We start from the raw sequence: 68,181 nt of genomic DNA on the forward strand, positions 1-68,181 counted from the left end.
TCACTGCAACCTCCCTCTCCCAGGTTCAAGCGATTCTCCTGCCTCAGCCTCCCGAGTAGCTGGGACTACAGGCTGCTCCACCACACCCGGCTGATTTTTGTACTTTTAGTAGAGATGGGGTTTTACCGTGTTGGCCAGACTGGTCTAGAACTCCAGACCTCGGGTGATCCGCCTGCCTCGGCCTCCCAAATTGCTGGAATTACAGGTGTGAGCCACCGCGGCCGGCCAGTGTTCATTCTTTCTTTCCTATCTTCCTAGAATCATCTTGCTGGTTCCCTCAGTACGATAAATAAATCTTTGACACATGCTCACTGAGAGTCATGTTTTTAACCGTTTTGAAATTATATTTGGCAGTCTGAAGGGAACCTGTTCTCCGGGCTAGGGGACAAACAGGGAAAAAGAAAATAGTGACACATACCCAGGAAAGGGAGGAAGGGAGGGTAGTGTAAGACAAAGACATTAGGCGGCGAGAAAGTCAGCCTTTGGTCCGAAACAGTTTCTGGCGCCCCTGCCTGGACTCTGTACGGTGCAGCCTCGTTGCCAAACTACGTTTTCCGGCAGGCCCCGGGGCGCCGGGCGCCGAGCGGAGAGCGTCGCAAGGGGCGGGCCTGACGCATCCTCCTCGGTGCCCGGCCGTCGCCAGGCAACCTTCCCCCTTCGCGGCCGAGACTGAGCCTGGGCTCGGCCTCCTCCGGGAAACTGCGCTGAAGTGCGCTGTGAGGCGGGGCGATGGAGAAGGGCCGAAGCCCCCTCAGGCCCAGCTAAAGCAGACGGCTCGCACTGCGACCCGAAGGTGAGGGTGATCGGCCGCGCTGGGGCCCGGCTTCGGGGGCAGGAGTTGCGGCCCTTCCGCTTGGTTCGGTCCGGGAACTGGGATATGAGGCCACTGCGTGCACAGCTGGCACACACCCGAGTGGGTCAGTGGGAGCCATCGTTGGCCCCGCGGTTCTCTGGGAAATGTAGACCCGCTAGGCGGGACGGTACCCGCCTCAGGCCATACTGCGCAGGTGCTGATCTGAGTCTGGGTCCCTCCTGGGTCGAGGAGTTCTTTGACCCAGATCTTCGTGGAGGCGTGTTCGCCCGGCCCTAAGGTCCCTTGCGGGCCTCCTCGGCCTTACAGCGCTCGTCCGCTGTTCGTACCCCTTCCCTCCTCTGTCTTGGAAATGTAGTCTCGAGGGAGGAGCTTGGTCATCCACCCAGACTTCGTGAGGCCCCCGAGCTCGGGGCTGCCTGTTGAGAGTGGGAGGGAGAGGGTGAGTGAATGTGTGGGTGAATTAATTTACAATTATGGGAGAGCAGGCAAAGGTATTAATGTGGGAGAGAGAAGGGTGGGCCCAAGAGTGGTTCAGATTTCGGTGCTTTCCCCAGGCTTGAACCTTCCCCAGTCCACCCGCCTTTCCCTGTGTCCCTAGCTGAAGGCCCTGTGGGCTGTGCCTCCTTGTTTCAAGGCAGGTGCGTGGTCCATGGAGGTACTCATCATAGGTGTAGTCACTCCACAAACAGAACGGTCAGGCCGCATTTGTTCATGTCTTTTTTTTTTTTCTTCCTTCCTTCTTTCCTTCCTTCCCTCCCTCCCTCCCTCCCTCCCTCCTTTCCTTCCTTCCTTCCTTCTCTTTTTTTTTTTTTTTTTTTTTTTTTGAGACGGAGTCTTGCTCTGTCGCCCAGGCTGGAGTGCAGTGGCGCGATCTCGGCTCACTGCAACGTCCGCCTCCCGGATTCAACCAGTTCTCCGGTGTCAGCCCCCCAAGTAGCTGGGATTACAGGCACACGCCACTATGCCGGGCTAACTTTTTTTTTTTTTTTTTTTTGAGACTGAGTCTTGCTCTTGTCGCCCAGGCTGGAGTGCAATGGTAGGATCTTGGATCACTGCAACCTCTGCCTCGCCTCCCTGGTTCAAGCTATTCTCCTGCCTCAGTCTCCCGAGTAGCTGGGATTACAGGCACCCACAACCACGCCCGGCTAATTTTTGTAGTTTTAGTAGAGACATGGTTTCGCCATGTTGGCCAGGCTGGTCTCGAACTTCCGACCTCGTGATCTGCCCGCCTCAGCCTCCCAAGTGCTGGGATTACAGGCATGAGCCACCATGCCTGGCCTGTTTCTGCTTTTCACACGCACAATTAAAAAAAAAAATCTGTTTTGACCAGGTATTACATTCACATGGTTCAAAATGTAAAAGCGATAAGGTGAGACAGACACACAATAAATAAATAAATACGGCGGGGGATGGCCCTCTCTCATAAGGTTGTGTTTGAAAAGAACTGCAGAAGGTGAGGGGAAAAGCCATGCAGATAACAGGGAAGAGCACCTGCTTTGGGCCAAAGGAACCACAGGAACAAAAGCCCCTTTGTAGCTGGCACAGTGGCTCACGCCTGTAATCCCAAACTTTGGGAGGCTGAGGCGGGTGGATCACTTGAGGTCAGGAGTTTGAGACCAGCCTGGCCAACATGGTGAAACCCTGTCTCTACTGAAAATACAAAAATCAGCTGGGCATGGTGGCACACACCAGTAGTCCCACCTACTTGGGAAGCTGAGGCAGGAGAATTGCTTGAACCTGGGAGGCAGAAGTTGCAGTGAGCCAAGGCTGCGCCATTGCATTCCAGCCTGGAGGGCAGAACGAGACTCAATCTCAGCAAACAATCAAAACAAAAAAAGCCCCTTTGCTCCGTCTGGAGAATGTGGTCAGGAGTGAGCAGAGTAGAGGAGGAGGCTTTGAGCCTTACCAGGGAACCAGTGAGGACTGTGGCTTTTACTTGAAGGCCTGGGAGGGCTCCAGCAGAGGTCAGGATCTGACTTAGGTTCGCTGAATCATTCTTGATCTGGTATGGAGAACCATCATCCCCTTCTATCCTTGGGTACTCCATGGTGGTGGTACCAACTAGGGAAGCTCTCTTCTGTGTTAGTTTCTTTCTTTTTTTTTTTTTTTTGAGACGGAGTCTTGCTCTGTCGCCCAGGCTGGAGTGCAGTGGCTGGATCTCAGCTCACTGGAAGCTCCGCCTCCCGGGTTAACGCCATTCTCCCGCCTCAGCCTCCCGAGTAACTGGGAGTACAGGCGCCCGCCACCTCGCCCGGCTAGTTTTTTGTATTTTTTAGTAGAGACAGGGTTTCACCATGTTAGCCAGGATGGTCTCGATCTCCTGACCTCGTGATCCACCCGTCTCGGCCTCCCAAAGTGCTGGGATTACAGGCTTGAGCCACCACGCCCGGCCTGTGTTAGTTTCTTATTACTGTTGTAATATTACTACGAACTTAGTGGTATGAAGCAACATAAACTTATTATCTTAGAGTCCTAAAGGTCAGAGTCTGAATTCGGTTTTACTAGGCTAAAATCAAGGTATCAGCAAGGCTGGTTTCTTTTGGAAGTTCTGGGTTTCAGTGATCACACAGCCTTCTAAGTCAACTCTTCCTCTGCCTTTTTTTTTTCTTTTCTTTTTTTTTTTCGAGATGGAGTCTTGCTCTGTCCCCGAGGCTGGAGTGCAGTGGCATGATCTTGGCTCACTGCAACCTCTGTCTCCCGACTTCAAGCTATTCTCCTGCCTCAGCCTCCTGAGTAGCTGGGATTACAGGCACGTGCCACCACGCCTGGCTAATTTTTGTAATTTTAGTAGAGATGGGGTTTCACCATGTTGGTCAGGCTGGTCTCGAACTCCTGACCTCATGATCTGCCCGCCTCAGCCTCCCAAAGTGCTGGGATAACAGGTGTGAGCCACCACGCCTGACCCCTCTGCCTCCTCTTATAAGTACCCCTGTGATTATGTTTCGGGGCCACTGGAATAACTCAGGATAATCTCCTTATCTTGAGATTAATTTACAAAGTTCCTTTTGCCATGTAAGGTAATTTACTCCTCGTTTCCTGGGATTATGATATGGACATGTTTAGGTGACCTTATTCAGCTTCCCACACTGACATTTGCTGTCTCCAAGTGAGAAGTGTGGAGATGGGTAGTTCACCTCATCCTGCCTGGGAGGTGGCTCAGGATCTTTTGATTCTCTTGGCTTCCTCTTGTGGTTTTAAGAGATTCCTGTGGAGCCCTAAGGAGTTAAGAGAACATGGAAAAATGGGCTTAACTGGCAGGAACAGAAATGGGTAAACAGGAGCAAATGTCCTGAGAAATGGGGTCAGCTGCAAATGGCTCACTTGCACGCAAGCATCATGTCTGCAAGCACTGAACCTGAGCAGCATGACCTTGTAAAACTTCCCTCTTGCTTCTTGGCAGACCGGCTTCCCTCTTCTTCTTCTTTTTTTTTTTTTGAGACGTAGTCTCACTCTGTTGCCCAGGCTTGAGTGCAGTGGCGCAATCTTGGCTCACTGCAAGCACCACCTCCTGGGTTCACGCCTTTCTCCTGCCTCAGCCTCCTGAGTAGCTGGGACTACAGGCCCCCGCTACCACGCTCGGCAAATTTTTTTGGATTTTTAGTAGAGACCGGGTTTCACTGTGTTAGCCAGGATGGTCTCAATCTACTGACCTCGTGATCTGCCCGCCTTGGTCTCCCAAAGTGCTGGAATTACAGCCATGAGCCACTGCGCCCGGCCCCAGGCTTCCCTCTTCTGTCTTGCCTGTAGCTCCCTTGCAACATTTTCTTTCCATTTTCTCTAATACATCTGCCTTTCTAAACTCATTACTGTCTTGGAAGATTCTTTTACCACCTGCATGCCAAGGCCTCAGGCAGCCATTGACCACGACATTTTGGTGGCCCACATAGGGACTCTCCCTACAGGAGACTCTCTCCCCTCTCCCTTCCTACTCGAGATCCCTGGTGGACAGTGTGTAAGTGTGTGGAGACAACTGAAGGTCTCTGGCCAGGGATACACTCTGGTGAAACTGAAAGGTGTCCTGGGAGGCTGAGGCAGGCAGATCACCTGAGGTCAGGAGTTCGAGACCAACCTGACCAACATGAAGAAACCCCGTCTTTACTAAAAATACAAAATTAGCCTGGCATGGTGGTGCATGCCTGTAATCCCAGCTACTCAGGAGGCTGAGGCAGGAGAATCACTTGAACCCGGGAGGCGGAGATTGTAGTGAGCCGAGATCTCACCATCGTACTCCATCCTGGGCAACAAGAGCAAAAGTCCATCTCAAAAAAAAAAAAAAAAAAAAAAAGAGAGAAACTGAAAGGTGCCCATTCAGAGGTACCTAACCACCACTACCTGCTCTGGAGAGGGACCTAAATTCACTTTCCTTTTTCAGCCTTCCAGCAACCAGCTCCCAGTAGCCCTCTGGTAATTAATGGCATCTGGCCAGGGCTGCTCCATGGTGTTGCTTGAACGCCAGGGGGTCAACAGAGCTGGCTGCCTTGCCTGGAAGGGAGAAAGACTCTCTCCTATCCTTCTCTGGTCAAGAGTTCCAGAACTTTATGTGTGGTGCAGGTAGCAGTGACAGCTCATCTAGGGCAAATCCACACATGTTTTGAGTGACTTAGACCTTCTCACTCTAAATTCTCCTGTGAAGAGCTGGCCGTCCTGCTCCAGATGTTTTAATCCAGGTGATCCCAAACAGCACCGCAACGGTGAGTCTTCCCTCAACCTCTTCCCCTCAGACCCTGGGCCAAGCACGCAGTTAATTCGTGCCTGGACTGACCTGGGACTGCCCACCCTAGTGGTCATACCAGGGTCATCCTAGCTCTGGGAGGTTTTTAATTTTTTGTTGTTGTTGTATTTTCTTATTTTATTCAGATAGCACTTTGATCACACATGGTCCAACAACACTCAAATAATAAATCAAATATAATCAGATGTTAAAGATTGGTCTTCAAACATCATAGTCAATGATGCCACACTTGCCTATGATCTCTCCAACATAAAACCACATTAACACCTCAGTGGCCACCAAACCATTCAGCACAGCTTCCTTAACTGTGAGCTGTTTGAAGCTACCAGTCTGAGCACTAATGACTATTTTCTTCAGGCTCTGAACAGCTGTAGGGATCTCAGCAGGGGTGGGAGGAACCAGCTCAACCTTGGCGTAGTACCAAAATGTGGCCAATTGAGGCTTCGAGTAAGTCACAACAGCGTTCGCCAGCGCCGGGGTCTTCTCCACAAGGTTATGGACAAATTGGCCATGGCTCTGGGATGAAAATTCCGTCGCCCCGAACGGCCGGTAGAGGTTTTTTCTTTTTTCTATTTTATTTATTTATTTAGACACAGCGTCTTACTCTGTCACCCAGGCTGGAGTGCAATGGCGCCATCTGGGAGGTTTTTTCTAATAGGCAGGACGCCCCTTTAGAAAAATGCACCTCAGGGTCCTTTAGCAGATGTGAGTAGAGTACTTTTCGTGGTAGGATGCCCCAAGTGAAAATGTGGCTTAACTAGCCCCAAGCAACTTGGTTTCCCTGTCACACAATTGGACAGACCCTGTCTAGTACCTCAGACTCACCTCTGGGCTGCATTCAAAAACATTGGAGGACCAGGTGTGGTGGCTCACACCTGTAATCCCAGCACTTTGGGAGGCTAAGGTGGGCAGATCATGAGGTCAGGAGATCGAGACCATCCTGGCTAACACAGTGAAACCCCATTTCTACTAAAACAAAACAAAACAAAACGAAATTAGCTGGGCATGGTGGCGGGTGCCTTTAGTCGCAGCTACTTGGGAGGCTGAAGCAGGAGAATCGCTTGAACTCAGGAGGTGGAGGTTGCAGTGAGGTGAGATCGTGTCACTGCACTCCAGCCTGGGCGACAGAGCGAGACTCCGTCTAAAAAATAAGATAAAATAAGATAAAAAATAAAATACTGGAACAAATTTGACCCCCAAAGTCTCAAAAAGAAATGCTTAAATGCTTAATTTTCCTATGCAATGTGTCTTTCTTGCTTTACAAACTTCTGGGTCAGAAATTCAGGCCTCTGAATGAGACCCTTGCCCCCGGTACTGTTTTACAGCTCGACCTTTTCTGTCGTAACTTCTGTAAATGGTCCGAAGTTCTTTATGTCCAGGATTTCATGACTGTCTCTCTGGATCCCAATCCCTGCCAAATCTGTCGAATGTGCTTGGCTAAATTATCTCGCCCCACTGACTCTTCTGACATTCTAGATAACCATTCCTTTATCCTCTTCTGCTTTCCCCAACCAGCCTCCCAAAATGCTGGGATTATAGGCATGAGCCACTGCACCCAGCCAAGAGGCCACCCCCGTGCATGTCACCTTCATGTTCAACTGTACCTACTCCATCTGTTCCTTGTCCCTCACCTCCTTGTCATCTCAACCTTGGATGTCATTTTCCAGTTCCGCCTCCTTTTCAGGGACCCTTGTCCCCATTCACATACTAGGTTGTGGGTCACTTATGATCCCACTTGAGCTCCAGACAAGGTTCTGCTGCTCTGAGACATGGCAAATGGGGATGTAGGAACCATCAGAGTCCGTGTTCCTTTCCCAGTGTCTGACCTGTCTCAGCTAGAAGCTAAGGTTGTCTCCTTTAGCCAAGACCCTTCCTGTTGCATAAAAAGATGGAGAGGACTTACCATTTTATTTAATAGCACTTGGCAGGACATTTATATGATCTTTACCATCTGTTGTACTCATGAGGAAAAGTCCTACCTCGGATCTCTAGCTCAATGATGGGCAGACGACGTTCATGCCCAGAACCCTCAGGAGTCTGGCCTGGGGAGAACGGCAGTTCCTGATGTTGATCCTAGATAGAGCTACCAAGAGGGAAACACTAGTAGGGAATGCTGTAATCATATGATTACTTGTTTAATTGAAGGCATGAAGAAGACTGCCATAAAACCAGTCAACTATGCCAAACTAAGAGAAGTAACACAGGGGGCAAATGAAAACCCAGCTCTATATTACTCCAGGTTTGCGGAAGCCATGAGAAAATATACTGTTATGGACCCTAAGAGCTGAAAAGGCCTAAGCATTTTGACTTTTCATTTTATTAGCCAGGCTTCTTCAGATATTAGACACAAACTGCAAACACTAGACCAAGAACCACAAATTCCATTCCCCACTTTGCTGGACACGGCCTTCAAGGTCTTTAAATAATAAGATAAAATTAGATAGCCTTGTTAAGATAAAAACAAGGAAATATCGCAGGCTGAATGGGATAGGAAAGATCAAGAAAGAGATAAGTGGCAGGTTCACCATCTTGGCCAGGCTGGTCTTGAACTCCTGACCTCATCATCCACCCACCTCGGCCTCCCAAAGGGCTGGGAATACAGGTGTGAGCCACCGTACCCAGCCAAGATTGAGTTTGTGATTTACACAGGAGCTACTTATTCAGCCCTAATTAGTGTTTTTGGTCCTGCCCTTTGGTGAAGGTAGGTGAGGGGGGAATGCTTTGAGTTGTCCTGGGGGAGGAGATTCTCCATTTCTGGTTTACAAGACCAGAGTCTTGAATTATACTACAAGGACATTTTCATTTAAGTAGTTTATTTTCAGTTAGGGTAGCGAGTGGTGTAAGGGTGAGGAAGGTAGACAAGTACATGGTGGATGCTGTCTGTCCGATGGCAATAAAAGGATATTTGACTGGCTGTCCTCCAATTTATGTGAGTGGGAGCAGGTCAGCCACTAAGATTCAGAATAGCCATTGACTTAATGGCTGGAATATTATGCTTTGTTGTTTAGACGTGTTAAGTACGGGAATAACTGCTGGAATGAGAATGGAGAATATAAGGGCCAGTACGCCTCCTAGTTCGTTAGGGATGGATCATAAGATTGCATATGCAAACAAAAAGTATCGCTCTGGCTTAATATGGGGTGGGGTATTGAGGGGGTTGGCTAAAGTGTAATTATCTGGGTCACTCAGGAGGTCAGGCGAAAATAGTACTAGAGTTATTAGAAGGAGGAGGAGAAAAATTAAACCTAGAATATCGTTGGTTGTGTGGTAGGGGTGGAAAGTGATTTTGTTGGGGTCTGATGAAATCCCTGAAGGGTCGTTAGATCCTGTTTCATGTAAGAATAGGACGTGAGGCCGGGCGCGGTGGCTCAAGCCTGTAATCCCAGCACTTTGGGAGGCTGAGGCGGGTGGATCACGAGGTCAGGAGATTGAGACCATCCTGGCTAACATGGTGAAACCCTGTCTCTACTAAAAATACAAAAAAACTAGCCGGGCGTGGTGGCGGGCGCCTGTAGTCCCAGCTACTCGGAGGCTGAGGCGGGAGAATGGCGTGAACCCGGGAGGCGGAGCTTGCAGTGAGCCGAGATCGCGCCACTGCACTCCAGCCTGGGTGACAGAGTGAGACTCCGTCTCAAAAAAAAAAAAAGAAAAAAAAAAAGAATAGGACGTGAACAGTTGCTAGAGCTATAATGACGAAGGGTAAGGTGAAATGGGAGGCAAAAAATCATGTAACGGGGGGCTCTGTCAACTGAGAATCCGCCTTGGATTCATTGTTCAAAGGCAGTTCCAATATATGGGATGGCTGATGGTAGATTTGTAATTACTGAAGTGCCTCAGGATGATATTTGGAGCATGTAACCTATGAGTACTGTTGCTATAGTTGTGAGTAGGAGGATAATGCCAATGTTTCAGGTTTCTAGAAATATAAATCACACATAGTATAAGCCTCGGCCAACGTGTAAGAAGAGGCAGATGAAAAATATTGAAGTAGGCCGGGCACAGTGGCTCATGCCTGTAATCCCAGCACTTTGGGAGGCCAAGGTGTGCGGATCACAAGGTCAGGAAATCGAGACCATCCTGGCTAACATGGTGAAACCCTGTCTCTACTAAAAATACAAAAAATTAGCCGGGCGTGGAGGCGGGCACCTGTAGTCCCAGCTACTTGGGAGGCTGAGGCAGGAGAATGGTGTGGACCCGGGAGGCGGAGCTTGCAGTGAGCCGAGATTGGGCCACTGCACTCCAGCCTGGGTGACAGAGCGAGACTCCATCTCAAGAAAAAGTCATTGGGGGCCGGGTGTGGTGGCTCATGCCTGTCATCCCAGCAGTTTGGGAGGTCAAGGCAGGTGGATCATGAGGTCAGGAGATTGAGACCATCCTGGCCAACATGGTGAAACCTAGTCTCAACTAAAAATACAGAAATTAGCTGGGTGTGGTGGAGCACACCTGTAATCCCAGCTGCTGAGGAGGCTAAGGCAGGAGAATCGCTTGAACTCGGGAGGTGGAGGTTGCAGTGAGCCGAGGTCATGCCACTGCACTCCAGCCTGGTGACAGAGCAAGACTCCGTCTCAAAAAAAAAAAAAAAAAAAGTCATTGGTGACTGGGTGTGGGAGGCTGGCTGGGCAACATAGTGAGATCTCATCTCTACAGAATAACTTAGCTGGGTGTGGTGTTGCGCACCTGTAGTCCCAGCTACTTGAGAGGGTGAGGCGGGAGGATCACTTGAGCCCAGGAGTTTGAGGCTGCAGTGAGTCATGTGGCCACTGCACTCTGGCCTGGGGAACAGAGCCAGAGACTGTCTGAAAAAAAAAAGAAAGAAAGAAAGAAAAGGGAAAAGATTGACATTGAAACAATTAAAAAAAATTTTTTTTCAAGTTTTTTTTTTTTCTTCTCCTTTCTTTTTTTTTTTTGAGACAGGGTCTCGCTCTGCTGCCCAGGCTGGAATGCAAGTGGTGACATCATAGCTCACTACAGCCTTGATATCTGGGGCTCAAGTGATCTTCTAATCTCAACCTCCCAAGTAGCTGGGACAACAAGTGTGTGCCACTGCACTCAGCTGATTTTTTTTTTTTTTTTTTTTTTTGAGACGGAGTCTTGCTCTGTGCCCCAGGCTGGAGTGCAGTGGCACGAGCTTGGCTCACTGCAAGCTCCGCCCCCTGGGTTCACGCCGTTCTCCTGCCTCAGCCTCCTGAGTAGCTGGGACTACAGGCGCCCACCACCACGTCCGGCTAGTTTTTTGTATTTTTTTTAGTAGAGACGGGGTTTCACCGTGTTAGCCAGGATGGTCTCGATCTCTTGATCTTGTGATCCGCCCGCCTTGGCCTCCCAAAGTGCTGGAATTACAGGCTTGAGCCACCGCGCCCGGCCTCAGCTGATTTTTTATATTTATAGAGACATGTCTCCCAATGTTGCCCAAGCTGGTTTTGAACTTGTGGCTCAAGCAGTCCTCCCGCCTCAGCTTCCCGAAGTGCTGGTATTATAGGCATGAGCCACTGTGTCTGGCTTGTTTTTTCAAGTTTCAGTAATAACAAATGGCTATTGCAAAGAAAATTCAGGTGATATATATAAATTTATAAAGGAAAAAATGGGCAACCTCTTCTAATCCTTTCCCCAGAATTGTCAGCCTGGCATTTGTTTTTTAAGACACTTTTCTGAACATAGGTAAAAATAATGTCTTGAGGCCGGGCGCGGTGGCTCAAGCCTGTAATCCCAGCACTTTGGGAGGCCGAGACGGGCGGATCACGAGGTCAGGAGATCGAGACCATCCTGGCTAACACGGTGAAACCCCGTCTCTACTAAAAAATACAAAAAACTAGCCGGGCGAGGTGGCGGGCGCCTGTAGTCCCAGCTACTCGGGAGGCTGAGGCAGGAGAATGGTGTGAACCCGGGAGGCGGAGCTTGCAGTGAGCTGAGATCCGGCCACTGCACTCCAGCCTGGGCAACAGAGCGAGACTCCGTCTCAAAAAAAAAAAAAATGTCTTGAAATTGTAACATTAGTGGAATTATGGTGGGTGAAGAGGGCTCCAGCATACTTTTTTTTTTTTTTTTTTTTTTTTTGAGACGGAGTCTTGCTCTGCCGCCCAGGCTGGAGTGCAGTGGCCGGATCTCAGTTCACTGCAAGCTCCGCCTCCTGGGTTCACGCCATTCTCCTGCCTCAGCCTCCCGAGTAGCTGGGACTACAGGCGTCTGCCACCTCGCCCGGCTAGTTTTTTTGTATTTTTTAGTACAGACGGGGTTTCACCGTGTCAGCCAGGATGGTCTCGATCTCCTGACCTCGTGATCCGCCCGTCTCGGCATCCCAAAGTGCTGGGATTACAGGCTTGAGCCACCGCGCCCGGCCAGCTCCAGCATACTATTTTGTTCAGCATTATGGTGTAGACATCTCTCGCTGCCATCTGGGTCGTGGCTACTGGAAGTGAGCTTCTCAGGCTCTGTAGGTGTCTGCCATGGGGAAGGAAGGCCTTCCAGTGGAGGAGCCACCTGTTGGATCCCAGTACTGGCTGTACTGAAGCTGCTCCAGCCACTGTCTTGCCCTTCCAGTCTGTCCCCCACATCCCTCTTCCTTGTGTCCCTCAGACTGCGTCCTTCACTTGCTCAAATGCTCCCTGGGCACTGGTCTTCTGCTGTTCTCCTGTCCCTAGGGGCAGCCTTCCTTGCCTGGGACTGGTGACAGCCCTTCGTGCCATTTAACCCAGTCTGGCCTGAACATGGGTGCTCTTCTTCCTCTTGTCCAGATTCCCAGTGCCAGTCATCCTCTTGAGGGCAAAGATGGGGAAGTTCAGGCTGTAGGTGCTCCCTGCCCGGTTTGCCAGCTGGTTAGGATGTGGAAGAGCCAGGGAAGCCTTTGTAGGGAGAGTTTCCCCCACAACAGGTGGCCTTGCAGGGTGTCGGTGGGTGGAGGGTTGTGAGTGGTCCATGGCCCTGACTGGATGGGTATGAGTCTCGGGCAGATGGTGTGTGTGGCCTGAGCGAAGGCCAGGGAGGCTGGCTTCCTGCCCTGCCATGGTGGCTAACCCAGCATCCCTAGAACAGGAAGAGGTCATGATTATCAAGATGGAGGAGGATGAGGCTCCCCCACTGAATCCTGGACCCCTCTTCAATCCTTAGTCCCCGACCCTGCCACCTGGGCTTAGCAGGGACCCCTGGCAGCACTTCCATAGCTTCCGCTATGAGGAGCAGTGAGCCCTTGAGAGGCCCTGGCCCAGCTGCATGAGCTGTGCCACCAGTGGCTGTGTCCTGAGGTGCTCTCCAAGGAGGGGCTGCTGGTACTGGAGCAGTTCCTGGGTGTCCTGCCACCTGCCATCTGGGTCTGGGTGGAGTCCCAGTGCCCTGAGAGCAGTGAGGAGGCTATGGCGCTGGTGGAGGACTTCACCCAGATGTTGAAGACTGGTGAGCCACAGGGGTCCAGGGGTTGGCCCGAGGGGTAAGGGAATCTATGAGGGGTCACAGCTCATGACCCTGGGCCCTGAGTGCCTCCCTCAGTCTGCCTGGGCCCTCAATATCCCTGTCTTGGGGAGGAGGACCTAGAAGCTGTGACACATTTGGAGACTTCTGCAGCCTCTGAGCCCCCCAGAGGCATGAGCTTGAGGTTGATGTGACCCCCTCTCTCAGGGTAGACCAGGCTTCCTTTCCCATCCTTCTTTCCTTCCCCGCAAGGTCACCAAGTGCCTGCCATATGCCAGGCCCTATTGGTCCAGCAGGGAAAGACACTTGCATTCATGGAGCCTAGTCTGGTTGGAGAAATGGACCACGAGACCATCAGTCACAGTGTAGGTATCCTTTCCCTGTAGGAGGTGGGGGGAGGAGGAGGTGAGCAAGGAGCCTGGCCTGGCAGGAAGCAGCTTTGTAGTTTCCAGTGCCTAACATCCTCACTGTAAGCTTGGGTTCCACACATGTGTGTACGCATTTGTGCTTGCGAGGGGGTGACAACTACAAGATAGGAGAGAAGGTTGGTTACAGCCGCCATCCGCATTTGTTCCTCTGTTCACTCGATTGCTCATGCATGACTGTGCAGTGTCTTCTGCCTACTTGATTCTCTGTCAGGATGTAGAAACTATGTCACTTATTTAAAAAGTACACCTTTACCAAGTTATAGTTGACATACCAAAAAAGTATACAATTCAGGGATTTTTAGTATATTCACAAGGTTGTACAACCATCACCACCGTTTAATACCAGAATTTAATTACAACCAAAAGAAACCTCATGCCCATTAGTAGTCACCCATCAGCCCCCTCCTCTAAGCTCCTGGCAATCACTAATCTGCTTTGTGTGTCTATGGATTTGCTTATTCTAGACATTTCATTAAATGGAATCACACTGTATGTGGCCTTTTATGTCTGGCTTCTCTCAGAGCATAATGTTTTCGAGGTTCACCCATGTTTTAACATGTCAGAACTTCATTTTTTTTTTTTTTTTTTTCTGAGACAGGGTTTCACTCTTGTTGCCCATGGCTCGATCTTGGCACACCGCAGCCTCCGCCTCCCGGTTCAAGTGATTCTCCTCCCTCAGCCTCCCAAATAGCTGTGATTACAGGCATGGGCCACCACGCCCGGCTAATTTTGTATTTTTAGTAGAGATGGGATTTCTCCATGTTGGTTAGGCTAGTCTTGAACTCTCGACCTCAGGTGCTCCACCCGCCTCAGCCTCCCAAATTGCTGGGATTACAAGCGTGAGCCACCGCGCCCAGCCAGAACTTCAATTTTATGAGCAAATAATATTCCATTGTATGGATATGACCCATTTTATTTATTCATATAGTCTTTGATCAGCATTTGGCTTGCTTTTGCTTTTTGGCTATTATGAATAATGCTGCTATGGATGTTCATGTAGACGTTTTTGTGTGGATGTTTGTTTTCATTTCTCTTGGTTGTATACCCAGAAGTGGAATTGCTGGGTCATATGGTAACACTATTTGACCTTCTGAGGAACTGCGAAGACACCACTTGTTTTAACAGAGGGAAGTTAAGGTTAAAAATGTTTCTGAGATATTGAAGGAGTAAAAAAGCACAAAAAGAACCCTAAGATGTCATGTTGGTAGGAACTGCAGGGAACAGCATCCATTCCTAGAGCTTTGTGAACAAAGGGAAGAGGTTGGGTTTAGTCTTTGAGAGAAGCTCAAAGGAGGGGAATGTGGTGATGGGGGCGCTGGGGTCCAGATCCCTGGGGAGGTGTTGCTGCCGGCTGATGCTGGGGTCTCCACGGAGCCTTCATGAAGCTGATTCTACACATACTGGAAAAGCTGCAAACTGGCTTCAGCTACTGCTGAGGGGATTGAAAGCCTTAATTTTGAAGGACTGGTTTTTCCCTACACATGAATATGAGGGGCACATATCTATGGTCCCTGTGGGGTGTTTTTTTTTTTTTTTGCTGTAGTGCTGGGCTCTATTTTCTCTCTCTCTCTCTCTCTCTCTCTCTCTCTCTCTCTCTCTCTCTCTCTCTCTCTCTCTCTTTCTCTTTCTGACAGAGTTTTGCTCTTGTTGCCCAGGCTGGAATGCAATGGTGTGATCTTGCCTTCCCACAACCTCTGCCTCCCATGTTCAAGGGATTCTGCTGCCTTAGCCTCCCAAGTAGCTGGGATTACAGGCATGCTCCACCACACCCGGCTAATTTTTTGTTTTTAGTAGAGACAGGTGGCCTGCGCCTGTAATCCCAGCACTTTGGGAGGCTGAGGCGGGTGGATCACCTGAGGTCAGGAGTTTGAGACCAGCCTGGTCAACATGGTGAAACCCCGTCTCTACTTCAGATACAAAAATTAGAGGCGTGGTGGCGCACACCTGTAATCCCAGCTACTCGGGAGGCTGAGGCAGGAGAATCACTTGAACCCAGGAGGTGGAGGTTGCAGTGAGCTGAGATTGCCCCATTGCACTCCAGCCTAGGGGACAAGAGCGAGACTTCATCTAAAAAAAAAAAAATTAGCCAGGCATGGTGGCGGGCATCTATAATTCCAGCTACTTGAGAGGCTCAGGTGGGAGAAGCACTTAAACCTGGGGGGCAGAGGTTGTGATGAGCTGATATCGTGCCACTGCATTCCAGCCTGGGCAGGTGGAAGAGTGAAACTGCCTCTCAAAATAATAATAATAATAATAATAATAGAGAAATAAATAAATAGGGATTTTGCATCATGACCACATGGGTATTGGAACAGCAGTCTACAGCAATCCCCATGGGTTGTGAATGATTAGGTCCACTCAGTCTTGAAACCATATGTTTTCAAGTACGCTCTGGTTAACATTTACATGAAGACACCTGCCTTTGCTCTGTGTCCTTTTTTCTTTTTCTTTCTCTTTTTTTTTTTTTTTTTTTTTGAGATGGAGTCTTGCTCTGTCACCCAGACTGGAATGCAGTGGCATAATCTCGGCTCACTGCAGCCTCTGCCTCCCAGTTCAAGCAATTCTATTGCCCTAGCCTCCTGAGTAACTGAGACTACAGGCGTGTGCCACCATGCCCAGCTAATTTTTTGTATTTTTAGTAGAGATGGGGTCTCACTATTTTGGCCAGGCTTGTCTCGAACTCCTGACCTCAGGTGATCTGCCCACCTCCACCCTGTGTCCTTACCTTGTCTCAGCTCTGCCCATTATTGCTGGTGCCCCTGATGCCCCCGCATGAGAGAAGGAGAGGGGCTGGCCCTGAGTGGGGGTGGGCTCTTGTGTTGCTGTCAGGGAGTCCAGGAGCGAGGGCTACTGAGCTCTTCTTGGTTGTCACCATCCCAGTGGATTTGGGGGTCCCAAAGACCACCTTCAGGTTTGATGATTTGCTAATAGGATTCAGAGAACTCAGCAAAACTGTTATACTCCTGGTTATAGTTTATTACAGTGAAAGGAAACATAAAAATTAGCAGTGGAAAAAGGTGCATAAGGCAGAATCCAGGAGCAACCAGGCGTGCGCTTCCAGTTCTCCTCTTGCAGTGGAGTTGTGTGGATAGCACTTAATTCTCCCAGCAATGATGTGTGACAACACACAGGGGTTACTGTCAACCAGGGAGGTTCACCTGAGCCATGGTGTCCTGGGTTTTCACTGGGGTCAGTCACATAGGCATGGAGCATCCGCATGACTGAATGCAGTTACTAAGTAAGTCACATAGGCATGGAGCATCCGCACGACTGAATGCAGTTACTAAGTCTCTCAGTCACACAGGCGTGGAGCATCCGCAGGACTGAATGCAGTTACTAAGTAAGTCACATAGGCATGGAGCATCCGCATGACTGAATGCAGTTACTAAGTCTCTCAGTCACACAGGCGTGGAGCATCCGCACGACTGAATGCGGTTACTAAGTCTCTCAGTCTCACAGGCGTGCGGCATCCGCATGACTGAATGCAGTTACTAAGTCTCTCACTCACACAGGCGTGGAGCATCCGCATGACTGAATGCAGTTACTAAGTAAGTCACACAGGCGTGGAGCATCCGCACGACTGAATTCGGTTACTAAGTCTCTCAGTCACACAGGCGTGGAGCATCCGCATGACTGAATGCAGTTACTAAGTCTCTCAGTCTCACAGGCGTGGGGCATCCGCACGACTGAATGCAGTTACTAAGTCTCTCAGTCACACAGGCGTGGAGCATCCGCACGACTGAATGCAGTTACTAAGTCTCTCAGTCACACAGGCGTGGAGCATCCGCATGACTGAATACAGTTACTAAGTCTCTCAGTCACACAGGCGTGGAACATCCGCACGACTGAATACAGTTACTAAGTCTCTCAGTCACACAGGCGTGGAACATCCGCACGACTGAATACAGTTACTAAGTCTCTCAGTCACACAGGCGTGGAGCATCCGCATGACTGAATGCAGTTACTAAGTTCTCTCACTCACACAGGCGTGCGGCATCCGCATGACTGAATGCGGTTACTAAGTCTCTCACTCACACAGGCATGCGGCATCCGCACGACTGAATGCAGTTACTAAGTCTCTCAGTCACACAGGCGTGCGGCATCCGCAGGACTGAATGCAGTTACTAAGTCTCTCAGTCACACAGGCGTGGAGCATCCGCATGACTGAATGCAGTTACTAAGTTCTCTCACTCACACAGGCGTGCGGCATCCGCATGACTGAATGCGGTTACTAAGTCTCTCACTCACACAGGCATGCGGCATCCGCATGACTGAATGCGGTTACTAAGTCTCTCAGTCACATAGGCATGTGGCATCCGCATGACTGAATGCAGTTACTAAGTCTCTCACTCACACAGGCGTGCGGCATCCGCATGACTGAATGCAGTTACTAAGTTTCTCAGTCACGTAGACGTGGAGCATCCGCATGACTGGATGCAGTTACTAAGTCTCTCGCTCACACAGGCGTGAGGCATTTGCATGACTGAATGCAGTTACTAAGTCTCTCAGTCACATAGGCATGCGGCATCCGCATGACTGAATACAGTTACTAAGTCTCTCAGTCACACAGGCGTGCGGCATCCGCATGACTGAATGCAGTTACTAAGTCTCTCAGTCACACAGGCGTGCGGCATCCGCATGACTGAATGCAGTTACTAAGTCTCTCACTCACACAGGTGTGGAGCATCCGCATGACTGAATGCAGTTACTAAGTCTCTCGCTCACACAGGCATGAGGCATTTGCATGACTGAATGCAGTTACTACGTCTCTCACTCACACAGGCGTGCGGCATCTGCATGACTGAATGCAGTTACTAAGTCTCTCACTCACACAGGCGTGCGGCATCTGCATGACTGAATGCAGTTACTAAGTCTCTCAGTCACATAGGCGTGCGGCATCCGCATGACTGAATGCAGTTACTAAGTCTCTCACTCACACAGGCGTGCGGCATCCGCATGACTGAATGCAGTTACTAAGTCTCTCACTCACACAGGCGTGGAGCATCCGCATGACTGAATGCAGTTACAAAGTCTCTCACTCACACAGGCGTGCGGCATCCGCATGACTGAATGCAGTTACTAAGTCTCTCACTCACACAGGCGTGCGGCATCCGCATGACTGAATGCAGTTACTAAGTCTCTCAGTCACATAGGCATGTGGCATCCGCATGACTGAATGCAGTTACTAAGTTTCTCAGTCACGTAGACGTGGAGCATCCGCATGACTGGATGCAGTTACTAAGTCTCTCGCTCACACAGGCGTGAGGCATTTGCATGACTGAATGCAGTTACTAAGTCTCTCAGTCACATAGGCATGCGGCATCCGCATGACTGAATGCAGTTACTAAGTCTGTCAGTCACATAGGCGTGCGGCATCCGCATGACTGAATGTAGTTACTAAGTCTCTCAGTCACACAGGCGTGCAGCATCTACATGACTGAATGTAGTTACTAAGTCTCTAGCACCCCCCAGAGATCAGATGATGCAGCACTGGTCCAAGGCCCGCACCAGAAATCACACTGTTAGCATAAACTATCTGGTGTGAAAAAGACACTCTTAACAGGCAGATATTCTAAGGGCTTTGAGGTTACCTCCCAGGAGCAGGTCAAGGGCCAGACCTTTGTTTCGAATGTGCAGGGGTTGGACAACCTAGGCCTGCTGAATTAACCCTTTACTGTACACTTGGCTACAGCTGAAGGAAGCTTCTCATCTCACGATCATTTCCTTTGTTTCAATGACTTGTTTATCAGGGATTTTGGGTGTACTCTTGGATTGTGTTTGTGTGTGTGTGTGTGTGTGTGTGTGTGTGTGTGTGTGTGTTTATACCAGAGGGGATTGCATGTCAACTAGGGACAGGGCATTCTGTGTGGTCTGGAGGGCAGGCCTATGTCCTGTCCAGCCACAATCCTAGGCCAATGTCCTGGGACATTATGCGAGATGGTGCAGTGAACACTTAGGGACACTGGCCACATGTTGACTGGCCTGATTGGTTGGTTGGTCTAGGGGCCTGGCCCCTTTGTGCTTAGAGTACGGCTGAGGATACTAATGCTTCCCTCTCTCCTTAGCATTGACCTAGGCTCCTTCTGAGGACTGGCAGTCTGGAGACCTCGCAGAGGCTGCCAAACCTTTTGTGGATAGAGCTCAAGTGAACTGTCAGTCTAACAAGGTCAGAGATGCTACATTCTGCGGACACCCTGCACTCCCCAACCCCTCCTCACCCCAGGCCATGGAGGGGCAAGGGGGCATATTAAGCAGCTGAGCCTGGTCTGCCCTTGCCCACCGCCACCAGCTCCTGGTTCTTAGGGTTTGTCCTTCGCAGGCTCATGCCATTTGAATAGTGGAGGAGGTGTTTGTCCCTGTGTCTTGGGACTCCAGGTCTCAAATTCACAGGCACAGGAGCCAGCCTGGGGCCAGAAGAAGGCAGAATTGACCAGGTGGTGCTGCCAGATCTCAGCTGCTTTTGACTGGGGCAAACAGTGATGCAAGGAAAGCCTGAATCCAATTTTTTACTGTTGGCACGCAGGTCACATTTTTTTTTTCTTTTGAGATGGAGTCTTGCTCTGTTGCCAGGCTAGAGTGCAGTGGCGCAATCTCGGCTCACTGCAACCCTCTCCTTCCAGGTTCAAGTGATTCTCCTGCCTCAGCCTCCCAAGTATCTGGGATGACAGGTGCCCACCACCACGCCTGGCTAATTTTTGTATTTTTAGTAGCGATGGGGTTTCACCATCTTGGCCAGGCTGGTCTTGAACACCTGACCTCATAATCTACCTGCCTCAGCCTCTCAAAGTGCTGGGATTACAGGTGTGAGCCATCGCACCCAGCCCAGTTCACAATTTAAAACAGTCTTAGGCAGGCCCAGAGAATGTCTCTGTATACTGTGTCCACCATGCCAGCCTGCAGTGTGTGTTGGGGGGCTGGGGTTCCTGGTACCTTGGCTGTGCCTCCCGGGCTGGCTTGGATCTTGGCTTTGCTTTTGTCAGGTTCTGTGTAGACCCAGCCCCAACCCCAGCAGGCTTGTCTCACTATCCACTCTTGGGCTCTGCCTGACTTTCCAAAAGTGGGTTTTCTTTGATTAATTTATTTATTTCTGTTGCCCAGAGATAGAAAGAAATATACTAATTATTATCTGTCTTCCCATTTTATTATTGATTTATCCACTTTTGGAGACAGGGTCTCACTCTGTCACCCAGGCTGGAGTGCAGTGGCACAATCTTGGCTCACTGCAACCTCTACCCACTCCCCCCTGCCACCCTCAACCTAGGCTCAAGCGGTCCTCCCACTTCAGCCTCCTGAGTGGCTGGAACCACAGGTGTGCACCAAAACGCCGGCTAATTTTTAGTATTTTTAATAGAGCCAGGGTCTCACCATGTTGCCCTGTCTGGTCTCAAACTCCTGATCTCAAGCAATCCACTGGCCTCTGCCTCCCGAAATGCTGGATGACAGGCATGAGCCACTGCACTGACCCCATTTTATTTTTTTAATTTATAAATTTAATATATGTATATCATAAAATAATTTTTAAAGAGGCATATAAAGTTATGGCCTCACACCCAGTCTCCTCTAGAGGTAGCCACTGTTAACTGTTGTCCGTCCTCCTTTCTCACATGTGCATATGTGGTACACACATATATGTGTGTATGAATGTAGGTGCATAAATACTTCCAAAGGAAGCCCCACTAATGCTCCAGGCCTTACTGTTTTCACTCTTTCTCATGGGGGCCCTTCTAGTGATGTGAGCAACTTCCCCTTTTCTTTTTAGAGGATCCATGGGAGTCAGTTGCCCAGCCTAGCCAGGACATGTGGGTTGCTGTCTGTTTCTTACCCTAGAACACATACCCTTGCCCTGTCTGCCACTCCTCTTTGCACCCTCTGCCATTCAGGCCTGCCTGTACTCTGAATCCCCTCATGGCCTTCAGCCCCTGGACGTCCCTGGAGCCCCTGCTTGGGTACTGAGCACTGTGTAGGGGTGTTACACACCCAGTCCTCCCAATAGCCCTATGTGGTTGCCCCAGTTGGCCAGGGAAGGGAGCTAAGGTGGGTCGTGGCAAACAGCTCACATCCCATTTGCCAGCTAGACTTGCCTTGATATAGGAAACCTTCAGTGCAGCCTTCCCAGGGGTGGCTCTGCCCTGTGAGGTAGATATCAAAGCTTGTCTGTGTCACAGTACACTCGTCTGTTTGTGGTCCCGGCAGGTAACCCAGGAAGGAGAGAGGGATCTGCTCACAGACACTGACTAAGCATGCATGAGAAGGAGGGCAGAACAGCTGAGGAGCATTCTGGGGTCTCCTGCCAGGTGAGCAGTGACCACAGCCTGGCCTTCCCTTCCCTTGACTGCCATTCTTGGACCTTCCTGAAACCCTGCAAGGACTGGGAACTCTTACGGTGGCCCTGCCCAGATGTACCTCAGAGTCACCCTCACCAGGTGTCCTGTGTGAGTTACTGGCATTCCCACAACTTTGAGAGAGCAGCCAGGGCTGCTTTAGTGTAAATCTCTTCACAAATCAAGTGCGAAAGCAGAGTTCTGGGAGATCCTGTTAGTGGAAGAAACAAGGTGCCTGGCCTGCCCCCTGGTGGAGTGACACATGAGAAACTGGCCTGGTGGCTGCTTCTGGGCCCTGTGATAGGAGGGACACACTTCCCTGTCCTGGTTCTCCTGCAGTTGATCGGGGTTATTTTCCATGCTGCGTATTACCTTTAAAAAGAAACCTTCAGGTCAGGTGTGGTGGCTGGCACCTGTAATCTCAGCTCATTGTTTATGGTGCCAACCTGGATCTTTGGAGAGGCCAAGGAGTAGGTGACTTGGAACCCTGATGGTCAGTGTGGGGGGCAGGGAAAGCTTATACAGTCCTAGTGTGTTTACAGAAGCTTGCTGCATTCCTGAGAGTGAAGTTAGTTTAGTGCATGGGGCAAACGTCCAGTGGGAAGTGAGCCTTGCGACCCTAATATGGCCCGAATCTGCTCCCTAAAGAGAGATACTTGGTAAATTATCTTTACCAGGTGTTACCCAAGCCTGTCAGTACTCCCCACCAGTAAGCCTTGTGTCCGCATTTTACAGCGTGGGTCAGGGCTGGGGCCCTAGTGGCAGCAGTTGCTGAGATCAGCGGGCTCAGTAGCAGGAACACAAGTACCCCCTTGCGATGTCTGGAGGACACCCGCTCCACGGTCTGAAGAGGCCGCTGAGCGCCCGCAATTACCAAGGCATCAGGTGGGACCGCAAGGCCATCAACCTGTAGGTGAAGCTCCAGGCGCTGTGGCGCTTTGAAGCCGGAGAAAAGCTCAGTAGAATCGGGAAGGCGCTGGGGCTGTCCACCTCCACCTTGGCCACCATTCGTGACAAGGAAAAGATCTGGGCGAGTTCCCAGGCGGCCACATTGCAGGCGGCCACCAAGTTGAGGCGTAGCCTCAGCCTGATGATAGACAACATGGAGCAGCTGCTGAGTGTGTGGATGGAGGACCAGAGCCAGCCTAACGTGCAGTTCAGTGTGGTGCTCAGTCAGGAGAAAGTCCATGGCCCATTCAAGAACCTCAAGCAGGGCCGGGCGCGGTGGCTCAAGCCTGTAATCCCAGCACTTTGGGAGGCTGAGGCGGGCAGATCACCAGGTCAGGAGATCGAGACCATCCTGGCTAACACGGTGAAACCCCGTCTCTACTAAAAATACAAAAAACTAGCCAGGCGAGGTGGCGGCGCCTGTAGTCCCAGCTACTCGGGAGGCTGTGGCGGGAGAATGGTGTAAACCCGGGAGGCAGAGCTTGCAGTGAGCTGAGATCCGGCTACTGCACTCCAGCCTGGGTGACAGAGCGAGACTCCATCTCGAAAAAAAAAAAAAGAACCTCAAGCAGGAGCAGGGCAAGGGCGCCTAGCCCGAGAGCTTCGGGGCGAGTCCAGGGTACTTCGCTGGTTTCAAGGCGCGCCACGGCTTGAGTAGCATCCGGGCCAGCGCCCCGCCGCAGGTGCGGACTGGGAGGCTGCGCACAAGAACCCAGCGCTAACGCGCAGGTTGATCCCAGAGGGCGGCTACACACCCTGGCTGGTGTTCAACATGGATAAGCCCAGGTTCTTCTGTAAGCGCCTGCCGAGAGGACGTTCATTTTCCTGTGGAAGATGAGTCGGCCCCTGGGTCAAAGGCGCCGGAGACCTCCTGACCCTGCTGCTCGGTGGCAACGCGGCCGGAGACTTCAAGCTGAAGGCCCTGCTGGGGTACCCCTCGGAGAACCCGTGTTTCCTCAAGGGCTCCTCCAAGTCCAGCCTGCCCGTGGTGTGGTGCTCGCACAGGAAAGCCTGGGTAACCACGAGCCTCTCCCAGGAGTGGTTCCTGCACTTCTGCCCCACAGTGGCGAGGTGCTGCACCCAGCACGACCTTTCCTACAAGGTGCTGCTTATCCTGGACAGCACTCCCGGCCACCCTGGGAACTTGGAGGAGCCCTTGCACCACATGCGCATGGGATACCTGCCAAGATCACCACGGCTTTCATCCAGCCCGTGAACCGGGATGTAGCGGCCTCTCAAGGCCTGGTACCTGCGGAGGATCTTCTGCCTGCTGACGGCCAAGGCGGACGGCCCAGACTAGCAGGCGACAGTAAGGGACTTCTGGAAGGACTACCCCGTCCTCGACACTGTCTACAATATCTCTGAGTCCGAGCCCCAGGAGGAACTCCCACCAGTTTTTTTTTTTTTTTGAGATGAGTCTGGCTTTGTTGCCCAGGCTGGAGTGCAGTGGCCTGATGTCGGCTCACTGCAAGCTCCGCCTCCTGGGTTCACGCCATTCTCCTGCCTCAGCCTCCTGAGTAGCTGGGACTACAGGCGCCCGCCACCACACCCAGCTAATTTTTTGTATTTTGTAGAGACAGGGTTTCACCGTGTTAGCCAGGATGGTCTTGATCTCCTGACCTCGTGATCCGCCTGCCTAGGCCTCCCAAAGTGCTGGGATTACAGGCGTGAGCCACCAACTGATCTTTTTTTTTTCCCTAAATTTGAGATGGAATAGCGCTCTGTCGCCCAGGCTGGAGTGGTGCAGTGGTGCGATCTCAGCTCACTGCAACCTCCGCCTCCCGGGTTCAAGTGATTCTCCTGCCGCAGCCTCCTGAGTAGCTGGGATTACAGGCCCTCGCCACCATGCCCAGCTAATTTTTAAAAATATTTTTAGTAGAGACAGGATTTCACCAAGTTGGCCAGGCTGCTCTTGAACTCCTGACGTTAGGTGATCCGCCTGCTTTGGCCTCCCAAAGTGCTGGGGTTACAGGCGTGAGCCACCATGCCTGACTTCCTACTAGTTGCTCTGAACGGAAGGTTGAAGAAGCTATGGCCCAAGCGCGTCCATGGCAACGTGGGCATCTGGCTCATGGAAACTCTCCTACAGATCCAGGGCGACATCATGGTGTTGGCACACAGTGCAGGTTTTGTAGAGGTGGCAGAGGCCAACACGAGGGAGCTGCTACAGTGCCGTGGGGCGGATCTGTCCAACGAGGAGTTGATGGGATGGGAGCAGGAGCGGGCGGCCCGGGAGGAGGGCGAGGACAGCTTGCCAGTGTGCCTGCCAGCTCACGGCCGGGCACCTGGCCAAGGCCGTTGCACACTTTGGTGCTGGCTTGCAGATCATCAGTGACAGTGATCCCAACTTGAAGCAAAGTCTCAACATCCGTCAGGGCATCAGCACCATGATCAGCTGCTACCAGGAGCTCTTCAAGGGGAAGAGAGGTCCCAAGTAGGGCCTGGGTGTGAGCTGGAGGTGGGAGTTCTGAGGCACAGGACTTTGTTGGGGGAGAGAAGATCCTCCTGTCTGTCTCCCTCAGTGAAAGTGGTACTGTTCTGAATGTTCCCACTTCATTATATTTAATTCCCCAGATTTTTTTTTTTTTTTTTGAGAAGGAGTCTTGCTCTGTCGCCCAGGCTGGAGTGCAGTGGCACGATCTCAGCTCACTACAAGCTCCGCCTCCCAGGTTCACACCATTCTCCTGCCTCAGCCTCCCGAATAGCTGGGACTGCAGGAGCCCACCACCATGCCTGGGTAATTTTTTTTTTTTGTATTTTAATAGAGACGGAGTTTCACCATGTTAACCGGGTTGGTCCGATCTCCTGACCTCGTGATCCACCCGCCTCAGCCTCCCAAAGTGCTGGGATTACAGGCATGAGCCACCGCGCCCGGCCCTTTAATTCTGCAAATATTTTTTTAATCTGCGTTAATTTATTATCTCAAGTGAACTTCCATCTCAAATACACGGTTCTCAAAAGCTTCCATGAACTCTCAAGCGTAACTTATGACAGCCTGGGGCCCTTGGAGCACAGTGTGCCAGTGACCTAGTGGAAGCCCAGGAGAAAGCCAGGTTCACTGTGCAGCGTCTCCCTCCGTGGTCTTCCTGGAGTCTATCCCCACTTCACTGAGCCTTCCGTGTGTCCAGAAGTAGGGCTAGCAGGGATAGATGGACATCCTGCTTATTTTCAGTTCACCTTTCCACTGACCTTCAATCCTGCAGACTGCAAAGACTGAGCCAACTGAGCCCCCAAAGAGATTCAAATATGGGTCTGAGTGGGAGGACTTCCCAGCCGCACACCATCCAGCTCTGTTCCTCCTGGGCCCTGGATGCTTCTTGCCATGCTCTCCTCTGAAATGATGCTCTGCCCTAGCAGACCTGTGGTAGGTGAGCTAGTGAGGCAGCACAGCTGGGCTCTGCCCTCCTGGCATCCCAGCCCTGTTATGGGGTATCCGCATGGTTGCAGGCATCCCCTGGCCAGGCCTGGGTGCTCATTCTCCCTCTCTCTTCTTGTCTCCCCACTCTCCCTGCTGTCTCTGCCCTGCACTCCTTTCTGCTGGTTTCCCCTGGACTCCTGTGACACCCCCTAGACTCTCTTTTTCCCATGGATATGGGCTCATTCCAAGGAAAGGGTGGCATTTGGACACAAGGCCCTAGATCCCACAAGGGAGGACTAGGGGGCACCTGATGCCCCTCAGAAAGAGGCTTGCAGGGACAGCACATGGGAAAGCCATGGGGATGTGATCCATTTGGGTAAGGACTTGGGTTTCAGGGCATGAGTTGGCTTCATTGCAGGATGCAGGTCCTTAAGTGGGTGGCCTCTGTCTCCAGCTGTAGGGTCCTGCCAGGAAGCCTCTATATGAGTCTACCTCCCTTCTGCAGGACCAGAGAGGGGTTGTTATGAACAGCCCAGGGGATTGGTTGCACTAAGCTTGTCTTGAAGGTTTTGCTGGGGAGTCCAGGTGCCCATGTCTCCCACCTGCTCTGCATACACATCTCTGCGCACCTGGCTGAGGCATTCCCAGACCTAACCTCAGATAACATGCATGTGAGGAACACTCCCAAGTCCTAGGCCTCTTGCACCTGAGCAGGTGGCTTCTGCACCAGCACTGGGGCTTTCTCTGGGCTGTCCGTCATGGGTATATTTCTGGATTCCTGGATTGCTAGTCAGCACCTCACATTTGAGGGTCTGTGCCATTCACTCTGGAATCAGAGTTGGATGAGAAATCAACTTTGAACACCACCTTTGGGGTGGGTGCATTGGCTCACACCTGTAATCTCAGCACTTTAGGAGGCTGAGGCAGGAGGATAGCTTGAGGCCAGGAGTTTGCGACTAACCTGAGCAACATAGTAAGGCCCTGTCTCTAAAAAAAAAAAAAAAAAAAAAAAAAGCCAGGTGTGGTGGCATGCACTTGTAGTTCCAGTTGTGGGTGGAGGATTACCTAGTTCCTGAGGCAAGAGACCGAAGGCACAAACTGTTTCCGTATAATGAATAAAATAGTTAGGATAAGAATAATCGTAATACAAATTAGATATAGAGATGATCGTGAACAATTATCAATCATTATTATAAACATTATTATTCCTTAGCTTTTAATATTGCTCTTTGTTGCATTGCTAATATAACCTAGGAATAACGGGCGGGTATAGGGTCAGGTGCTGAAGGGACATTGTGAGAAGTAACCTAGAAGGCAAGAGGTGAGCCCTCTGTCAAGCCCGCATAAGGGCCACTTGAGGGCTCCTTGGTCAAGTGGTAACGCCAGTGTCTGTGAAGGCACCCATTAGTTAGCAGACTGCGAAAGGGAGTCTCCTTTCCTTGGAGGAGTCGGGGAACGCTCTGCTCCACCAGCTTCTTGTGGAAGGCTGGATATTATCCAGGCCTGCCTGCAGTCATCCAGAGGCCTAACCCCCTCCCTGTGGTGCTGTGCTTCAGTGGTCACACTCCTCGTCCACTTTCATGTTCCTCCCGTACTCCTGGTTCCTCTTTGAAGTTTGTAGTAGATAGCAGTAGAAGAAATAGTGAAAGTCTTCAGGTCTTTGATCTTTCTTAAAAGTGCATAGAAGAAAATGCTGACGTATGCTGCCTTCTCTCTCTGCTTTGGCTACCTAAAAGGGAAGGGCCCCCTATCCGGTAATCACATGACTTGCTTCACCTTGTCAATCACTTAGAAGATTCACCCTCCTTACCCTGCCCCCTTGTCTTGTGTGCAGTAAATATCAGTGCACCCAGCCGTTTAGGGCCACTACCGGTCTTCATGTCTTGATGGTAGTGGTTCCCCCGGCCCAGCTGTTTTCTCTTTTTTTTTTTTTTTGAGACAGAGTCTGGCTCTGTCGCCCAGGCTGGAGTGCAGTGGCCGGATCTCAGCTCACTGCAAGCTCTGCCTCTGGGGTTTAGGCCATTCTCCTGCCTCAGCCTCCCGAGTAGCTGGGACTACAGGCGTCCACCACCTCGCCCGGCTAGTTTTTTTGTATTTTTTTAGTAGAGACGGGGTTTCACCATGTTAGCCAGGATGGTCTCGATCTCCTGACCTGGTGATCCTCCCGTCTCAGCCTCCCAAAGTGCTGGGATTACAGGCTTGAGCCACTGTGCCCGGCCGCTGTTTTCTCTTTATCTCTTTGTCTTGTGTCTTTATTTATTACAATCTCTTGTCTCCACACAGGGGAAGAACACCCACTAAGCCCTGTAGAGCTGGACCCTACACCCAGTTGCTCAGGAGGCTGAGGCAGGAAGGTTGAGGTTAGGCCCAGGAGGTTGAGGCTGCAGTGAGCTGTGACTGCGGCACTGCACTGATGCCTGGGTGATAGAGTGAGACCTTGTCACAAACAACAGCAAACAAATAGCGTCTTGGGGTGTATTAGTCAGATGGGGGGAGTCACACTGACATCAGTTGGCATCCGCTGGTTAGTGTGTGCCAGGCAGGGAGACTGGGCAGTTGTCAGTAACCTGAAGTCTTTCCTGGGCATGCGTTACAGTTTCCTGTCAGCACAGCTTCCTATTGTCATTGTCACAGCTCCCAGCCACATCGGGGTGGACCTTGGCTATGATATCAAGCAGAAGTTTTTATCACTGCTTTCACATTCCATTCTCCGAAGAGAGATAATTCTATGTACTTGACAGGTGACAAGTACAACGAGACAGTCAAACAAATGAAAAGGCCCAGAAAAGAGGAGGTCTTCCCTCTTGCTCTGCCACCTGAAGCAATTGGATGCTCTTTGCATTGGGAGTGAGGAAATGCTGAGCATCCCCTCTCAGAAGCAACAGCAACTTTTGCTACTGTGCGAAAAATGAGAACGCATGTGACATGCTGCATGAGGCTCATGTCAGTATCTGACATGGAGCAAAGCACAACATGCTGGAGGAGCTGAAGAGGTAGCATAGACGTGAAGGTCATGCTACATACTCCTGCCGGCAGAATTCAATCTTGTGAAGAAAGGCATTGCAAGCTTGGGCTTGGTGGCTCAGGCCTATAATCGCAGCACTTTAGGAAAAAAAGGTAGGGGGATCGCTTGAGCCCAGACGTTCAAGACCAGCCTAGGCAACGTGGTGAGGCCCTATCTCTACCAAAAAAAACATTAGCTAGGCATTGTGGTGCACATCTGTGGTCCCAGCTATTTGGGAGGCTAAGGCTGGGGGATTGCTTGAACCTGGGAGGTCGAGGCTGCAGTGAGCCATGATCGTGCCACTGTACTCCAGCCTGGGTGACAGAGTGAGACCTTACTTCCAAAAAAAAAACAAAAAACAAAAAAAGGCATTGGAGTTCAGCTTGTTGTTTTCACAGACAAATAATGGTTAAGATAAATTAATGAAAGAAAAAATTGGCCGGGCGCGGTGGCTCAAGCCTGTAATCCCAGCACTTTGGGAGGCCGAGGCGGGCGGATCACAAGGTCAGGAGATCGAGACCACGGTGAAACCCCGTCTCTACTAAAAATACAAAAAATTAGCTGGGCGCGGTTGTGGGCGCCTGTAGTCCCAGCTACTCGGGAGGCTGAGGCAGGAGAATGGCGTGAACCCGGGAGGCGGAGCTTGCAGTGAGCCGAGATCGCGCCACTGCACTCCAGCCTGGGCTGGGCGACAGAGCGAGACTCCGTCTCAAAAAAAAAAAAAAAAAAAAAAGAAAAAATTAACAGTAGAGGATTAACAAAACTGTAAGTTTCTTTTTCTAATTCCCTTCCCTTCCCTTCCATTCCTTTCCCTTTCCCTTTGCTTTCCTTTCCTCTTCCTTTCCTTCCCTTCCCTTCCCTTTCCCTCCCTTCCTTCCTCCCTCCCTCCCTCCTCCCCTTGCCTTCCCTTTGTATGAAAGTGTACCTGTGTGCCTTGTGTTTGTATCTGTGAGTGTGCACATGGGCTTGCCTATGTGTATGAGTGTGTATGTGAGTGTGGTGAGTGTGCTTCTGTGCACACTTGTGTATGTGAGTGTGGTGAGTTGCTTCTGTGCACACTTGTGTATGTGAGTGTGGTGACTGTGCTTCTGTGCACACTTGTGTGTGTGAGTGTGGTGAGTTGCTTCTGTGCACACACTTGTGTATGTGAGTGTGGTGAGTTGCTTCTGTGCACACTTGTGTATGTGAGTGTGGTGAGTTGCTTCTGTGCACACTTGTGTATGTGAGTGTGGTGACTGTGCTTCTGTGCACACTTGTGTGTGTGAGTGTGGTGAGTTGCTTCTGTGCACACACTTGTGTATGTGAGTGTGGTGAGTTGCTTCTGTGCACACTTGTGTATGTGAGTGTGGTGAGTTGCTTCTGTGCACACTTGTGTATGTGAGTGTGGTGAGTTGCTTCTGTGCACACTTGTGTATGTGAGTGTGGTGACTGTGCTTCTGTGCACACTTGTGTGTGTGAGTGTGGTGAGTTGCTTCTGTGCACACACTTGTGTATGAGTGTGGTGAGTGTGCTTCTGTGCACACTTGTGTATGTGAGTGTAGTGAGTTGCTTTGCACACACTTTGTGAGTGTGGTGAGTTGCTTCTGTGCACACTTATGTATGTGAGTGTGGTGAGTTGCTTCTGTGCACACTTGTGTGAGTGTGGTGAGTTGCTTCTGTGCACACTTGTGTATGTGAATGTGGTGAGTGTGCTTCTGAGCACACCTGGTGTATGTGAGTGTGGTGAGTTGCTTCTGTGCACACACTTGTGTATATGAGTGTGGTGAGTTGCTTCTGTGCACACTTGTGTATGTGAATGTGGTGAGTGTGCTTCTGTGCACACCTGGTGTATGTGAGTGTGGTGAGTTGCTTCTGTGCACACACTTGTGTATATGAGTGTGGTGAGTTGCTTCTGTGCACACTTGTGTATGTGAATGTGGTGACTGTGCTTCTGAGCACACCTGGTGTATGTGAGTGTGGTGAGTTGCTTCTGTGCACATACTTGTGTATATGAGTGTGCATGCAAGTGCGATGAGTGTGTGCCTGTAGACATGTTTACCTGTGTGTGCATATGTGTGTGGGCAAACACAGCTGTTTCTGTGTGTGTGCCTTCCCTGTGTGTGTGTGCACGTGAATGTGGTGAGTGTGCCTGTGTGAACACAGGCGTGTTCCTGTGTGTGTTATGTGAGCATGTGCATGTGTGTATTCTCGAGGGCTGAGGGACACAGCCCCCTTCAGCAGCTGGTAACTGTCCCCATCCCCACAGCGGGCCTAGCACAGGGATCACTTTGTCAGGGTGACCTGGCTCATACTTGAAGCCTTTGAGCTGGACTCTGGCTTTATCCATGAGGCCAGGCTGCATGTTCAGATGGCCACACTGGAGGATGATGTGGCAGAGGAGGAGCATTACACAGGCCAAATAGACTTCACCAACCTCCCCGTAAAGCTGTCTCCCGTTTCCCCATCTCAGGGGTCACCCCTCAGATCTCATCCAGCCACACATCCCTCTATTTCTCCTCCTAAGATCCTGCAATTCCCTCCACTTTGCTCTATCTCCACTTCTTTCAGTGGCTCATGCCAGATCGTCTCCCTGTGGGCACCCCACTGGCCCCCACTGACCCCCAGCAGGATGTGATGAGATCGGAGGGAGGCGGTGTCAGGGACGAGGTGGGCGGGCCTCCTGCTGATGGAAGGAAGCTCAGCCTCTGCAGTGACCTCAGGCTGCCTGGGTCCCCACAGGCCTCTGACTGGCCTCTGCTGGCCTCAGGTGAAGAGAACCTTCTACCAGAACGTGTCCTCTGCAGCGGCGTTCTTCCAGCCCTCTACAGTGTGCACAATGGGAACTTCCAGGTGTGTGCGGAGACCACGGCAGGGCGTCGGGGGCAGGTGTTGCCCAGAGCTCTGGCCTGCCCGGGATGTTGGCTTCCATGGAGGTTTGGCGGCCAGTAAGGGAGCCTTGTCAGTGCTTGGAGCCTTTTTTGTATATTCAGTGTATTTCGATTTACACGCTGTATCTCAAATGGGGAAAAACTAGCTTTATTTTCCATTGCTGATTTCTTTTTGTTCTCATGTCTCCAGTTCCATTGTTGATGGAAAAATGTAAATGTCTCATGACTTATCTCTGTCCCCTCTGGTTTGCAGCTGTCTGCACCCACCATGTGCCTCGCCTCCTCCTTCTGCGAAGGTGTCTGTCCTGTGGCCGTGGGGAAGGGTCTGTGGTGTGTGCACTGCCCTCGGGGCTCTCACTGCCTCTGGGCTCCTGCTCTGCCTGGTCCCCTGGTCCCCCTGGAACGCATGCCAGAACCACAGCTGAGGAGTGAGCTCTGCACTTCCCCCTCTGTGGCCCTGTTGGGCTCCCACAGCCCAGGAACCAGTGAGCAACTTGGGGGTTGCATCAGGCCCTCCCCTCCCGGCTGGGCTGGCGATTCGTGCCCCCTGGGTGGGAGGAGCGGGAGAGGGAGGAGGGGGGTGGGAGGAGGACGAGGGTGGGAGGATGTGGGTGGAAGGAGTGGGAGAGGGAGGACTCCAGTGAGTGGTCTCTGGTTTTTCCCCTCAGACTCCTCACTTTGGGCAAAGGACAAGAAGCAGTGAGGGCCCCTCCCTGGGTTCTGGGCCAAGCTGACCTCTCTTCTCCAGGATCTTCCCTCCCTGTTCTCTAGGGTATCCCGGGGCCCTGTGCGGCAAGGATGCCCCCTCCACACTGCTGCTCCAGCTTACTATGCAGAAAAAATCCTTTTCTCAGTGACGAGACTGGTTTTCAAGATTTTTGTGCAAACATTTAATTTGAACCGTAAACCGGGCACCTGATTCTTGGCAGAGTCCCCCTCTTTCCCCAGGGTGGTAGGTGTGACCATCAAGAGCCTGGGCAGCTGAGAACAAGGCTGAACAGACCACATATTGTGACTTTGCCCTGGATTGTCATCCTGTTGCAGGCACCAGCTCTAACCTAGAGAACAAAGGCACCTACCAGGGGTTATTTAGACCCTCTGGTGGGGATCTGGTGCCGGAGGTTGCTCTCCAGGGAGCAGTGCAGTGATGGAGGGTGTGGTGTGTGTGGTGCATGGGATGGAGGTTCCTGGTCTCACCAAGGGAACAGCTTCCTTTTGGAGGTGGGGGCCTCCTGTGGCCCCATGGAAGGATCCTGGTCGGTTAGCCTTAGCCCAGTGCTTTCAAAGTCACCAGTCCTGACAGTGACTCGTGTGTGTGTGTGTGTGTGTGTGTGTGTGTGGTGGGAATGCCCAGTCTCTGTAGCTGCTGAAAGGCCTTCAGGCACATGCTGTCGGGAGTTGGCTCTGTCCTGGGCAGATGTCACCATCTGTACCTTGGTTGAGGCTGCTGTGAGCACCAGGCCCTGTGCTGGCGGAGCGGTGAGTAGCCTGAAGTGACTCAGGGTCCCATGATGAGGCTGGGCTGGCACATGGAGGAAAGACAGAATGTTCAAGACACAGGCGCTGCTTGGACTCTGGGCGTGGACTCAGGAGGGCTTCCTGGAGGAGGAGGGAGGGTTAGGGTTAGGGTTAAGGTGAAGGGTTAGGGTTAGGGTTCAGGGTTAAGGGTTAGGGTTAGGGTTGGGGTTGGGGTTGGGGTTGGGTTTAGGGTTGTGGTTGGGTTGGGGTTGAGTTTGGCGTTGGGGTTGGAGTTGTGGTTGTGGTTAGGGTTGGGGTTGGGGTTGGGGTTGGGGTTGAGGTTGGGGTAGGGTTGGGTTAGGGTTCGAGTTAGCAAATTTCTCGACTTGTTGACATTTGTTATTAACTGAGCGGGAATTAGGAGAGGAACCTGGTCTTCTCCACACAACCCAGCAGGTACGCCGCCCATGTTCCTGTGGAGAACACCATTTCCTGTAGGGCCGACAGGTGTGGACCAAGTAGCTGTGAAATTTCATCTGAAGAAAACGCACAAGGAGGACGCGAGTGAGCTCAGTGGAGAGGGGCGCTACCCCAGGGGACGTCCCCATGCATGGACTTGTGAACCCTGAATATCTGAGATGTTCTCAGTCAATGTAGAAAGTTTATTTTGCCAAGGTTGAGGACGCGTGCCCGTGACACAGCCTCAGGAGGTCTTGACGACATGTGCCCAAGGTGGTCGGGACACAGCTTGGTTTTATACATTTTAGGGAGACAGTTGGTTCTGTCGGGAAAGGTGGGACAACTCGAAGCAGGGAGGGGGCTTCCAGGTCACAGGTAGGTGAGAGACAAACTGTTGTATTCTTTTGGGTTTCTGAATAGCCTTTCCAAAGGAGGCTATCAGATATGCACTTATCTCAGTGAGTAGAGGGGTGACTTTGAATAGAAGGGGAGGGGAGGCAGGTTTGCCCTAAGCAGTTCCCAGCTTTTTTCCCTTTAGATTAGTGATTTTTGGGCCCTCAGACTAATTTTCCTTTCACAGGCTAAGCAGCTTTAGGAACTGAAAGGTTCATGAGGCTGTAAGGAAGAGTCGAGTTTCTCCAGGTGAGCCTGGGCCACAACAGCACGCAGGACCTGGGCGCCCACAAGGGGCTTGTGGGAGGGTTCGGGAAAGGGAGCTGTGAACCCTGACTATCTGAGATGGTTTCAGGTGATTTAGAAAGTTGATTTTGCCGAGGCTGAGGACGTGCACCCGTGACAGCCTCAGGAGATCCTGACAACAAGTGCCCAAGGTGGTCAGGGCACAGCTTGGTTTTAGGGAGACATGAGACATCAGTCAGTACATGTCAGAAGTACCTTGCTTCCATCCAGAAAGGTGGGGACAACTGGAAGCAGGGAGGGGGCTTCCAAGGTCACAGGTAGGTGAGAGACAAATGTTGCATTGTTTTGAGTTTCTGGTTAGTCTCTCCAAAGGAGGCAATCGGATGTGCACCTATCTTAGTGAGGAGATAGGTGATTTGGAGTAGAATGGGAGGCAGGTTTGCCCTGAGCCGTTCCCAGCTTGACTTTTTCCTTTAGCTTAGTAATTTTGGGGCCCCAAGATTTTCTTTTCACAGAGCCTATGACTAGATTTGCATGTTTAGATCCTGCGAGGAGGCTGCTACACACATGCAGAAGTCATGCTGGTGGCCTGGACTCCGAAGGGAGAGAAGTGGATTCGAGAGACATTTAGGAGGTAGGATTGCCGGGGCCTTGGTGATAGCTTGGATGTGGAGGGCGGAGCAGGAGGGGTGTCAAGCAGATATTGCTCTTAGATTACCAGCTGGGATATTAGGGAGAGTGAGTGGGCTGTTTTTTCTTTGTTAGGCAGAACTTGGTTTTGTGGTGCAGTAGGGTGCCTCAAACCAAAGGCCTGACTTCCTCGTACAGGCCAGACCCCACATGGCCGTTCCTGTGACTGCCAGGCCACTTTGAGGCTGAGAGAGGTGGTTTTGTCTGGCCTCTGCCCTGCACGTGTTTACGAATGACTTCTCTGTGTTGGCAGATTTGGGGGTCCACCAGATAGGATCCTGTGAAGAGACCTCAAAGGTCTTTAGTTCAATTTATAAAACATCTTTTTGTTCATTATATCATTTCCACAATCAAAGATGAATAAAATATACAGAGGTTTATTTAGTGAATAAGGTAGATGGTGCACCTGTGCTAGGCAGTGTTTTAGTTCGTTGAGACACCAAGGAGTTGAGACAATCCTTTACCTTGGAGTTTTGTGTCTGTAAGTCCTGCTGTTGAGAGCTGTGTGTGTTAAAATGTCTGATTTGGGCAGGTGAGATCTGGGCCATCTATAAGGTTAGGTGAGAGGAGGTTGGTGTCCAGCAAGTATCCAGTGCCCCATCAACATCCCAGTTCTTGTCCACCAATCTTCCAGTTGTAGGACTGATGCGGAGGCCCTCAGAGCGACTTCAGAGGAGAAGTAGTGTGCTCTGTGGCTGTCTGTTTTGGAGTGTAAATTGTAAATCCTCTGCAAACAAAAAGTTGGAAACAAGTAGCATTTCAGCTTGAGTTTCTTGTAAATGGCTTGCAGTCGTATGAACCAGAGCACGTATACCACAGGGCAACACGAGGGTCCCTCTTTCACCATTTCTCCCAGTGGCCTAGGTGGGGATTTAAACAGAATAATGTGTGCAGCCTCATTGTGTGAAAGTCCAGTACTTTGTGCTCGGAGTGTCATCAGGGAAGGGCCCTTGACTTTGAAGGCTGCTGCGTCTCGCTCTGTGATAGGAGGCACAACGGGGCCTTGGTCTTACGAAGACCTTGGGTGCCACAGCTCACTTCAGCCCTGATCAGCCTGATGCAGGTGCTGGGCCCTGGTTCTGGAGGTGAGAATACACCCTGGGCCTCCACTGCATGGCTGCCCTGTGAGCATTCAGGTGCTTATTAGGGGACTGATACGGAGTCCTGTGCCAGATGCAGTGGTGCACACCTGGGAACCAAGCGTCCCTGCTTCTACTGGAGAATCTGGACAGATGTAGAAGGTAAGAAAGGCTGTGGGTAGGGATTAGGGTTAAGGTTAGGCTTGGGGCTGGGGTTGGGATTGTGGTTAGGGTTAGGGTTAGGGTTAGGGTTGGGGTTGTGTTTAGGGTTATGATTAGGGTTTAGTGTTAGGGGTTAGGATTTTAGCGTTAGCGTTTTAGGGTTATGGTTAGGGGTTAGGTTTGGGGTTATGGTAAGGTGTTAAAGGTTAGGGTTAAGGTTTAGGTTTAGGGTTAGGGTTAAGGGTAAGGGTTACAGTTTTTAGGGTCAGGGTGCTTGGCAAAATGGGTCCACCCTCTCCCGGGTAACCCTGGCTCTTGGCCCTCTTTTATGTCCTAGCCTGCCCCACCAGTCCCCTGTAGCCCTCTGCTGACCTAACCTCCACGCTGTACGTTCTTACTTATAAGTGGGACATAAGCTGTGATGATGATTCCAAGGCCTAAGAATGATAAGTGGGCTTTGGGGACTTAGGGGGAAAGGTGAGAGGGAGGTGAGGGATAAAACCCTACACATTGGGTACATTGTACTCTGCTTGGGCTATGGGTGGACCAAAATCTCAGAAACCATCAATAAAGAACTTTAGCATTTAACCAAAACCACCTGTTCCCCAAAACTATTGAAATAAAATAAAATAAAATAAAATAATAACAACAGATGTCTTATTCCTTTGGTAGACCACATGGCCTAGCTCAAGAATTTACTAAATACTTGTAAAATATAAGAATAGATGGAACAAGTGGGTAAGCACAGCTCATGCAGAGATGTCCAGCCATTTCAGAAGTGTTAAAGTTCAAAGCAGTGTTCCCTGCGCAGGCCCTGGGGTACCGCATTTTTGGGGAGGCGCTGCCATCTCAAGCCTCCTTGTTTATGGCTCATGTTCTAACCCTCACACAGCACATGCGTGTCTTTAAAAACATCAAGGTGAAATAAACCACATGTTAATCCAGGTAGAATAAGTGGGCAATTAGTGAACCCGCATAATTTAGTTGTATAATAGTAAACTTCTGCTGCATATTTAAAGGAAAATAGACAAGATAATTTTTTTTTTTTTTTTTTTTTTTGGACACGGAGTGTCGCTGTCTCCCAGGCTGGAGTGCAGTGGCGCGATCTCGGCTCACTGCAAGCTCCGCCTCCCGGGTTCACGCCATTCTCCTGCCTCAGCCTCCCGAGTAGCTGGGACTACAGGCACCCGCCCCCTCGCCCGGCTAGTTTTTTGTATTTTTTAGTAGAGACGGGGTTTCACCGTGTTAGCCAGGATGGTCTCGATCTCCTGACCTCGTGATCTGCCCGTCTCGGCCTCCCAAAGTACTGGGATTACAGGCTTGAGCCACCACGCCCGGCCAACAAGATAATATTTTTTATAAAAAGTGCAAATTATTCCACTGTTTCTGAATACTCACTGCTAAAACTCCACACTGAAGCACTGCCCAGAATGGTGGCCCGTGAAGCGTTCTCAGTCTGGGACACGTTATTCCTCTTGTGTAAAAACTGCACCACTTTCAGACAGACTCTCAGGCAAAGACACAGAAAATTATCTCATTATTAGATTCATGATCTTTTAGAGGTTTCCTATTGCTGAGGTCATCTGAGCCAGTAGTTTTCAAAATGAGTTGATGGCTTCATATCCTAAAATGTTGCATTTAAATTCTAGTTAAAAATAGTTTACTGTATTTTTCCATTCTAAGACAGATTTTTTTTTTATGCTTTTTCTGGAATTAGCATGCATCTTACAATTGATACACTGCATTAAATATGATGAGATCTCTTCTGTTATTCTAAAAAATTATCAATACATTTGTGATGAATATTGATTTAACAGCATCTCAGAATTTAAAACATGCAGGTTACAATCATTAACTCTTCTACAATATTCAGATACAAGAAGGTCGTATTTCTTTCTTTTTATAAGTCAAATTATATCTAGCAGAAACTCACATGTATGATGATATTGAAGATTCCAATTCACAGAGATTCCTCGTCATATTCTGTGCCAGACACTGGAGGCTGGGATGGTGGCACTTCAGGCTCCTCACCTTCCTGTCTCACTACTTTTCCTGTGACTGCCGACTGCTGGCCCTTTACTCTGAAGGGGGTGAGAGGACCACTACCCTGGCAGTGGGGAGGGGATGCTCCTCACAGCATAAGAAGTGCCAGGAAGGCAGCTGTCACATGCCGGAACCTTGGCCACACCAACCACATCTGGGGAATTGTATGTGACTAGGGCCTAGCCCTTTAGGAATGCTACTGTTCTGGGAATATCTCCCCGGTATCTTCATTTTGTTTTTCCATTGGCTAGTCCAGCTTAACCCCTTAGATGATTCTAGATTTCCCCTGAAAATACCTAGGTGACAGTTATCCAGGCAAATTCTCTTTTCCTCCTTTAAAACCATAAAGGCCATATGCATGTGTGTGTGTGTGTGTGTGTGTGTGTGTGTGTGTGTGTGTGTGTTACAGAGAGGCCTAATCTGCAAAAGCACAGCTTGGCCTTCAGGAAATAGATGGGAAAAGGGAAAAGGGCTGCTTTATTATTTCCTTGTGCCTTCAAAGCACACACAAAGAAAATATCAGTTAGTACTTTCTCTAGTAATTCCATCTGTAACATTGAGCATTTAAAAGTTGTTATAATACATTTAAATACCTTGCCCATACAAGCGCATTATAAAATGTAGCATTAATGAAACAATTAAATGTCCCAACTTAACCTGTCTTCTTGTAAGCCATGAAATAAATTTATCCCACTATCTCTATGAATATGTTTACCATTTGTGCAAATATACCACTGAATAGAGATAGTAGACAATTTTTATTTTGACAGAAATCCACTCGTAAAATTACACACAAAAATTCTGCTATAACCTATGTGCACTGGCAGATGCAATGAAATGTGAGCCAAGGCCCATTTGTTCATGCATGTGTTTTTATGATTTTGTTCCTTTTTTGACTTATATTTATAATACAGAATGTGAGAAGAGTTAGCTCTTTGTAGCTATTTAGCTGTAAGACATAGAAACTGTTCTAGAACCTTTAAAAAGCAGTTGCAGGAATTTTTTAAAAGTCCCTGAAATTACAAGTCAAGATATTATTTTAAATTATTATTCTTTGAAACTACTTTTCTGTACACATCAAGATTTATCAATAACATATAAACAAAGTAGGAAAGTATGGTTACCATATTTTATAATGGCACCTCATGTTGCTTATTTGTTTTAATAAGTCATAAATTGAGCTCACAAAAATATTTATATTAATAAAATGATTATCATTGGTAATGTTTGAATTTTTCTTGTACATTTTTATGTAACAACAAAAAAAGTTTTTACTATTAAAAATGATTTAAAAAAAAACTGGAGCAAGCCGAACCTTCATTTTATAAATACAATAACCTGAGGCTCATCAGGGCTGGTGACTGTCACAGGCGCACACCCAGCATTGCTGGATATCGGCTCGGGATCCAGAATGAATTTGAACAATTCATGCTAAATTAACAAATGCACCTTAAAATAGGCCCATATTAATCCCAAAGTGACTAAACATGTGGAATTTGTAAAAGAAGATGTTTATGAATGAGGACGTGGCCTTTCGACATTAGTTCTGATTCTCCCCTTTCTAAAAGAATCTACAGTCTCTATTTTCCCATTACGAGATTTCAGAGGAGAGCCTGGTGGCACTTACAGCAGACATCACAGATGTCTGAGTGTTCCGTTTGAGGACGGTAAAGGCTTTGTTTGTTTCATAAAACCTTTGTTTTCCAGGGGAGAAAACACAGGTTGAGTCTAAAGTCAATCCTCCCATTGAAATATTTTAATGACGCTGAAAAAGGTTGTTGTGTTTCGCAGGTGCGAGTGGAGGCATGCAGTCCTGACTTCTGAGTGGAGCTAGAGGAGAATTATGTTTTTTTTTTTTTTTTTTTTTTTTTTTTTTTTTTTTGAGACGGAGTCTCGCTGTGTCTCCCAGGCTGGAGTGCAGTGGCGTGATCTCGGCTCACTGCAAGCTCCGCCTCCCGGGTTCACGCCATTCTCCCGCCTCAGCCTCCCAAGTAGCTGGGACTACAGGCGCCCGCCACCACGCCCGGCTAGTTTTTTTTTGTATTTTTAGTAGAGACGGGGTTTCACCATGTTAGCCAGGATAGTCTCGATCTCCTGACCTCGTGATCCACCCGCCTCGGCCTCCCAAAGTGCTGGGATTACAGGCTTGAGCCACCGCGCCCGGCCGGAGAATTATGTTAATGTGTTTGCACTCCTTGCTCAATTTTTAAATATAAATAGACTTAAGCAACGCTTTTTAATGAGAATAAAATAGTTTAACAATGTTTACACACCTATTTCAGTTACTACATTCGCTAAGCTATTTTTATCCTCACAACCATGGAAGCACTCCACCGTCTCCATTTCAGAAAGTAGACAGTAACTGAACAAAACTGTCCACTTCTAAAAAACATGATTTATTTCATTATGAAAGTTCATAGTTGATGTAATTAATACCTTTTTGTGGTCCTAATTCAATGGGTGTGGGCATCTGCACGCTGTCATGGGTCCACTGTTGTGGTGAAATCGCACACAGTGGTCTCACTGCCCTAAGCAGCCAGGGCTGTCTGCCCATCCATCCTTTCCTCTCCCCAACCCCTGTCAACCATTGATTGTTTTTCCCTATCTATGTAATTTTCCCTTTTCCAAAATGTCATGTAATTGGAATCATACAGTATGTAGCCTTTTTGGCTTTTTTCACTTAGTGGTATGCATTTTGGGTCCCTGTGTGCCTTTTCATGATTAGATAGCTCATTTATTTTCTCAGTGAATGATATTCCATTGTCTGTAGGTACCAGAATTTATTTATCCATTCACCTACTGAAGGACATGTTGGTTTCCTCCAGTTTCTGGTAATCCTGAATAAAGCTCTGAACATTTGTGTGCAAATTTGTGTGTGGACATAACTCTTGAAGGAATGACAAGGAAAGGTGTGTTTGCCTGATCCCAGGAATCAATATAAACATCCATGATAACCGCACCTTTTTTTTTAAATGTATGATTTGGATGAAACAAGAGAAAGAGACTGACTGTTGCTGAGTCCCTGCTGCAGTCCCGACACAGCTGGAGACACCCTGCTCTCCTGCTCTCCTTATTTTGTTGATGCTTATGAGGATCATGTTGTCTGAGGAAGATGGTTCCCATCCAACTCTGCCCCTGGTGTGTCACATGCCGGCCTTGTCAACACACAGGAGAACCTGACAGGGTGAGTGTTATAACCCCATCTATAGAAAAGGAAACGTCTCTGGCCGGGCGCGGTGGCTCAAGCCTGTAATCCCAGCACTTTGGGAGGCCGAGACGGGCGGATCACGAGGTCAGGAGATCGAGACCATCCTGGCTAACACGGTGAAACCCCGTCTCTAATAAAAAATACAAAAAAAAAAACTAGCCGGGCGAGGTGGCGGGTGCCTGTAGTCCCAGCTACTCGGGAGGCTGAGGCAGGAGAATGGCGTGAACCCGGGAGGTGGAGCTTGCAGTGAGCCGAGATCTGGCCATTGCACTCCAGCCTGGGCGACAGAGCGAGACTCCGTCTCAAAAAAAAAAAAAAAAAAGAAAAGGAAACGTCTCTAAAGTCTTTAGCATCTTGCCCGAGTTCGGACACTTAGCAGAGGCCTCAGTTTAGATGCAGCCCTGTCTTGCTCTTTGACAGCCTCAGCACCACATGCCCTGGGTGACCCACGCAGTGAGTCACTGACAGCCCTCGTGGTTGGCCTGTGGCACAGCACGGAGCGAAACGGCCCACTGACCTTTTCAGACATTCAGGCAATTTGTGATAGAACATATGCGGTCACTCCCAGTTAGTTCTTTGTTCAGTTTAATAGAATACCTAATTCTATGTTTATTATGAATAAAGGGAGATTTCTTGTGGTTTTTTTTTTTTTTTTTGAGATGGAGTCTCACTCTGTTGCCCAGGCTGGAGTGCAGTGGCGCGATCTCGCTCACTGCAAGCTCCGCCTCCCGGGTTCACGCCATTCTCCTGCCTCAGCCTCCCGAGTAGCTGGGACTACAGGCGCCCGCCACCACGCCCAGCTAATTTTTTGTATTTTTAGTAGAGATGGGGTTTCACCGTGTTAGCCAAGATGGTCTCGATCTGCTGACCTCATGATCCGCCCACCTCGGCCTCCCAAAGTGCTGGGATTACAGGAGTGAGCCATGAGCCCGGCCTCTTGTGGTTTTTAAGAATATGAAACATTATCTATTTTGCCTACAAGTTGGAAGTTCCAATACTACAGGAAGCATAAGAGCAGGTTATAATGATGGGTCTTTTATAAGACTGAATTCACATCAGACTGAATCAGTAACTCCACTGTATGAACAGGGTGAGACATTAAAGTTTTAATGAAAAGAATTCCTTTCTTAGGTCACAGCAAGGACTAGATATATCTAATTATGCCCAGTAAGATGTATTGTGATATTTACAGTTAATCATCTGCTCTGGGCAATCGAAAGCAATGTGTTCACATGGAAAAAAAAACTTACCTGAGGTGGCTGGGCACAGTGGCTCATGCCTGTAATCCCAGCACTTTGGGAGGCTGAGGCGGGTGGATCACCTGAGATCAGGAGTTTGAGACCAGCCTGACCAACATGGAGAAACTCCATCTCTACTAAAAATACAAAATTAGCTGGGCGTGGTGGTGCATGCCTGTAATCCCAGCTACTCAGGAGGCTGAGGCGGGAGAATCACTTGAACTTGAGAGGAGGAGGTTGCAGTGAGCCGAGATTGTGCCACTGCACTCCAGCCTGGGCAACAAGAGTGAAACTCCATCTCAAAAAAAACAAAAACAAAAACAAAACTTACCTGAGGCTCTAAGTCAACTTTCCACAACCAGCACACATTTCTAATTTGAAATACATATCTAAAGCTTTGAATGCATAAATAGCTATCCCAATCTAGAACTAAGTCAATAGTTGGTTTGAATTGTTTAAATTATCCTGGGAATCGGAAAGATACGTCTACATGAAACAATAAAGGTTATATTAGAATTAGTGAACTTTAGAAGACCATTTTAATCTTAATATATAAACATACTACCTAGGCACACTATTTAAATATATCTGCAACCTACTATTTTTAGATTTAAGTAAATCATTAAACTTTAAAGTTGGAAAAGATTCCAGTGTTAGAGCTCTAGACTGTAAATCCTGAATGTTTTTCTAAAATTTTCGAGTTTTTACCTGGAAATACAGATTTTCTATGTCTCTAACAACTGCAAGAAATTTCACTTGAAGTCTCCACATAGTCAACTATGTGATGGCAACATCAGTGTAATAGATACTATCACAAACATCCTGTGACTTTTATATGTATATTTTAAAATACTTTAAGTTCTGGGATACATGTACAGAATGTGCAGGTTTGTTACATAGGTATACACGTGCCATGGTGGTTTGTTGTACCCATCAGCCCATCATCTAAATTAGGCATTTATCCTAATGCTATCCCTCCCCTAGACCCGAATCCCACAACAGGCCCTGGTGTGTGATGTTCCCCTCCCTGTGTCCATTTGTTCTCATTGTTCAACTTCCACTTATAAGTGAGAACGTGTGGTGTTTGGTTTTCTGTTCCTGTGTTGGTTTGCTGAGGATGATGGTTTCCAGCCTCATCCATGTGCCTGCAAAGGACATGAACTCGTTGTTTTCTATGGCTCCATAGTATTCCATGGTGTATATGTGCCACATTTTCTTTATGCAGTCCCCAGCTAACTTTTATATTTTTAGTAGAGATGGGGTTTCACCATGTTGGCCTGGCTGGCCTCAAACTCCTGGCCTTGAGAGATTTACCCGCCTTGGCCTCCCAAAGTGCTGGGATTACAGGCGTGAGCCACCACGCCCAGCTGAGGTCAAGTTTTGGAGTTTTATCTTGTTCTTTTATTGGGCCTTGTTTCTCTGTTTGTGTGCCTTGTAACTGTTTTTTTTTAACCGAGATTTGAATATCTAAAAAACGAATACCTCTTACAGTGTTTGCATACTGGCTTTATGCAGAGGAAGACCTTCACCAATCGCCTGGCTGGAGTTCTAAAACTTCTTGAACCTGTTTTGATCTCTTGCTCTTCCTGGCATCTGGCTGCAGAACTGCAGCTCTAGTGTGCTTCTTCCCTCTGTTTTTAGTGGCTTCCAAAATTCTGGTGCTAATCCCATCAGTGCTTTGAGTCAGGTGAAACAGAAACAGAAAGCAGCCCCCTGGGCAGCCCCCACACGAGTCAAAATGTTAGGTGAAAGAGCAGCTCTTTTGTTTCTGTTCCAAGGGGAGAGCTTGAGTGTGAAGAATTTTCTCCTGATTGCTCTGTACTGTACAGCATAGGGGAGCAGCACTAATGGACACACCAAATGCTATGAATTGTCCTTCCCTTTTCACTGAAATCCCTTCTTGGTTTTACAATGGCCTAGGTGCTCTAATTTCTCAGCTTGTTTATAGGATTCTCACAGAGGTATTCTGGTCAGTATATTGTTGTTAACTTGGTGTCTCTGTGAGGAAAGAAGGGGCTGTAGCTTTCTAGTCCATCGTCTATTGACATCTTACTATACAATATTTACTTACTTACTTAATTTATTTATTTTTGAGACAGGGTCTCCAGACACTGAGGTTTCCCAGACTGAAGTGCAGTGACACAATCTTGGCTCACTGCAGCCTACACCTCCCAGGCTCAGGTGATTCTACCTCCTCAGCCTCCTGAGTAGCTGGGACTACAGTCACACGCCACCATACCTGGCCAATTTTTTTGTATTTTTTTCTTTTAATGGAGACAGGGTTTCACCATGTTGCCCAGGCTGCTCTTGAATTACTGCACTCAAGCAATCTGCCTACCTCAACCTTCCAAAGTACTGGAATTACAGGTGTGAGTCACCATGCCCTGCCCTATGCAATTTTTAAATTTATGAGTTTTCAGATATTATCTAATGACTTCCTATTATGGTGAATGAAGATTTTTTTTTTTAGATGGAGTTTTGCTCTTGTTGCCCAGGCTGGAGTGTAGTGATGTGATGTCGGCTCACTGCAACCTCCGCCTCCTGGTTTCAAGTGATTCTCCTGCCTCAGCCTCCCAAGTAGCTGGGACTACAGGCACCTGCCACCACACCCTGCTAATTTTGTATTTTTAGTAGAGACGGGGTTTCACCATGTTGGCCAGGCTGTTCTCGAACTCCTGACCTTCTAATCCTCCTGCCTCAGCCTCCCAATGTGCTGGGATCACAGGCATGAGCCACCATGCCTGGCCCTGAACATTTTTTAAAATCTAAATTTTACCCATTTCTCACACTCTTTGTTTTCCCAAATTGTTGGGAACAAGCCCCCAAATCTGGCCATAAACTAGCCCCAAAACTGGCACTAAACAAAATCTCTGCAGCACTGTGACATGCTCGTGATGGCCAGAATTAGTTCCATATTGGTGGAACACACAGCCAGCAGAGGTTTGAGAAGGGAGAATGTAGTCAACTGAGAAGTTCCCATAAAAGGAGCAAGAGCAAGATCACAGAGACACCATGAAAGAAAAAGACAGGAATAACTTCCAACCCAAGAGGAGAACAGAGAGGCCTCAAAACCAAAGCTAGGATAAGAAACTTCTAGCCCAAGAGTTACCTTTCAGACAAAGAAGCCTGAGATTCCAACCCAGCTTCAGAGAGTACTCACTCAAAGTGTTACTCAAACTGTAGGCTTTATAATGACTTAGCCATGCATGCAAAAGGCATTCCCTAAGGTGGCACAGAAGGTGGAGCCCCCACATCCAAAGAGAGCCAAGGAGAAAGAAAGACCCCTGTTGCCAGAGCCAGTGGGCAAAGGCAACAGAGAAAGAGACAAGGGTCCTTATGGGATGAGACTCTTGCAGATTTAGACTTATACAAACTCCCGAGAACTGGCAGGATGACAGCCATAAATGGGGTACCAACATTTCTACTCATTGGATTACAAGTTCTCAGGCATCCAAAATGATTAACAAAATGAAGATTTCTAGGGCTTCTGTGGGAGAGTATGGAACTTTTTAATGCTTTTTAATGCTGTCAAATGAAGAATGATGAGCTTCATAAATTCAGAAAGGAGAGATTTCATTATGTTTTTGTTTTTTTGAGTCGGAGTTTCACTCTTGTTGCCAAGGCTGGAGTGCAGTGGAGTGATCTTGGCTCACTGCAGGCTGCACCTCCCAGGTTCAAGCGATTATCCCACCTCATCCTCTCTAGTAGCTTGGACTACAGGCATGCGCCACCATGCCCAGCTAATTTTTGTATTTTTAGTAGAGACGGGGTTTCACCATGTTGGCCAGGATGGTCTCGATCTCTTGGTCTCAGGTGATCCATCCGCCTCGGCTTCCCAAAGTGCTTTGATTACAGGCATGAGCCACTGCACCCAGTGAGAGATTTATTTCCTGTAAAGGGTTGCAGCCTGCAGGATACTCCTGACAGGCTAGGAAGCATAACCTCCAGCCAGAAGTCAGAAACAGACACTTCAAGGGAGAGGTAAAGGAAAGAGTAATTCATACTGAGTGGCGTGGCCAAATACACATATTTAATAAGCTCTAGGAGGAGTCATGCATATTTCTGAAAGGAGAAATGCATGCATGTGCAATTGAGTTTCTTGCTCCTTCATGGGTCCAATGTACAAAAAAATGGCAGTGTTAGCATGATCCCAGGGTGGAGTTTTCAGCCCTCTGACATTAAAAGTTGAAGCAGAGGATATGAAAACTCGCTCTGTGCATCCTGTGTATGCTGTCCAGAACCTCTCCATCATGGGTGGTCTCTTATCAGGCAAGAGAGGAGAGGCAGCTTCAGGCAGTTGGTTGAAATCGTTGGTGGAGTCTTTTGAAAGGCTTGTTTCCGTTAAAGCCTTAGGGAAGAAAGCCTCATCATGGTTAGCAAAGAAGGGGGTATAACGAGGTGTATCTGACCCCTGTCATCCCACCCTGCCCAACTTGTAATAGGGGAGGAAAAATAATTTTCTCTCTACCTTTACAGAATTCTAAGATGGTACCCTCTGTAAATCCAAGAACTCAGTTCTGAAAGTCACTGTGGGATCCCCTCAGCCAAGAGTGGGTCTGTTCAGTCATTTGGGAGCTTACGATTTCATTTTCATTCATCAGTGCTAATGGGAATGAGTAGGCTGTCTTCCTGGCAGCTGAATTTGAAAGAAACTCCTTGGATGGGATTAATGGCAGCTGTATTTTCTGGGAGCTCTGCTATAATTAGATAAAGTAAGTCCTGGTAAGATTTCTTTCTTTATCTTCGGTATCTCAAATGTTTTCATTTAAATAATCTTTATAACAACTCTTTTTTTTTTTTTTTTTTTTTTTTTTTGAGACAGAGTCTTGCTCTGTTGTCCAGGCTGGAGTGCAGTGGCATGATCTTGGCTCACTGCAAGCTCCACCTCCCAGGTTTATGCCATTCTCCTGCCTCAGCCTCTTGAGTAGCTGGGACTACAGGTGCTCGCCACCACACCCGGCTAATTTTTTTTGTATTTTTTTTTTTTGTAGAGACGAGATTTCACCACATTAGCCAGTATGGTCTCAATCTCCTGACCTCATGATCCACCTGCCTCGGCCTCCCAGAATGCTGGGATTACAGGCATGAGCCACCGTGCCCAGTCCCTATGACAACTCTTGATGTCTGAGTGGGTTCCCACACAGTCATCTGTTGTAAGACTTTCTGATTCCTTTTTTTCCTTTGGTCATTATGAATAGGGCTTCTGTACATAATTGCATGGTAGCTTTTGTTTGGAAATAATATCAAAGTAGCTGTCAAAATACTTATGAATGTGATTTTTGGATTGTAAGGTGAGACTTGTTTAGCTTTGGGAAAAACTGCCCAACTTGTAACAGGGGAGGAAAAATAATTTTCTCTCTACCTTTACGGAATTCTTAGATGGGACCCTCTGTAACAAATTACAGATTAAAATGAGAAAAAAGTAGACGAGTTTAAAAACATGTATACCTTATGGATACATGGGAGATACTCAGGGAAAAATGAGTAAATCCCCAGCAGGTGGCTTTCAGTTGAAGTGTAAATGCTATCTTCAACTTAAAGAAAGAAGATTTGAGGCTCAGTAGTGGGGAGGTAACAAGCAAAAAGCACAGTAGACAAGGGTAAGTTTTCTTATACAGACTTAACTCCATGCGTTCTCTGTTGATAAGACTCTTTAGTGATTTAGTCATCCTTCTCTTCTTGGTTGGTGCTGAGAGAGAGAGAGAGAGAGAGAGATCTTTTAAATGGGGATTTCTTTTATAGATATAAATTTTCCTTACACAAGGGTAACTTCTACTCTGTTTTGAGAACTTCCCTTTTTAGCATTTTTTCAAAGTAATCAGCTCAGAATAATTCTTATGCCAAAGGGACATATTTTGGGATGGCATATTCTGGTTTCCTACTATCATATTTTGGGGTGGCATATTCTGGTCTTACACACCGTCCTCCACCAGCAATGAAAAGAGTTCTTGTTTTTCCTCCAGCAATTTGTCATTTTTTTTGAGTTTAGCAGTTCTAACAGATATAGACCAGCTGTGCTATCTCATTGTGGTTTTCCGTTCTCTAGTATGTTGAGTATCTTTTTGTATGTTTACTTGCCATCCGTAGATCGTCTTTGGTGAGGTGTCTGTTCAGAACTGTGTGCATTTTTAATTGAGCTGTTTAACTTATTGTTTAGTTTCAAGAATTTTGTATATATTTTGAATACAGATTCTCAGTTCTGTATTTTGCCATTTGTTTTCAATATGTGGCTTGTCTTTTTGTTCCCTTAACAAGGTCTTTTTTAGAGCATAAACTGTAAATATTAAGAAATCCACATTGTCATTTCTTCTGCGTATATCAACCTTGTGTGTCATTTGTTAAAATTCATTACCAAACCCAAAGGCACATAGCTTTTCTTCCATAGTTTCTTCTAGAAATTGTATAGTTTTGCATTTTTAGTGTAAGGATGATTTTGAGTGATCATTTGTGTAAGTTGTAAAGTTTTCATCTACGTGCATATCATTTCCTATGGTTTCCAATAATTGTTCCCTCACTATTTTTGGGAAGGACACAGGGTAGTGGGCTCTGTTAGAGCAGATAGATGGCTAGACATGAACAGGAGGCGGAGCTCCTGAAAAAGGGAAAGTCTGGGAAAGCTCACCTGGAGGGACCACGAAAAATTCACATTTAGTGGCATCTGTAATGCTGGAGCGGATGGGCACTTGTCATTTGTGGGTAGGAGGGAGAAGAGGCACCTATGCAGAAAGAAACACCCTAGAAATCCTCTTAAGATGCCCCAGTCATCATTCAGTCTGCAGTAATAATGTCATAATATTGCTAGCTACATGCTGATAAGGACAAAGGGGACATTCTTAAAAGAAACCTGGCACCATAAGTACAGATTAGGGCAGAGAAGCACATTGAAAAGAGATAGGCCCAGTAGGTCCAAATGTGACCACCGTCAGCCTGCCTGGGATGGTGGGAAGGAGCCCGTTGCCACTGTGGATTCGGATGGATCACCACACACGTGCCTCATCCAACAGTGAGGAGGTCCCACAAGCCTAAGTGGGGCAAGTTGGGGACCTAAGGCAGTAGCAGGAAAAGCAAAGAAAACAGGCGGAGACTTGAGGCAGAGGCAGGAATGTGAAGAAGTCCAAAATAAAATTCCCTGCACAGGACTCTCAGGCTGCTTTCCTGCACGATCAGCCTACTCCTATTTTTCTTTTCTTTTCTTTTTTTTTTTTTGAGACGGAGTCTCACGCTGTTGCCCAGGCTGGAGTGCAGTGGCGCGATCTCGGCTCACTGCAAGCTCCGCCTCCCGGGTTCCCGCCATACTCCTGCCTCAGCCTCCTGAGTAGCTGGGACTACAGGCACCCGCCACCGCGCCCGGCTAATTTTTTGTATTTTTAGTAGAGATGGGGTTTCACTGTGGTCTCGATCTCCTGACCTTGTGATCCGCCCACCTCGGCCTCCCAAAGTGCTGGGATTACAGGCTTGAGCCACCGCGGCCGGCCTATTTTTCTACAATAAGCTCTTCACATTGTATTTTTTTGAATGAAGTTATCTGCCATCTTTGTATTGCCTCTTGGTGAAAATCTTTCTTCCAAGTTAGACAAGAACTGGGACATCAATTTCCAGAACCGATGGCGCTTAATAACTGGCGCTCCGACTTTAAGCGGTGCAGGAGGCGGCCTTTAGGGGGCGCCAGCCGTCACACCTGGAGCAAGAGGGCTCTGCATAGTCCCCATCTCCCTGCAGGTGTTGTGCTGCGATGACACTGCCAGCAAGAGGGCCCGGCGGTGTCCCCAGCTTCCAGCAGGGGGCGTACGACGGGTATACTGTGAGCAAGAGGATCCGGCAGTGTCCTTAGCTGCCAGCAGGTGGCGCACGGGCACCACATCATGAGCAAAAAGACCCTGCAGTGTCCTGGTTGGCAGCACGGGGCGTGCTGCCACTCCACTGTGAGCAAGAGGATCCTGTAGTTCCCCCAGCGGCCAGAAGGGGGCGTGCCCCCACTGCAAGGCAAACAAGAGGGCCCGGCAGTGTCCCCAGCTGCCAGCATCAGGAGTGTTGCTACTACACTGTGACCCAGAGAGCCCTGCAATGTCCCCAAGTGCCAGCAGGCGGCGCGCCCGTCACTATACTGTGAGCAAGAGGGCCATGCAGTGCCCCGGCGCCAGCAGGCGGCACTGGCCACCACTGTAAGAAAGAGGGCCCTGCAGTGGCTCTAGGCGCCAGCAGGCGGCGCAGTGGCACAAAAACCGTGAGCAAGAGGGCCCTGCAGTGCGCGGCTGCAACCAGCGGGCATCCGAGCCCGGCTTTTCAGATTACTGATGTTCCCCCGTCTCTGCGCCTTTCCCCCGGCAGCGTGCGCCTCTGCGCCTGCACCGCGCCCCCTCAGGCCCACGCAGTGTGCGTCTCTGCGCCACCACCCCTCCGCCCCGACGCGCAGGCGCGCGACTCTGCGCCTGCGCCGGCCTGCGACTCCGCGCCTGCGACTCTGCGTCTGCGCCGCGCCGGACTGCGACTCTGCGCTGCGCGGGCGCGCGACTCTAGGCCTGCACCGCGCCGGCCTGCGACTATGCGCCTGCGCCATGCAGGCGCGCCACTCTGCGCCTGCGCCGGCCTGCGACTCTGCGCCTGCGACTATGCGCCTGCGACTCTGCGCCTGCGCCGCTCCGGTCTGCGACTCTGCGCCTGCGCCGCGCCGGCCTATGACTCTGCGCCTGCGCCGGCCTGCGACTATGCGCCCACGGCGCGCCGGCGCGCGACTCTGCGCCTGCGCCCGCCTGCTACTATGCGCCTGCGACTCTGGACCTGCGCCGTGCCGGCCTATGACTCTGCGCCTGCGCCGGCCTGCGCGGCGCCGGCGTGCGACTCTGCGCCGGCCTGCGCGGCGCCGGCGTGCGACTCTGCGCCTGCGTCACGCCCGCCTGCGACTCTGCGCCTGCGCCGGCCTGCGCCGCGCCGGCGCGCGACTCTGGGCCCGTGCCGCGTCGACGCGCGACTCTGCGCCTGCGCCGGCCTGTGCGGAGCCGGCGTGCGACTCTGCGCCTGCGCCGTGCAGGCATACGACTCTGCGCCTGCGCTGGCATGCGCCACGCCGGCCCGCGACTCTGGGCCTGCGCCGTGCCGGCCCGCGACTCTGCGCCAGCGCCGGCCTGCGCCGCGCCGGCGCGCGACTCTGGGCCCCTGCCGCGCCGACGCGCGACTCTGCGCCTGCGCCGGCCTGCGCCGAGCCGGCCCGCGACTCTGCGCCTGCGCCGGCCTGCGCCGCGCCCGCCCACGACTCTGTGCCTGCGCCGGCCTGCGACTCTGCTCCTGCATCGCGGCGGCCTGCGTCTCTGGGCCGGCGCCGCGCCGGCGCGCTACTCTGCCCCCGCCCAGGCCTGCGACTCTGCGCCTGCGCTGGCCTGCCCCGCGCCAGCCTGCGACTCTGCACCTGCGCCGGCCTGCGCCGTGCCGGTGCGCGACTGTGAGCCTGCGCCGCACCGGCGCGCGACTCTGCGCCTGCGCCGGCCTGGGTTAGGGTTAGGGTTAGGGGTTAGGGTCAGGGTCAGGGGTTAGGGCTAGGGCTAGGGGTTAGGGTTAGGGGTCAGGGTCAGGGGTAGGGGTAGGGGTTAGGGGTTAGGGTTAGGGTAGGGTTAGGGTTTAGGGTTAGGGTTAGGGGGTTAGGGTTAGGGTTCGGGTTTAGGGGTTAGGGTTAGGGTTAGGATAAGGGTTCGGGTTCGGGTTCGGCTTAGGGTTAGGGTTTAGGTTTAGGGGTTAGGGTTGGGGTTGGGGTTGGGGTTAGGGTTAGGGTTAGGGTTAGGGTTAGGGTTAGGGTTAGGGTTAGGGTTAGGGTTAGGGTTAGGGTTAGGGTTAGGGTTAGGGTTAGGGTTAGGGTTAGGGTTAGGGTTAGGGTTAGGGTTAGGGTTAGGGTTAGGGTTAGGGTTAGGGTTAGGGTTAGGGTTAGGGTTAGGGTTAGGGTTAGGGTTAGGGTTAGGGTTAGGGTTAGGGTTAGGGTTAGGGTTAGGGTTAGGGTTAGGGTTAGGGTTAGGGTTAGGGTTAGGGTTAGGGTTAGGGTTAGGGTTAGGGTTAGGGTTAGGGTTAGGGTTAGGGTTAGGGTTAGGGTTAGGGTTAGGGTTAGGGTTAGGGTTAGGGTTAGGGTTAGGGTTAGGGTTAGGGTTAGGGTTAGGGTTAGGGTTAGGGTTAGGGTTAGGGTTAGGGTTAGGGTTAGGGTTAGGGTTAGGGTTAGGGTTAGGGTTAGGGTTAGGGTTAGGGTTAGGGTTAGGGTTAGGGTTAGGGTTAGGGTTAGGGTTAGGGTTAGGGTTAGGGTTAGGGTTAGGGTTAGGGTTAGGGTTAGGGTTAGGGTTAGGGTTAGGGTTAGGGTTAGGGTTAGGGTTAGGGTTAGGGTTAGGGTTAGGGTTAGGGTTAGGGTTAGGGTTAGGGTTAGGGTTAGGGTTAGGGTTAGGGTTAGGGTTAGGGTTAGGGTTAGGGTTAGGGTTAGGGTTAGGGTTAGGGTTAGGGTTAGGGTTAGGGTTAGGGTTAGGGTTAGGGTTAGGGTTAGGGTTAGGGTTAGGGTTAGGGTTAGGGTTAGGGTTAGGGTTAGGGTTAGGGTTAGGGTTAGGGTTAGGGTTAGGGTTAGGGTTAGGGTTAGGGTTAGGGTTAGGGTTAGGGTTAGGGTTAGGGTTAGGGTTAGGGTTAGGGTTAGGGTTAGGGTTAGGGTTAGGGTTAGGGTTAGGGTTAGGGTTAGGGTTAGGGTTAGGGTTAGGGTTAGGGTTAGGGTTAGGGTTAGGGTTAGGGTTAGGGTTAGGGTTAGGGTTAGGGTTAGGGTTAGGGTTAGGGTTAGGGTTAGGGTTAGGGTTAGGGTTAGGGTTAGGGTTAGGGTTAGGGTTAGGGTTAGGGTTAGGGTTAGGGTTAGGGTTAGGGTTAGGGTTAGGGTTAGGGTTAGGGTTAGGGTTAGGGTTAGGGTTAGGGTTAGGGTTAGGGTTAGGGTTAGGGTTAGGGTTAGGGTTAGGGTTAGGGTTAGGGTTAGGGTTAGGGTTAGGGTTAGGGTTAGGGTTAGGGTTAGGGTTAGGGTTAGGGTTAGGGTTAGGGTTAGGGTTAGGGTTAGGGTTAGGGTTAGGGTTAGGGTTAGGGTTAGGGTTAGGGTTAGGGTTAGGGTTAGGGTTAGGGTTAGGGTTAGGGTTAGGGTTAGGGTTAGGGTTAGGGTTAGGGTTAGGGTTAGGGTTAGGGTTAGGGTTAGGGTTAGGGTTAGGGTTAGGGTTAGGGTTAGGGTTAGGGTTAGGGTTAGGGTTAGGGTTAGGGTTAGGGTTAGGGTTAGGGTTAGGGTTAGGGTTAGGGTTAGGGTTAGGGTTAGGGTTAGGGTTAGGGTTAGGGTTAGGGTTAGGGTTAGGGTTAGGGTTAGGGTTAGGGTTAGGGTTAGGGTTAGGGTTAGGGTTAGGGTTAGGGTTAGGGTTAGGGTTAGGGTTAGGGTTAGGGTTAGGGTTAGGGTTAGGGTTAGGGTTAGGGTTAGGGTTAGGGTTAGGGTTAGGGTTAGGGTTAGGGTTAGGGTTAGGGTTAGGGTTAGGGTTAGGGTTAGGGTTAGGGTTAGGGTTAGGGTTAGGGTTAGGGTTAGGGTTAGGGTTAGGGTTAGGGTTAGGGTTAGGGTTAGGGTTAGGGTTAGGGTTAGGGTTAGGGTTAGGGTTAGGGTTAGGGTTAGGGTTAGGGTTAGGGTTAGGGTTAGGGTTAGGGTTAGGGTTAGGGTTAGGGTTAGGGTTAGGGTTAGGGTTAGGGTTAGGGTTAGGGTTAGGGTTAGGGTTAGGGTTAGGGTTAGGGTTAGGGTTAGGGTTAGGGTTAGGGTTAGGGTTAGGGTTAGGGTTAGGGTTAGGGTTAGGGTTAGGGTTAGGGTTAGGGTTAGGGTTAGGGTTAGGGTTAGGGTTAGGGTTAGGGTTAGGGTTAGGGTTAGGGTTAGGGTTAGGGTTAGGGTTAGGGTTAGGGTTAGGGTTAGGGTTAGGGTTAGGGTTAGGGTTAGGGTTAGGGTTAGGGTTAGGGTTAGGGTTAGGGTTAGGGTTAGGGTTAGGGTTAGGGTTAGGGTTAGGGTTAGGGTTAGGGTTAGGGTTAGGGTTAGGGTTAGGGTTAGGGTTAGGGTTAGGGTTAGGGTTAGGGTTAGGGTTAGGGTTAGGGTTAGGGTTAGGGTTAGGGTTAGGGTTAGGGTTAGGGTTAGGGTTAGGGTTAGGGTTAGGGTTAGGGTTAGGGTTAGGGTTAGGGTTAGGGTTAGGGTTAGGGTTAGGGTTAGGGTTAGGGTTAGGGTTAGGGTTAGGGTTAGGGTTAGGGTTAGGGTTAGGGTTAGGGTTAGGGTTAGGGTTAGGGTTAGGGTTAGGGTTAGGGTTAGGGTTAGGGTTAGGGTTAGGGTTAGGGTTAGGGTTAGGGTTAGGGTTAGGGTTAGGGTTAGGGTTAGGGTTAGGGTTAGGGTTAGGGTTAGGGTTAGGGTTAGGGTTAGGGTTAGGGTTAGGGTTAGGGTTAGGGTTAGGGTTAGGGTTAGGGTTAGGGTTAGGGTTAGGGTTAGGGTTAGGGTTAGGGTTAGGGTTAGGGTTAGGGTTAGGGTTAGGGTTAGGGTTAGGGTTAGGGTTAGGGTTAGGGTTAGGGTTAGGGTTAGGGTTAGGGTTAGGGTTAGGGTTAGGGTTAGGGTTAGGGTTAGGGTTAGGGTTAGGGTTAGGGTTAGGGTTAGGGTTAGGGTTAGGGTTAGGGTTAGGGTTAGGGTTAGGGTTAGGGTTAGGGTTAGGGTTAGGGTTAGGGTTAGGGTTAGGGTTAGGGTTAGGGTTAGGGTTAGGGTTAGGGTTAGGGTTAGGGTTAGGGTTAGGGTTAGGGTTAGGGTTAGGGTTAGGGTTAGGGTTAGGGTTAGGGTTAGGGTTAGGGTTAGGGTTAGGGTTAGGGTTAGGGTTAGGGTTAGGGTTAGGGTTAGGGTTAGGGTTAGGGTTAGGGTTAGGGTTAGGGTTAGGGTTAGGGTTAGGGTTAGGGTTAGGGTTAGGGTTAGGGTTAGGGTTAGGGTTAGGGTTAGGGTTAGGGTTAGGGTTAGGGTTAGGGTTAGGGTTAGGGTTAGGGTTAGGGTTAGGGTTAGGGTTAGGGTTAGGGTTAGGGTTAGGGTTAGGGTTAGGGTTAGGGTTAGGGTTAGGGTTAGGGTTAGGGTTAGGGTTAGGGTTAGGGTTAGGGTTAGGGTTAGGGTTAGGGTTAGGGTTAGGGTTAGGGTTAGGGTTAGGGTTAGGGTTAGGGTTAGGGTTAGGGTTAGGGTTAGGGTTAGGGTTAGGGTTAGGGTTAGGGTTAGGGTTAGGGTTAGGGTTAGGGTTAGGGTTAGGGTTAGGGTTAGGGTTAGGGTTAGGGTTAGGGTTAGGGTTAGGGTTAGGGTTAGGGTTAGGGTTAGGGTTAGGGTTAGGGTTAGGGTTAGGGTTAGGGTTAGGGTTAGGGTTAGGGTTAGGGTTAGGGTTAGGGTTAGGGTTAGGGTTAGGGTTAGGGTTAGGGTTAGGGTTAGGGTTAGGGTTAGGGTTAGGGTTAGGGTTAGGGTTAGGGTTAGGGTTAGGGTTAGGGTTAGGGTTAGGGTTAGGGTTAGGGTTAGGGTTAGGGTTAGGGTTAGGGTTAGGGTTAGGGTTAGGGTTAGGGTTAGGGTTAGGGTTAGGGTTAGGGTTAGGGTTAGGGTTAGGGTTAGGGTTAGGGTTAGGGTTAGGGTTAGGGTTAGGGTTAGGGTTAGGGTTAGGGTTAGGGTTAGGGTTAGGGTTAGGGTTAGGGTTAGGGTTAGGGTTAGGGTTAGGGTTAGGGTTAGGGTTAGGGTTAGGGTTAGGGTTAGGGTTAGGGTTAGGGTTAGGGTTAGGGTTAGGGTTAGGGTTAGGGTTAGGGTTAGGGTTAGGGTTAGGGTTAGGGTTAGGGTTAGGGTTAGGGTTAGGGTTAGGGTTAGGGTTAGGGTTAGGGTTAGGGTTAGGGTTAGGGTTAGGGTTAGGGTTAGGGTTAGGGTTAGGGTTAGGGTTAGGGTTAGGGTTAGGGTTAGGGTTAGGGTTAGGGTTAGGGTTAGGGTTAGGGTTAGGGTTAGGGTTAGGGTTAGGGTTAGGGTTAGGGTTAGGGTTAGGGTTAGGGTTAGGGTTAGGGTTAGGGTTAGGGTTAGGGTTAGGGTTAGGGTTAGGGTTAGGGTTAGGGTTAGGGTTAGGGTTAGGGTTAGGGTTAGGGTTAGGGTTAGGGTTAGGGTTAGGGTTAGGGTTAGGGTTAGGGTTAGGGTTAGGGTTAGGGTTAGGGTTAGGGTTAGGGTTAGGGTTAGGGTTAGGGTTAGGGTTAGGGTTAGGGTTAGGGTTAGGGTTAGGGTTAGGGTTAGGGTTAGGGTTAGGGTTAGGGTTAGGGTTAGGGTTAGGGTTAGGGTTAGGGTTAGGGTTAGGGTTAGGGTTAGGGTTAGGGTTAGGGTTAGGGTTAGGGTTAGGGTTAGGGTTAGGGTTAGGGTTAGGGTTAGGGTTAGGGTTAGGGTTAGGGTTAGGGTTAGGGTTAGGGTTAGGGTTAGGGTTAGGGTTAGGGTTAGGGTTAGGGTTAGGGTTAGGGTTAGGGTTAGGGTTAGGGTTAGGGTTAGGGTTAGGGTTAGGGTTAGGGTTAGGGTTAGGGTTAGGGTTAGGGTTAGGGTTAGGGTTAGGGTTAGGGTTAGGGTTAGGGTTAGGGTTAGGGTTAGGGTTAGGGTTAGGGTTAGGGTTAGGGTTAGGGTTAGGGTTAGGGTTAGGGTTAGGGTTAGGGTTAGGGTTAGGGTTAGGGTTAGGGTTAGGGTTAGGGTTAGGGTTAGGGTTAGGGTTAGGGTTAGGGTTAGGGTTAGGGTTAGGGTTAGGGTTAGGGTTAGGGTTAGGGTTAGGGTTAGGGTTAGGGTTAGGGTTAGGGTTAGGGTTAGGGTTAGGGTTAGGGTTAGGGTTAGGGTTAGGGTTAGGGTTAGGGTTAGGGTTAGGGTTAGGGTTAGGGTTAGGGTTAGGGTTAGGGTTAGGGTTAGGGTTAGGGTTAGGGTTAGGGTTAGGGTTAGGGTTAGGGTTAGGGTTAGGGTTAGGGTTAGGGTTAGGGTTAGGGTTAGGGTTAGGGTTAGGGTTAGGGTTAGGGTTAGGGTTAGGGTTAGGGTTAGGGTTAGGGTTAGGGTTAGGGTTAGGGTTAGGGTTAGGGTTAGGGTTAGGGTTAGGGTTAGGGTTAGGGTTAGGGTTAGGGTTAGGGTTAGGGTTAGGGTTAGGGTTAGGGTTAGGGTTAGGGTTAGGGTTAGGGTTAGGGTTAGGGTTAGGGTTAGGGTTAGGGTTAGGGTTAGGGTTAGGGTTAGGGTTAGGGTTAGGGTTAGGGTTAGGGTTAGGGTTAGGGTTAGGGTTAGGGTTAGGGTTAGGGTTAGGGTTAGGGTTAGGGTTAGGGTTAGGGTTAGGGTTAGGGTTAGGGTTAGGGTTAGGGTTAGGGTTAGGGTTAGGGTTAGGGTTAGGGTTAGGGTTAGGGTTAGGGTTAGGGTTAGGGTTAGGGTTAGGGTTAGGGTTAGGGTTAGGGTTAGGGTTAGGGTTAGGGTTAGGGTTAGGGTTAGGGTTAGGGTTAGGGTTAGGGTTAGGGTTAGGGTTAGGGTTAGGGTTAGGGTTAGGGTTAGGGTTAGGGTTAGGGTTAGGGTTAGGGTTAGGGTTAGGGTTAGGGTTAGGGTTAGGGTTAGGGTTAGGGTTAGGGTTAGGGTTAGGGTTAGGGTTAGGGTTAGGGTTAGGGTTAGGGTTAGGGTTAGGGTTAGGGTTAGGGTTAGGGTTAGGGTTAGGGTTAGGGTTAGGGTTAGGGTTAGGGTTAGGGTTAGGGTTAGGGTTAGGGTTAGGGTTAGGGTTAGGGTTAGGGTTAGGGTTAGGGTTAGGGTTAGGGTTAGGGTTAGGGTTAGGGTTAGGGTTAGGGTTAGGGTTAGGGTTAGGGTTAGGGTTAGGGTTAGGGTTAGGGTTAGGGTTAGGGTTAGGGTTAGGGTTAGGGTTAGGGTTAGGGTTAGGGTTAGGGTTAGGGTTAGGGTTAGGGTTAGGGTTAGGGTTAGGGTTAGGGTTAGGGTTAGGGTTAGGGTTAGGGTTAGGGTTAGGGTTAGGGTTAGGGTTAGGGTTAGGGTTAGGGTTAGGGTTAGGGTTAGGGTTAGGGTTAGGGTTAGGGTTAGGGTTAGGGTTAGGGTTAGGGTTAGGGTTAGGGTTAGGGTTAGGGTTAGGGTTAGGGTTAGGGTTAGGGTTAGGGTTAGGGTTAGGGTTAGGGTTAGGGTTAGGGTTAGGGTTAGGGTTAGGGTTAGGGTTAGGGTTAGGGTTAGGGTTAGGGTTAGGGTTAGGGTTAGGGTTAGGGTTAGGGTTAGGGTTAGGGTTAGGGTTAGGGTTAGGGTTAGGGTTAGGGTTAGGGTTAGGGTTAGGGTTAGGGTTAGGGTTAGGGTTAGGGTTAGGGTTAGGGTTAGGGTTAGGGTTAGGGTTAGGGTTAGGGTTAGGGTTAGGGTTAGGGTTAGGGTTAGGGTTAGGGTTAGGGTTAGGGTTAGGGTTAGGGTTAGGGTTAGGGTTAGGGTTAGGGTTAGGGTTAGGGTTAGGGTTAGGGTTAGGGTTAGGGTTAGGGTTAGGGTTAGGGTTAGGGTTAGGGTTAGGGTTAGGGTTAGGGTTAGGGTTAGGGTTAGGGTTAGGGTTAGGGTTAGGGTTAGGGTTAGGGTTAGGGTTAGGGTTAGGGTTAGGGTTAGGGTTAGGGTTAGGGTTAGGGTTAGGGTTAGGGTTAGGGTTAGGGTTAGGGTTAGGGTTAGGGTTAGGGTTAGGGTTAGGGTTAGGGTTAGGGTTAGGGTTAGGGTTAGGGTTAGGGTTAGGGTTAGGGTTAGGGTTAGGGTTAGGGTTAGGGTTAGGGTTAGGGTTAGGGTTAGGGTTAGGGTTAGGGTTAGGGTTAGGGTTAGGGTTAGGGTTAGGGTTAGGGTTAGGGTTAGGGTTAGGGTTAGGGTTAGGGTTAGGGTTAGGGTTAGGGTTAGGGTTAGGGTTAGGGTTAGGGTTAGGGTTAGGGTTAGGGTTAGGGTTAGGGTTAGGGTTAGGGTTAGGGTTAGGGTTAGGGTTAGGGTTAGGGTTAGGGTTAGGGTTAGGGTTAGGGTTAGGGTTAGGGTTAGGGTTAGGGTTAGGGTTAGGGTTAGGGTTAGGGTTAGGGTTAGGGTTAGGGTTAGGGTTAGGGTTAGGGTTAGGGTTAGGGTTAGGGTTAGGGTTAGGGTTAGGGTTAGGGTTAGGGTTAGGGTTAGGGTTAGGGTTAGGGTTAGGGTTAGGGTTAGGGTTAGGGTTAGGGTTAGGGTTAGGGTTAGGGTTAGGGTTAGGGTTAGGGTTAGGGTTAGGGTTAGGGTTAGGGTTAGGGTTAGGGTTAGGGTTAGGGTTAGGGTTAGGGTTAGGGTTAGGGTTAGGGTTAGGGTTAGGGTTAGGGTTAGGGTTAGGGTTAGGGTTAGGGTTAGGGTTAGGGTTAGGGTTAGGGTTAGGGTTAGGGTTAGGGTTAGGGTTAGGGTTAGGGTTAGGGTTAGGGTTAGGGTTAGGGTTAGGGTTAGGGTTAGGGTTAGGGTTAGGGTTAGGGTTAGGGTTAGGGTTAGGGTTAGGGTTAGGGTTAGGGTTAGGGTTAGGGTTAGGGTTAGGGTTAGGGTTAGGGTTAGGGTTAGGGTTAGGGTTAGGGTTAGGGTTAGGGTTAGGGTTAGGGTTAGGGTTAGGGTTAGGGTTAGGGTTAGGGTTAGGGTTAGGGTTAGGGTTAGGGTTAGGGTTAGGGTTAGGGTTAGGGTTAGGGTTAGGGTTAGGGTTAGGGTTAGGGTTAGGGTTAGGGTTAGGGTTAGGGTTAGGGTTAGGGTTAGGGTTAGGGTTAGGGTTAGGGTTAGGGTTAGGGTTAGGGTTAGGGTTAGGGTTAGGGTTAGGGTTAGGGTTAGGGTTAGGGTTAGGGTTAGGGTTAGGGTTAGGGTTAGGGTTAGGGTTAGGGTTAGGGTTAGGGTTAGGGTTAGGGTTAGGGTTAGGGTTAGGGTTAGGGTTAGGGTTAGGGTTAGGGTTAGGGTTAGGGTTAGGGTTAGGGTTAGGGTTAGGGTTAGGGTTAGGGTTAGGGTTAGGGTTAGGGTTAGGGTTAGGGTTAGGGTTAGGGTTAGGGTTAGGGTTAGGGTTAGGGTTAGGGTTAGGGTTAGGGTTAGGGTTAGGGTTAGGGTTAGGGTTAGGGTTAGGGTTAGGGTTAGGGTTAGGGTTAGGGTTAGGGTTAGGGTTAGGGTTAGGGTTAGGGTTAGGGTTAGGGTTAGGGTTAGGGTTAGGGTTAGGGTTAGGGTTAGGGTTAGGGTTAGGGTTAGGGTTAGGGTTAGGGTTAGGGTTAGGGTTAGGGTTAGGGTTAGGGTTAGGGTTAGGGTTAGGGTTAGGGTTAGGGTTAGGGTTAGGGTTAGGGTTAGGGTTAGGGTTAGGGTTAGGGTTAGGGTTAGGGTTAGGGTTAGGGTTAGGGTTAGGGTTAGGGTTAGGGTTAGGGTTAGGGTTAGGGTTAGGGTTAGGGTTAGGGTTAGGGTTAGGGTTAGGGTTAGGGTTAGGGTTAGGGTTAGGGTTAGGGTTAGGGTTAGGGTTAGGGTTAGGGTTAGGGTTAGGGTTAGGGTTAGGGTTAGGGTTAGGGTTAGGGTTAGGGTTAGGGTTAGGGTTAGGGTTAGGGTTAGGGTTAGGGTTAGGGTTAGGGTTAGGGTTAGGGTTAGGGTTAGGGTTAGGGTTAGGGTTAGGGTTAGGGTTAGGGTTAGGGTTAGGGTTAGGGTTAGGGTTAGGGTTAGGGTTAGGGTTAGGGTTAGGGTTAGGGTTAGGGTTAGGGTTAGGGTTAGGGTTAGGGTTAGGGTTAGGGTTAGGGTTAGGGTTAGGGTTAGGGTTAGGGTTAGGGTTAGGGTTAGGGTTAGGGTTAGGGTTAGGGTTAGGGTTAGGGTTAGGGTTAGGGTTAGGGTTAGGGTTAGGGTTAGGGTTAGGGTTAGGGTTAGGGTTAGGGTTAGGGTTAGGGTTAGGGTTAGGGTTAGGGTTAGGGTTAGGGTTAGGGTTAGGGTTAGGGTTAGGGTTAGGGTTAGGGTTAGGGTTAGGGTTAGGGTTAGGGTTAGGGTTAGGGTTAGGGTTAGGGTTAGGGTTAGGGTTAGGGTTAGGGTTAGGGTTAGGGTTAGGGTTAGGGTTAGGGTTAGGGTTAGGGTTAGGGTTAGGGTTAGGGTTAGGGTTAGGGTTAGGGTTAGGGTTAGGGTTAGGGTTAGGGTTAGGGTTAGGGTTAGGGTTAGGGTTAGGGTTAGGGTTAGGGTTAGGGTTAGGGTTAGGGTTAGGGTTAGGGTTAGGGTTAGGGTTAGGGTTAGGGTTAGGGTTAGGGTTAGGGTTAGGGTTAGGGTTAGGGTTAGGGTTAGGGTTAGGGTTAGGGTTAGGGTTAGGGTTAGGGTTAGGGTTAGGGTTAGGGTTAGGGTTAGGGTTAGGGTTAGGGTTAGGGTTAGGGTTAGGGTTAGGGTTAGGGTTAGGGTTAGGGTTAGGGTTAGGGTTAGGGTTAGGGTTAGGGTTAGGGTTAGGGTTAGGGTTAGGGTTAGGGTTAGGGTTAGGGTTAGGGTTAGGGTTAGGGTTAGGGTTAGGGTTAGGGTTAGGGTTAGGGTTAGGGTTAGGGTTAGGGTTAGGGTTAGGGTTAGGGTTAGGGTTAGGGTTAGGGTTAGGGTTAGGGTTAGGGTTAGGGTTAGGGTTAGGGTTAGGGTTAGGGTTAGGGTTAGGGTTAGGGTTAGGGTTAGGGTTAGGGTTAGGGTTAGGGTTAGGGTTAGGGTTAGGGTTAGGGTTAGGGTTAGGGTTAGGGTTAGGGTTAGGGTTAGGGTTAGGGTTAGGGTTAGGGTTAGGGTTAGGGTTAGGGTTAGGGTTAGGGTTAGGGTTAGGGTTAGGGTTAGGGTTAGGGTTAGGGTTAGGGTTAGGGTTAGGGTTAGGGTTAGGGTTAGGGTTAGGGTTAGGGTTAGGGTTAGGGTTAGGGTTAGGGTTAGGGTTAGGGTTAGGGTTAGGGTTAGGGTTAGGGTTAGGGTTAGGGTTAGGGTTAGGGTTAGGGTTAGGGTTAGGGTTAGGGTTAGGGTTAGGGTTAGGGTTAGGGTTAGGGTTAGGGTTAGGGTTAGGGTTAGGGTTAGGGTTAGGGTTAGGGTTAGGGTTAGGGTTAGGGTTAGGGTTAGGGTTAGGGTTAGGGTTAGGGTTAGGGTTAGGGTTAGGGTTAGGGTTAGGGTTAGGGTTAGGGTTAGGGTTAGGGTTAGGGTTAGGGTTAGGGTTAGGGTTAGGGTTAGGGTTAGGGTTAGGGTTAGGGTTAGGGTTAGGGTTAGGGTTAGGGTTAGGGTTAGGGTTAGGGTTAGGGTTAGGGTTAGGGTTAGGGTTAGGGTTAGGGTTAGGGTTAGGGTTAGGGTTAGGGTTAGGGTTAGGGTTAGGGTTAGGGTTAGGGTTAGGGTTAGGGTTAGGGTTAGGGTTAGGGTTAGGGTTAGGGTTAGGGTTAGGGTTAGGGTTAGGGTTAGGGTTAGGGTTAGGGTTAGGGTTAGGGTTAGGGTTAGGGTTAGGGTTAGGGTTAGGGTTAGGGTTAGGGTTAGGGTTAGGGTTAGGGTTAGGGTTAGGGTTAGGGTTAGGGTTAGGGTTAGGGTTAGGGTTAGGGTTAGGGTTAGGGTTAGGGTTAGGGTTAGGGTTAGGGTTAGGGTTAGGGTTAGGGTTAGGGTTAGGGTTAGGGTTAGGGTTAGGGTTAGGGTTAGGGTTAGGGTTAGGGTTAGGGTTAGGGTTAGGGTTAGGGTTAGGGTTAGGGTTAGGGTTAGGGTTAGGGTTAGGGTTAGGGTTAGGGTTAGGGTTAGGGTTAGGGTTAGGGTTAGGGTTAGGGTTAGGGTTAGGGTTAGGGTTAGGGTTAGGGTTAGGGTTAGGGTTAGGGTTAGGGTTAGGGTTAGGGTTAGGGTTAGGGTTAGGGTTAGGGTTAGGGTTAGGGTTAGGGTTAGGGTTAGGGTTAGGGTTAGGGTTAGGGTTAGGGTTAGGGTTAGGGTTAGGGTTAGGGTTAGGGTTAGGGTTAGGGTTAGGGTTAGGGTTAGGGTTAGGGTTAGGGTTAGGGTTAGGGTTAGGGTTAGGGTTAGGGTTAGGGTTAGGGTTAGGGTTAGGGTTAGGGTTAGGGTTAGGGTTAGGGTTAGGGTTAGGGTTAGGGTTAGGGTTAGGGTTAGGGTTAGGGTTAGGGTTAGGGTTAGGGTTAGGGTTAGGGTTAGGGTTAGGGTTAGGGTTAGGGTTAGGGTTAGGGTTAGGGTTAGGGTTAGGGTTAGGGTTAGGGTTAGGGTTAGGGTTAGGGTTAGGGTTAGGGTTAGGGTTAGGGTTAGGGTTAGGGTTAGGGTTAGGGTTAGGGTTAGGGTTAGGGTTAGGGTTAGGGTTAGGGTTAGGGTTAGGGTTAGGGTTAGGGTTAGGGTTAGGGTTAGGGTTAGGGTTAGGGTTAGGGTTAGGGTTAGGGTTAGGGTTAGGGTTAGGGTTAGGGTTAGGGTTAGGGTTAGGGTTAGGGTTAGGGTTAGGGTTAGGGTTAGGGTTAGGGTTAGGGTTAGGGTTAGGGTTAGGGTTAGGGTTAGGGTTAGGGTTAGGGTTAGGGTTAGGGTTAGGGTTAGGGTTAGGGTTAGGGTTAGGGTTAGGGTTAGGGTTAGGGTTAGGGTTAGGGTTAGGGTTAGGGTTAGGGTTAGGGTTAGGGTTAGGGTTAGGGTTAGGGTTAGGGTTAGGGTTAGGGTTAGGGTTAGGGTTAGGGTTAGGGTTAGGGTTAGGGTTAGGGTTAGGGTTAGGGTTAGGGTTAGGGTTAGGGTTAGGGTTAGGGTTAGGGTTAGGGTTAGGGTTAGGGTTAGGGTTAGGGTTAGGGTTAGGGTTAGGGTTAGGGTTAGGGTTAGGGTTAGGGTTAGGGTTAGGGTTAGGGTTAGGGTTAGGGTTAGGGTTAGGGTTAGGGTTAGGGTTAGGGTTAGGGTTAGGGTTAGGGTTAGGGTTAGGGTTAGGGTTAGGGTTAGGGTTAGGGTTAGGGTTAGGGTTAGGGTTAGGGTTAGGGTTAGGGTTAGGGTTAGGGTTAGGGTTAGGGTTAGGGTTAGGGTTAGGGTTAGGGTTAGGGTTAGGGTTAGGGTTAGGGTTAGGGTTAGGGTTAGGGTTAGGGTTAGGGTTAGGGTTAGGGTTAGGGTTAGGGTTAGGGTTAGGGTTAGGGTTAGGGTTAGGGTTAGGGTTAGGGTTAGGGTTAGGGTTAGGGTTAGGGTTAGGGTTAGGGTTAGGGTTAGGGTTAGGGTTAGGGTTAGGGTTAGGGTTAGGGTTAGGGTTAGGGTTAGGGTTAGGGTTAGGGTTAGGGTTAGGGTTAGGGTTAGGGTTAGGGTTAGGGTTAGGGTTAGGGTTAGGGTTAGGGTTAGGGTTAGGGTTAGGGTTAGGGTTAGGGTTAGGGTTAGGGTTAGGGTTAGGGTTAGGGTTAGGGTTAGGGTTAGGGTTAGGGTTAGGGTTAGGGTTAGGGTTAGGGTTAGGGTTAGGGTTAGGGTTAGGGTTAGGGTTAGGGTTAGGGTTAGGGTTAGGGTTAGGGTTAGGGTTAGGGTTAGGGTTAGGGTTAGGGTTAGGGTTAGGGTTAGGGTTAGGGTTAGGGTTAGGGTTAGGGTTAGGGTTAGGGTTAGGGTTAGGGTTAGGGTTAGGGTTAGGGTTAGGGTTAGGGTTAGGGTTAGGGTTAGGGTTAGGGTTAGGGTTAGGGTTAGGGTTAGGGTTAGGGTTAGGGTTAGGGTTAGGGTTAGGGTTAGGGTTAGGGTTAGGGTTAGGGTTAGGGTTAGGGTTAGGGTTAGGGTTAGGGTTAGGGTTAGGGTTAGGGTTAGGGTTAGGGTTAGGGTTAGGGTTAGGGTTAGGGTTAGGGTTAGGGTTAGGGTTAGGGTTAGGGTTAGGGTTAGGGTTAGGGTTAGGGTTAGGGTTAGGGTTAGGGTTAGGGTTAGGGTTAGGGTTAGGGTTAGGGTTAGGGTTAGGGTTAGGGTTAGGGTTAGGGTTAGGGTTAGGGTTAGGGTTAGGGTTAGGGTTAGGGTTAGGGTTAGGGTTAGGGTTAGGGTTAGGGTTAGGGTTAGGGTTAGGGTTAGGGTTAGGGTTAGGGTTAGGGTTAGGGTTAGGGTTAGGGTTAGGGTTAGGGTTAGGGTTAGGGTTAGGGTTAGGGTTAGGGTTAGGGTTAGGGTTAGGGTTAGGGTTAGGGTTAGGGTTAGGGTTAGGGTTAGGGTTAGGGTTAGGGTTAGGGTTAGGGTTAGGGTTAGGGTTAGGGTTAGGGTTAGGGTTAGGGTTAGGGTTAGGGTTAGGGTTAGGGTTAGGGTTAGGGTTAGGGTTAGGGTTAGGGTTAGGGTTAGGGTTAGGGTTAGGGTTAGGGTTAGGGTTAGGGTTAGGGTTAGGGTTAGGGTTAGGGTTAGGGTTAGGGTTAGGGTTAGGGTTAGGGTTAGGGTTAGGGTTAGGGTTAGGGTTAGGGTTAGGGTTAGGGTTAGGGTTAGGGTTAGGGTTAGGGTTAGGGTTAGGGTTAGGGTTAGGGTTAGGGTTAGGGTTAGGGTTAGGGTTAGGGTTAGGGTTAGGGTTAGGGTTAGGGTTAGGGTTAGGGTTAGGGTTAGGGTTAGGGTTAGGGTTAGGGTTAGGGTTAGGGTTAGGGTTAGGGTTAGGGTTAGGGTTAGGGTTAGGGTTAGGGTTAGGGTTAGGGTTAGGGTTAGGGTTAGGGTTAGGGTTAGGGTTAGGGTTAGGGTTAGGGTTAGGGTTAGGGTTAGGGTTAGGGTTAGGGTTAGGGTTAGGGTTAGGGTTAGGGTTAGGGTTAGGGTTAGGGTTAGGGTTAGGGTTAGGGTTAGGGTTAGGGTTAGGGTTAGGGTTAGGGTTAGGGTTAGGGTTAGGGTTAGGGTTAGGGTTAGGGTTAGGGTTAGGGTTAGGGTTAGGGTTAGGGTTAGGGTTAGGGTTAGGGTTAGGGTTAGGGTTAGGGTTAGGGTTAGGGTTAGGGTTAGGGTTAGGGTTAGGGTTAGGGTTAGGGTTAGGGTTAGGGTTAGGGTTAGGGTTAGGGTTAGGGTTAGGGTTAGGGTTAGGGTTAGGGTTAGGGTTAGGGTTAGGGTTAGGGTTAGGGTTAGGGTTAGGGTTAGGGTTAGGGTTAGGGTTAGGGTTAGGGTTAGGGTTAGGGTTAGGGTTAGGGTTAGGGTTAGGGTTAGGGTTAGGGTTAGGGTTAGGGTTAGGGTTAGGGTTAGGGTTAGGGTTAGGGTTAGGGTTAGGGTTAGGGTTAGGGTTAGGGTTAGGGTTAGGGTTAGGGTTAGGGTTAGGGTTAGGGTTAGGGTTAGGGTTAGGGTTAGGGTTAGGGTTAGGGTTAGGGTTAGGGTTAGGGTTAGGGTTAGGGTTAGGGTTAGGGTTAGGGTTAGGGTTAGGGTTAGGGTTAGGGTTAGGGTTAGGGTTAGGGTTAGGGTTAGGGTTAGGGTTAGGGTTAGGGTTAGGGTTAGGGTTAGGGTTAGGGTTAGGGTTAGGGTTAGGGTTAGGGTTAGGGTTAGGGTTAGGGTTAGGGTTAGGGTTAGGGTTAGGGTTAGGGTTAGGGTTAGGGTTAGGGTTAGGGTTAGGGTTAGGGTTAGGGTTAGGGTTAGGGTTAGGGTTAGGGTTAGGGTTAGGGTTAGGGTTAGGGTTAGGGTTAGGGTTAGGGTTAGGGTTAGGGTTAGGGTTAGGGTTAGGGTTAGGGTTAGGGTTAGGGTTAGGGTTAGGGTTAGGGTTAGGGTTAGGGTTAGGGTTAGGGTTAGGGTTAGGGTTAGGGTTAGGGTTAGGGTTAGGGTTAGGGTTAGGGTTAGGGTTAGGGTTAGGGTTAGGGTTAGGGTTAGGGTTAGGGTTAGGGTTAGGGTTAGGGTTAGGGTTAGGGTTAGGGTTAGGGTTAGGGTTAGGGTTAGGGTTAGGGTTAGGGTTAGGGTTAGGGTTAGGGTTAGGGTTAGGGTTAGGGTTAGGGTTAGGGTTAGGGTTAGGGTTAGGGTTAGGGTTAGGGTTAGGGTTAGGGTTAGGGTTAGGGTTAGGGTTAGGGTTAGGGTTAGGGTTAGGGTTAGGGTTAGGGTTAGGGTTAGGGTTAGGGTTAGGGTTAGGGTTAGGGTTAGGGTTAGGGTTAGGGTTAGGGTTAGGGTTAGGGTTAGGGTTAGGGTTAGGGTTAGGGTTAGGGTTAGGGTTAGGGTTAGGGTTAGGGTTAGGGTTAGGGTTAGGGTTAGGGTTAGGGTTAGGGTTAGGGTTAGGGTTAGGGTTAGGGTTAGGGTTAGGGTTAGGGTTAGGGTTAGGGTTAGGGTTAGGGTTAGGGTTAGGGTTAGGGTTAGGGTTAGGGTTAGGGTTAGGGTTAGGGTTAGGGTTAGGGTTAGGGTTAGGGTTAGGGTTAGGGTTAGGGTTAGGGTTAGGGTTAGGGTTAGGGTTAGGGTTAGGGTTAGGGTTAGGGTTAGGGTTAGGGTTAGGGTTAGGGTTAGGGTTAGGGTTAGGGTTAGGG

The 68,181-nt window shown here is 49.8% G+C and overlaps 1 protein-coding gene and 1 pseudogene across 38 annotated transcripts; one reads left to right on the forward strand and one right to left on the reverse strand.

Moving 5' to 3' along the window:
* Nucleotides 1-613: 613 nt before the first annotated feature.
* On the forward strand, nucleotides 614-40,212 carry LOC102145028 (uncharacterized). Of its 38 annotated transcripts, XR_012428077.1 has the most exons (14): nucleotides 614-793; nucleotides 19,441-19,541; nucleotides 21,569-21,669; nucleotides 31,554-31,652; nucleotides 31,753-31,835; nucleotides 32,127-32,358; nucleotides 32,542-33,352; nucleotides 33,785-33,895; nucleotides 34,099-34,165; nucleotides 34,371-34,432; nucleotides 34,972-35,063; nucleotides 36,173-36,204; nucleotides 36,293-36,360; nucleotides 38,313-38,449. XR_012428077.1 is itself a non-coding variant. In XM_074025074.1 (6 exons), the coding sequence occupies exons 3-6, from the start codon at nucleotides 21,616-21,618 to the stop codon at nucleotides 32,574-32,576; spliced, it is 603 nt and encodes a 200-aa protein (XP_073881175.1). In that variant the 5' UTR covers nucleotides 614-793; nucleotides 19,441-19,541; nucleotides 21,569-21,615; the 3' UTR covers nucleotides 32,577-33,737. The 38 variants fall into 38 exon arrangements, 5 of the variants coding, with proteins under 5 accessions (XP_073881175.1, XP_073881177.1, XP_073881174.1 ...); XR_012428084.1 differs by lacking the exons at nucleotides 31,554-31,652; nucleotides 38,313-38,449 and adding an exon at nucleotides 40,195-40,212 and having other exon boundaries at nucleotides 31,725-31,835; XR_012428082.1 differs by lacking the exon at nucleotides 31,554-31,652 and having other exon boundaries at nucleotides 31,725-31,835; nucleotides 38,353-38,491.
* On the reverse strand, nucleotides 5,698-12,460 carry LOC141409153 (ATP synthase subunit g, mitochondrial pseudogene; annotated as a pseudogene).
* Nucleotides 40,213-68,181: the final 27,969 nt, after the last annotated feature.

Source organism: Macaca fascicularis, chromosome 19, assembly GCF_037993035.2.
Source record: "Macaca fascicularis isolate 582-1 chromosome 19, T2T-MFA8v1.1".
Taxonomy (NCBI): Eukaryota; Metazoa; Chordata; class Mammalia; order Primates; family Cercopithecidae; genus Macaca; species Macaca fascicularis.

Bases quoted from the DNA above. Each gene is read 5' to 3' on its own strand.
- LOC102145028 (XM_074025073.1), top strand. From the start codon at position 21,616: ATGCATGAGAAGGAGGGCAGAACAGCTGAGGAGCATTCTGGGGTCTCC. The intron at 31,836-32,126 runs GTGTGTGCGGAG...TCTGGTTTGCAG, and splicing joins TGCACAATGGGAACTTCCAG to CTGTCTGCACCCACCATGTG. The intron at 32,359-32,644 runs GTGAGCAACTTG...CCTGTTCTCTAG, and splicing joins CTCCCACAGCCCAGGAACCA to GGTATCCCGGGGCCCTGTGC.